Consider the following 72,089-nt stretch of genomic DNA (forward strand, 5'->3'; position numbering starts at 1 on the left):
CCTCTGAGCGATCCTGACCTTATACTATGAGCAAGTTAAAATTCCTATTCACCTCTCGTTCAGTCTGTGCTGGAATCATAAAACTGCAACGTAGTCGAGTAATTCGACTTTCATACTTCTGGAGGCTAATCCTAAAATGAGTGAAATAATTCCACAGGGCAATGATCCTGCCCATCACCAAATCTATACACTCCAGAGTTGTCTAGCACAGCCTGAGAATTTGTTCAACACTTATGATGGAAAGATTTCCTATGGCTGTGTAATACCTCTAAGTATTAAGGACAGAATTTTGGTTTTAGTAAAACCATCTAGAAGTGTCTTTATTCTTGCTTTTTACCAAATAGTAACAATTTATTCTAGTCAGCAAAGTCATTTTCATTAATGGAGCAATATTTTTTGTTTTTAATCAACCACAGTCTTTCAGAAGGTACTTCAAAATTAAAAGTTAAAAACTTGCACCTTCATGCTAGAAAAAATTAGTTTTATAGTTTTGGTGATAAAAGGACAATCTGTAACAAAGGATAAAAACTAAGTCTAAGTTGAGTTCAGGATGTTAACATTAATATGTATAAATCACTCACTGTTTTATTCATATTAGATTAACAGTGACTATGGTCAACTATATAAACATGCAACTATATAATCTAAAACTAGCCAAATCTCTAGATTCACTGTAATGTGACACTTATTTAAAGAAAAAAGCTACATTCGGATAGGAGCATAAGCAACACATTCCACACCTAGAACACGGATCACTGGCTAGGGAGAGGGGAAACTCTTGTTAAAGGATGTTTTCAATTCTGGCAAATAGCAGTCGTCCAGTGTAAACTAATGAATACATGAAAAACACCAAGGAGAATACATTCAAGTTAATGGAAACAAGTCTTTATTAAGTAACTTTTAATATCAGAAAAATAAAACTCTTATAATTCTCTTTACAGCAAATATATAATATCAGTGCTTTGGCCATCTTAAGTTAAAGGCCCTTTATCATAAAATATATGGTTTTAAACTTTACTCAAATTGAATTTATAATCCCTATGACTTCCCTACATATACATAACAAAAGAGTGTAGTAAAATTAGCAAATACTAAACTATATTGATAATTTATCATTCTTAGTTTGTGGTTTTTAGAAACAGTACACGCACCTAATATATGTCGATTCCTTGGCTTATTAGTTGCAGTGTACAATGCAACGAAATACAAAATACATGCTTGGTGAACATTCGTTTGTATCTACAAGACGGCAGCTAAAGATTAGGTTTCAATACTGACATTTAACTATTCTACAAGCAATTAGCATTACATCATAATATGCCATCAAGGCAATTTTTTATACTGAAAAAATCAAAATAAAAACCGTTATTTGTAAACTTTTATACGAAATGTAACTCTTCAAGTGGAAATAAAAAATAAAATTTGTCTATTTACTATTCAATACACATAGGATTTCAATTTTTGTTATACTGAGAAAAAAAGCTCTTTTGTGTTGGGAAAATAACGCTTCAAAAAATAATTAGTAGAAAAACCCACCAGTATAATGTTTTATCCGTTCAATGCCAGCAGATTTGGGAACATACTGAGGATGAAAAGTCACAGACATCCACAGGTGAAATGTAAAAAGTGTATCTTAAAGAAATCTTTCCTTGTGATTGGAAATAAGTTTTGAAATGAAGTAAACTGATTGGAGGTCGTCACAGCTGCTTCTGTAAATATGCTAAGGGCATTGTTACCCCGCTCTCCCTCCCCCTCCCCTAAATTACTAAAAAATAAAAATACATTTATAATGTGCAAGACAAATATGGATTGAACATAAAATGTTTCACATTTTGATCTATAGTCTAAAAATTAATCAATAGTTTGATCAGACTAATGAATGGAATGTTCGTATCCTCAATTATTAGCCAATACAGGTGCACCCCAAAGCCTTTCCTGGAATGGAAAAACCCAGGTGGCCATTTCCACATTCACCAAGGGAGGCAATGGGTAGGAATTCACGATCGACACAACTGCATTCCTGCTCCACCAATCAGACCAGCCGGGAGCACTCTGGGCGAGATGAAGGTCAATGTAGCAGTTTTTGTCCCAAATTATAACCAGTGATCGAGTAAACCGCCATCAGCCCTATTATTACCAATAAGTAACCACAATGCATTAAAAAGTTACTTGCAATCCTGCAGAATTAGGCATAAGTTGTTGTAAAATAAAAAACAAATGGACCTGTTTTGTCAAAACTGGCAGTGTAAAGAAGGCAGCCCTGGAAGTGTCTGAGTCATCTGTAATGCCACGTACCCTCCATAAACTCTTAATGTGGTTAGGCTTTGGGACCCATCATTTGGAAATCTTAGACGTATACACTTTTCTCATAGGTTCACACAACCTATGATTATCTTCACTCAGCCGAGTTGAACGTCAGCTTTAGCAATTCTTACACAAGCTATGTCTCTGGGTCTACAGGATAAGATTAATAATTCAAACCAAACTAAGACAAGAGACCACTTAGGTTTAGTGTTACCATAGCAGCCTTTTATAAGTTTACTAACAACTTTAGCCTAATCCCAATAAAGCCTGATAACAGTCATAAGAATTCATTAGGAAGTTTACTAGGGGTACCATTATACCCATGCCTTTACGAGTCCATATAGAGATATAGTATCTATGTATATATATAGTTAAGAGTGAATTTGGATTGCCTGAGTAACAGCTGTCTGGCAAACTGGACATGACGGCGTCCTCTTTTCGCAGATCTTGTTGGCACATTCCATGCAGAAGAGGTTGTGGCCGCATGGAACTAGGGCAGCGATCACTTCATTCTCAAAGCAGATCACACAGTCGTGCTTTCGTCTTGATTCTGGAGGTGAGCTAGAGGTGGAACCACCATTGGAAGAGGAGTAACTATTGGTACCATTAGAAAAAGCAGGGATGTAGATTGGAAGGCCAGCATGGTTGCCTGTACTAGGTGGGTCGCTCCTCACCCTCCGAGCAAGTGGGTGTTCAATGCTCTCTGGAAATGTAGGAGACAGACGAGGAGTAGATGGCTGACTTCCTCTACGCTGAGTCTTCATGTTACCAGGAGGATCACTCCCAAAGCCAGAGAGTGGGTTAACTGGTTCAAACGGAGTCCAGATAGTTTGAGCGGATGTTGGTAGCGAGTCAAAGGCAGGAGAATCAACCGCAAGGTCTTCTGAGCCTACAGAAGGTAGTGTATCTCCAAACCAAAAGTTTCCTGTGCTAAATGGGCTTGTTGGACTAAAGTCAGCCAGCCTATTGCTTCCAAAGTAGGAATCTGTGGAACCGCTTCCCAGGGAACTGGAACTATCATTTCGATAATTGGAGATCATTCTGGCGCGGCTAGGAGGAACGGGATTGGAGGAGAGCCACGCAGAGCCCAGAGTGCCACCTTCAAAGCTTACGTCGGTACCATTGTAATGGAAGTCATTCTCTTCGTTGAGCTCAATGTAGTTCCCTGTACGCATGGCAATATGCATCTCAATTTCTTCTCGTGCTCGGTCAACGTTTTCGGGCATCCCTGTCACTTCAAAGACAGGCTCCTTATCTCTGCTTGGAGTTACTATGTACGTGTGGGTCTGCTGCTGGATTCTTTTGATAGTTGCTCCTTTGGGTCCAACTACTAGTCCTACCACGCGATAGGGCACTCTGACTTGAACGGTGGTCTGACCAGGCAGATTAGGACTGCATGACAACCCTCCCAGGGCAGGGCCATTTTTGTTTCGAGATGCACGAATCATGGAGAAGTGCTCTGCAGCTGACAGGATTTCTCGTTTGGCCATGGCAACATCTTCTTTCCGTCCAGTGACAACAAAAATGGGCTCTTCACCACGAACAGGTGTTTTGATATACGTGTTCGTCTTGGCTCTCAGCGCTTTAATTTTACAACCTGTTAGAAAGAAAATATTTCGTTTAAGTATCAACATCTACTTCAACAATATTGATAAAGACAAATTACAGAAAGCTCCTTTCAAGATAACAGTCTGTTTTTGGGCAGTTTTTCTTCCCCTCTTTAAGTTTGAGAGTATTTCTTTATCACAAAAACTTATCTCTAAATGCTGATAAAGCTTTCCTAGTTCCACTACGAATCCTGGATCCTGAGGGGTACTTTCCTGGTGATCTCTCATTCTCAGCAAAGAGGTGACGCCTCCATTGAAGGCCTTTAACTCAGGGGACAGGCTTATAGTTTTCTTCCTCTTATTGTTAGTCATTGCAAATGATGCATGAAATAGGCCAGCTACACTATGAGTGGATTTGACTTTCAGTTTACTACCTTGCAGGGTGTCGGTGGCAAAGAAAAAATATTAATGTACAACGTGAGACAATACCTATCATCTTATTTAATCTACATAACAACTCTAAGGACGAGACTATTACACTCCTTTTATTGCCAAAGAAAATAAAGCGCAGAAATATTGTGTAACATGTCTAAGTTCACACAGCAAGTAAGAGGCAGAGCCAGAGTTAAACCTAGTCTGACTTCATAGGTCTATAGTGTTTTTTGTTGGTCCTAGAACCTCAAATTCCACAGAACTATACTGCGTGATAAAAGTTCTTCAACTGACTTCCACGTAACTGTCTTGTCTTTTTACCTCAACATTATTCTTCCCTCTGTAAATCTCAACTGATGACAACAGCAAAGAGCTCAAAGTTAGCACATCGTCTCATTTCTGCTCCATCAGTTGGATTTCAGGCTTAACTAAGAATCAGTTGTTTTTATCCCCATCTGTTTATGCTAACTGAACTCATGCATTAACTACACTAATAATTACATAAAGCAGTGACATATAAATCCAAGACATGGAACTTGTATCGAAACTGATTATTTTTAAAAATTTCAATAATGATCAGTACCTTAAAGAAAAAAAAGATGCTGCTGAACTATGGGTGAGACAACTGTAAAATCCTGGGGTAAAAAAACTGACACAGAGTAGTTTTGTATTCATTGTGAAGTTCTCCCTAAATTCAAAAGAAACATATTGGAAATTGTATGGAGTATGGTCATTGGATGTGGTTTTATTGAAGGACTATGCTGATAGGCAGCCTCATTCTCAAATAAAAGGCTTTGGTTCTAAATCCTAAGTATATTTAAGTTAAATAAATAACACATCTAAGATACGTATGTGTAACTACCCAAAGATTACTTTTTGGAGTAATCAGCCATTACCAGTGCCAACTGTGTCACACTGGAGGGTTCTGAATAGTAACTTAAGATGCCCGATATACACTGAGGCATAAGACTCGGGGGTTTGCTTTTCAAAGATCTTAAGGTGAAGCTTGCCAGAACAGATCTCTTCTAGGACTGTATCATGCTATTCCTAGTTCCTCAAAATAAAGCAGTGAGATGCTACTGAAAAACACATGCCACAACCTGAGCAGATAGTTTTCTTAAATCTTTTTTTTCCTGTCCTCAACAAATTCATAATGTACAAAAACTAATTCTTTCTGGACATCATTCCTAACCTGTATGACTGCACTAGTACCCTCCACCCCACACAAAAGAGGTCTCCTTTCCTCCATTCTTGCCTCACTTCAATCAGCTCTCTACCTTCACTCCAGGTAGATGATGCTTTCTAAAAAAGCACCGATCAAAGACTCACTTCTTTGTATAAGGCTTTAGTGACTCCCTTTTACCACAAGGGTAAAGTCCAAGCAGTGTGGCGCACAGGTGACGGCCCTGGGCCTGACGACCTACCCCTCCTCTCCCCTTCCTCACTCCTTAAACTCTGCGGTGTGCTTCTACCATCTGCATCGCCAATCCATGCCCTTTGCTTACACGATCAGAATGTTCCTTTATCCGTGCACCTTTACTACCAGCGCTGCTTAATTCCTGACGGCCCTTCAGATTTCAGTTTATTAGGGACCTCATTCTCTGAGAAGCTTCCGCTCCTTCCCCTGAGTCAGGTTTACTTTAACCTGAAGGTTGTATCTGAGAAGACCGGGGAGGGGGGGGGGGTCGGGTGGTGCGGCTAAAAGCAAAACCGTAAGGGATGCACTTAGTGGAGGAGCTGGAGGAGTGGAGAAGGGCGGAGCGACAGGGTGGGCTGGGGACTGTCAAGAAATCACTGCAATTGGTCTAATTTACGCTACTGTGAAACACAACAGTTATCACAGAGTGCCGCTATAAGTTTATATCTACAATGAACTACAAGATTAAACTGACAGTGCGACTTCTGAGTATAGGAAAATCTATACCTGCCTCTGCTCCACCACAGAAAGTGACTTGCAAGACCGTAAAACTTCATATCGACTTATCACTCATGCAGGCTGACTCTAGGAAACTCCCCATTCAGCAGAGGCCGAGAACTACAATCATTTCCACTGGCCAGTGTGACTCCTAGGAAAGTCTGAAGGGGTGGTGAGAACGCCTAATTCTTCCTATTGCACCCTCAGGGGAGTTACTATCATTATTTGGATACATGAGCTTCTTCTCTGCACCACAACCTAACAAGAAGGCAGTCTGCCAGAATCACACATTTCTAACAAAGAGGGTCCTGATCATCCTAGAGAAAAACACCTGGCAAACTCTATTAAGGACGAAGCGAGAGTTAGCTTGAGGGTCTAGGGTTGGCCTTTCTCAACCCTAACTATAGTGAACATTAGAAAGCTAAATTAAGAAACTTCTCAAAATGCTGCTGAGACAATAAGCAACTGTCAGATGAACCTTAGTAGAATACTTTGTTTGATACCCAGTAGGTACAATATTGGAGAAGGGCATGGCAACCCACTCCAGCATTCTTGCCTGGAGAATCCCCACGGACAGAGGACCCTGGCAGGCTACAGTCCATGGGGTTGCAGAGAGTTGGACACAACTGAGCAACAAGCACGCACATGCCTAAATCAGACACTACTGAGCCTCTGGTTGTTACTAATGAATATGTGTTTGATAGTCTCATTAGGAAGACAGAGAAGACTGAATGTGGACTACCTCTGAGATAGGGGTGTAAGATAGCCTACCCTGCCCAAAAGGCCTACTGACCAAAGACAAGGTAAAAAAAAAAAAAATTATTTATAATTCACATCACAAATGGCTAATTTCTCTTACACAGGTACCCATATACTTGCTTGTATCTCAAAACACCAAAAACCACAGAAAAAATAGGTAAAATAGCTGATAGAAAAGGAAACATACAAAGGGCTCTGAACACGAAAATTCCCATTTTTCACGTGAGCTGAGGTATCATTTCCCACCTATAAGACTGTCAAACATCAAAAACAAACAGTGCTGGTAAGGATGGGGGGAAAGCTCTCATATTTAGCTGCTGAGTAAAAACTGCTTGAGGGCAGTTTGCACTATCCATCAAAATTACAACTTCCTGTATCCTTCTGCCCCTGCAATCCCACTCACAGAATCAAGTCTGTAGGGATACTTGACCAGGCATGAATAACCTCTGCATTCCTGTTTGTATTAGTGGGAAGTTGGTACAGCTATGTAAGGGAATACTGAGTCACAAGACTGGGAGACTAAGGGAGACAGGGTAGGAGGGGGACTTAATTTCCCTGGTACACTTTTAAATTCTTACAAATTTTGGAACCATACAAATGCATTATTGTTTTTTTTTTTAAAGAAATGCTATTAAAGTAGGAAATTTTAAAAATTAGAGATGAAGAGACAGATTTTACTAGACTAAATAAGCACATCAATCAGACTTTTGACTAGTTCTGAGATTTAGGAAAAAAATTATGAACAGCAAGGTAAATGATTTCATAACCTCAAAGTTGAATAAGGCATTTTAAGTCTAAGAGGTAGGGACTAACAATTGTTTTCTCATAGCTACAAATAAATATATGGCATGCTGTACACCAGACTGTGTAGAGATTAAGAACCAGGACAGCACTAATGCCTTTCATGGTTACCATTTTGATTTGGAAGTAAATTCCCCCAATAAAAAGTCTCTAACTTACCTCCCTCCTGTAGGAACCCATTTCCCCTTTCTGTATCCCTGTGCCTAGGGCTGTGATTCACCTTAAAACTCTTTAGCTGAAGTCAGAATTCTGGTCTTCTCACTTCCTGGTATAGCAAAATGTTGGGTCTGGCTTCTCCAGGGTAAACAGTCTCTTCCACCAGCTGCCTGAGCAGTTAAAAGGGAGAGGTCCTCTGTTGCTGGGAGAGGAGTTTCAAGAAAAGGAAATGGTCTTCAGTGTTTCTCAAACCATGGTTTGCAGTATTAATTTAATAGGCTCCAAATGTTTTTATGAAATATGTGTACATTGACTGCAAAATAAAATGTTCTTTTGATGGGGAGTGGGGGGGATGTCACAGAAAAGCTTAAAAGCACTAGACTAGACCTTTAAGCGGAGAAGGCAATGGCACCCCACTCCAGTACTCTTGCCTGGAAAATCCCATGGACGGAGAAGCCTGGTAGGCTACAGTCCATGGAGTCGCTAAGAGTCGGACACGACTGAGCGACTTCACTTTCACTTTTCCCTTTCATGCACTGGAGAAGGAAATGGCAACCCACTCCAGTGTTCTTGCCTGGAGAATCCCAGGGACGGCGGAGCCTGGTGGGCTGCCGTCTATGGGGTTGCACAGAGTCGGACAGGACTGAAGTGACTTAGCAGCAGCAGCAGACCTTTAAGGCCACTTTTTAATTCCATGAAACATGTGGAATGATATACTTAGAAGAATCAGATATAGAATTACAGTCTGCAATGTAGATATAATTACAGTCCAAATCAATTCACCTTAAAACAGGAAGATTATCCAGATCACGGGGGTGGGCCTGACCTAATCACAAGTTCTTTGGAAGAGCTTTCTCCAGCGGGCTTCAGAAGTAGTCAGATGTGCTCTGGCTTTTCTGGAAGAAAGCAACCTACGCTTGACTTGCCTGTGGAGGCCTCGTGGCAAGGAACTGTAGGTGGCCTCTGGGAGCTCAGAGCTAGGAGGAAAATGGAGGCCTCAATCCAGAAATTTTGTTCTGTTCTTTACTTTTATTATCTGCTTTAGTTTTCTAATGCTGCCATAACAAGTTACCTCACATAGTGCTTTCAATGTCACAAATTTTTCACTTTATAATTCTGACAGGGGTTTCAACAGGGCTAAAATCAAGGTGTTTGCAGGACCGTGTTCCTCTCTGGAAGCTGCAGGGAAGAGCTTGCTCACTCGGCTTACTGGTAGAATTGAGTTGCTTATCATCACACGACTGAGCTCCCTGTGTTCTTGCTGACTGTCTGCTGAAGGCCATTCCCCGTCTCAGGAGGCCACCAACATAGCTTGTGGCCCTGTCTCTCCAACCTCAGAGTCAGCAATGGGGACTGAACCCTTCTGGTACTTCAAATCTCTCCCAATCTTGTATCTGACCCAGCTGGGAAACTTCTGTGCTGAAGGACTCATGTGATTACACCGGGCTCACCCAGCTGATCTCAGATAACCTTTTCACCTCAAGGTCCATACTCTACATCTACACAGTCAGAGCTTCTGGGGATATAGGGTGTAGGCATCTTCAGGGAAAGGGGGTTTATTCTGCCTACCAAAGCACCAACTTCCCATTCCTCCAATTATTTCTCCATTCTTCCAGGCCCCTGGCTTTTGAGCAAAGGAAAGTATTGGATTCAGAAAAATCTTAAACCCTAACCCAAGAATAGTGACCCACTGTCCAGAGCAGTAGTGAGATACAAGTACAAGAAAAGTTTGGGGATCACAGGCACTGAAGTAGGGTGAAGGGATAAACTATTGATAAAAATCAAAATAGGTCAAAAAGAAATACATAAGCCAGGGTGTTTATGTTGAGAGATGAGTGATTTGGTACGAAATGGACAAGTAAACCTGGTCTCCACTTGTCCTGTGGGATGTGACTAAGTGTTCCTAGCTAAATCACTCCTCCTTCGGCCCAGAACACCCACCAGCCTGATGCTTCAACTTACCAATTCAAGTATCAAGTTCCCTATGAAGGTGCAGGTGGCTAATTCCAGGTGATATACAGAAACTACAATAATTTCTGCTTTCCAGGAGCTCACAGTGTAGAAAGGAAACAGTCATGAAAACAATACTGATATAAGGTAACTGCTTTAATGAAAACAGGCATACAAAGCAATGGGAGCACAGAAAAGGACAGGGCTTTACTGCTTACAGAAGATGAAAGGCTTCAAATGCATTTGAACTTAGGTTTGAAGAAAGTAGTTCAGCTGGATGGAAAGGAGAGTCAAGAAAACTGCAAGTGCCAAAGCAGGAATCAAGAGCCCAAGATGGCAGCCTGGATACCACACCTGGCTCAGTGCTATGGGAGCTTTAAGTAACTGGAGGGCAGAATGCTAGGGGAGCAGGTCAGATGGGGGATGATTCAACAAAGACAAGGGAGTTTAAATTCTATCTGGTTGGTGCAAAGAACTTGTTTTGTTTTTTAAAGAAAGGAGCCCCAAATGCTATGTGAAGTGTTGCTGATTTTCAACAAAGGGTTTTGTTTTCCAGAAATCATATTCATTATATTTTCCACTCATTTCATAAATCAGCTACAAATATAAGATGATTTAAGAAAGCTAAAACCCTTATAAACACACACCAACACTAAGGTCTGGATATTTTCAACTTTGGGTCATCCTCAGGTATATCTTTCTTCAGAAATTCTCTCCAAAAGGTTTTATTTTAAAAGGGAAATCAGTGTATACACACATACACAAACATACCTGCTTTAATAAAAATAGGGAGGGGAGAGTGAAGTAGTTCTTTTTATCTTCAAGAAAATTAGAATGCTGGGCTTGATATTAAAAATTACCTCCCCATCCCACCTCCCTTTCCCCATCCTTCTCCTAATTAAGTGGCCATCACCTACCTTCTCCCAGCTTCATCATCCCCTAAACGTGCGTGGTTCCTCCTGTCTCTACTCAGATATTTCCCTAAATAACCTGGAAAATCCTCCTAGCACTGCCCCCTCACCCTGTATCTTCTGAGTAACACACAGTCATTTGGAAAAGATGAGACTGTGTCTTGAAGGCTCTATGAACTTAAGAATAATACAAATACAGATATGACTATTACTATCACAGTTGCTGCTAAGTCGCTTCAGTCATGTCCGACTCTGTGCGACCCGACCCCATAGACGGCAGCCCACCAGGCTCCGCTGTCCCTGGGATTCTCCAGGCAAGAACACTGGAGTGGGTTGCCATTTCCTCCTCCAATGCATGAAAGTGAAAAGTGAAAGTGAAGTGGCTCAGTCGTGTCCGACTCCCAGCGACCACATGGACTGTAGCCTACCAGGCTCCTCCATCCATGGGATTTTCCAGACAAGAGTACTGGAGTGGGGTGCCATTGCCTTCTCCACTATCACAGCTACAGCTAACTAATACTATTCCAAGGTCTAGTTTAAAGGAAATGTAAGGAGCAAAAAACTGATTATCTGCCAGACTGGGCTCTAACCTACCACCAGTTTGCTTGTGGTTTTAATGTTAAGTCATTCAACCTCTAGGTCCTTTCCAATGCTTTTATTTTTGACCAAGTCCCTCCTTCTCCTGGGACACACAAAATCACTTCTTTCTGAAAGCTATAAAGCACGTGGGACAATCTCACATGTATATACATCTATTCTTCCTTTCCTCAAGAAAAGTAGGTTGAGTAACAGCTGGAAGCACAAGACTTTGAATAGACCATCACTAACCATCTTTGTGAACTCTAACAGGTCATTAAACCTCTCTCTCTCCCTCTTGGGTGTGTGCTAAGTCGCTTCAGTCATGTTTGATTCTTGGCGATCCTATGTACAATAGCAGCCCAGGCTCCTCTGTCCATGGGATGTCCCAGCCAAGAGTACTGGAGTGGGTTGCCCTGCCCTCCTCCAGGGGATCTTTCTGACCTAAGGATTGAATACGTCTCTTACACTTTCCTGCATTGGCAGGTGGGTTCCTTACCGCTAGTGTCACCTGGGAAGCCCAGAAACTATAATGAAAATTACTTCTCTCACTTGGTTGTTGCAAAGATTAAATGAAATAACATATTAAAAATACTCATCACAGTGCCTGTTATTCAAGCAGATGCTCAGTAAAGGACAGCTTCTTAGGCTATCTAGCCCCTCTTCCCACCCCACCCCCACCACTTCAAGTATTTCATAAGTAAACTGAGCCAACAGGCTTGCCTTTGAAATAATAAACTTGTAGTGCGTTTTTCAGTTTTCAAAACTCTCCCATATTTTCATCTAATCATCATAACAGAATGACAACTAGCTTAATAGCTTTAAGAAGGATAGGAAACAAACTGAAAGAGGTTAGAAAGATCTCCCAGCTGGAAAGCCTGACCTCAAACAAAGCTGTCTCCACACTCCTCTCACTACTCCATACTATTTCTCTCTAAAAGCATTAGAGATACACATTATTTTATATGTATATTTCATGATATATTAGAATCAACAAGGGAGGATCATATTCTTTAATGATTGTACATATAAATAAGACCCTTTTCCTCTTGGAATAATCTCGACAGACTATTCAAAAGCTCCTATAATTTTATAGGGACTCAATTTTCCAGATTATTAGCTTCAAAGACTGGTGAATATCAGATAAATCTAGTAAGAGAGTGTTTCTTACACACACAACTTAACTCAACATTTAAATAAATTGTTTAGATTAACAATGCAATAGATTCCTAAATGTACAATACAGAAATAGCTTTCCTTTCCCTGCTCAAGGGTCCTTCTTGTAGCCCCAGTCAAAAATTGCTGAAATTTTCTGTTAAGAATGTGGTTTCACATTAGACATCACTTCGTCAACACTTCAAACAGTTTCATTTATGTGACTTTTTAGTTTTGCTTATTACCAGGATTCATACGGACATATAATGCCCTAAATCAAGTAGCATCTAGAACAAAGAAACCCAAACAACTTTTGGTTGACTGACTCCTCAGGTAAAGGGTTAGAGATAAAGGCAAGAGGGAAGAAAACCTCACAATATGATAACTATAATGATAAATATTACAATGGCAAGTCTCTAGTCTAACAGTTCAGTTCAATAAAATAAACAGCAAGTATCTGCTACGTTTCAGGTAATTTAACTGAGATTAAGATGACTGAGATTCAGTTCTGCCCTCACGGACCTGTATCCAACTTCAAGCATCAAAAGGATTTGTTGTCCATGTGTGTTCATGTACAGATACTGATCTATCATTTTCTTTTCTTATACCGTTGGTTGTTGGTTGTGTTCAAGTCCTTTATATCCTCGCTGCTTTGTCTGCTTGTTCTACCACTTACAGAGTTGGGAGCGTTGAAGTCTCTAATTCTATTAGCTTGAGACCCTGGGTAAGTTACTTATATCTCCATAGACCTGTTTCCTTATCTGTATGGTGGCAATAAGAATGGATCAAATGAGATGACATACTACTTGATGCATTTAAATGTTATTATTTTTGAAGAAAAACTATTTTCTCGGGGAAGTTAAAAACATTAAAAAACCTTTAAGTCCTAAAGATAAAACTTATATTTAGATCACGAAAAATATGTTTAAGATATTATAAATTTTACAAAACTAGGAGGAGATATGTTGAAGTCAATCTAATTGGTAATTTTAAATCTGGTTTACTTTTACATGATTTTAGGAACTCTTCTTGGACAAAGATAAGAATATAAGGGTTACAAGAGATAATCTAGTCCAATCTCACTTTATTTGTGGAGAAAGCTGAAGCCAAGAATTGCCCAAAGTTATAAACTAACAACTCCGAGATACCTCAGTTCCCTAAACACGCCACTGTCTCAACCTGCCTTCTTTTCCCAGTTGATTCTTAGAAGTGGAGAATTCCCAAAATGTATGAGGTATTTTTAAAAGCAGAGGTTAAACTAGATTTAAAATCCCCCCCTCTCCTTTTTCACTTAGTTTAGACAACAGGATCGGCGTACGCAACAAAAAAGGGCTCCCATTTGGCCTTTCACCAACCTGTGACACCCAGAAGGGGTGTAAATTAGAGATGAGACGTAGAGCAATTTTCCTAACTGGGGATTTTAAAATTATGTTCATGTCCATTAGAGGATGTTAATAGAAACTCAGAATTACTTCTGTTTGGGAACCATATAATGGAAGCAGATTCATCTGCAAATGATCCTCTTTCAGACTATAGACTGGATGGAACAAGTCTTTCCCCCAAGAGGACATTGACACTCAGTGAGGTTGAGTGATCTGTCCATGGTCACAGTCAACAAACAGTGAAAGCAGGTCTCCAACAAGTTTACCTCCAAGTTCAATGCCCTTATTGCAGGTACTGGTGGAAGGGTAGAAGGTAAGCCAAAGGCGAGGGGACAGTGGTATAGAAAGGGGGGCAGTATTAAAAAGGTCAGCCCAAAGGGCAAACATTTTACACTGGTAACCTTCTAGAAGTCTGCAATTATTCCCTCCACACTCTTCTCTAACCGTGTTTAAGATGAAGCTTTATGCTTATCTTCAACTATATCTGCAGTTCATTAAATAATTTTCTTTATTATTTTAAGGTCTAGTCTTATTTTATTTCATGATACCACTTTACTTATGGTCAAACCAGGCTTCCCTGCATACAATGAACTGCAGTTTCTGCTTACTGGACAAAGGCAACAAGCCATGCCCACATGAATTGTTCTTAAATCCTGAACCCTGGCGTGAAAGAGGTGGTACAATTATGCAGTGTAACTTAGAATTCTCAGAATTAATCACCGAAATAAAGACTCAAAAGGATTCAAAATAACACTACGCTGTACATATTCAATTTAGTACAGTTTGGCTTGGTATTACTAATGTTAGAAAATCATTTTAAAAGCTTAAATATCAGATGTAATCATTATAAATGTCTATAGAATACCTAATGGTAGTATGCGGAGAAGAGTTAAAGAGTAAACATGCATCATGGTATATAAGCCATTTGGGAAGGATTAAGGTGCAGTTTGATAAACATATCATTTTAGAATCACCTGAAGATCAATGAGGTTTTAAAATAGATTATTCGTAATCTCTTTGGAGTTTTCTAAAGGAGTTTGTATTTTTTTTTTTTGACCACAGCATGTGGGTTGTGGGATCAGATGAGCCCTCTGTAGTGGGAGCCCCGAGTCTTAACCACTGGACTGCCAGGGAAGTTCCTCAAGGAGTTTTAAACTGCAAACATACTTTCCTATTTAGTATCTTATGAACATTTTTATCTCTTTTTTTTTCATTTTGAGTTTAAATTACAAATGCTATTAAGGCATAAATTACATTAAAAAAATTCTGTCACAATCCCATAGACTTTAAAATAATACTGTGATAGTCATCATGGCTGTTCATGAATATTCTGGCTCTCTGCTGTGGGCACATGATTGTAATGCAACTTCTCACCCACTTGAAGTTAGGAGTGGCCGGATAACTTGTTCTGATTAATGAAATATGAGTGGATGTGATCACCACGCTACTTCAGGTCTAACATTTAAAGACCGGTGTGTGCTACGCCACTGTCTCATCCTTCAGGCACAGAGGGGAAGACCAGCCAACACCTGAGATGGTGGCTGCTTTGTTGGTCTAAGAACGTTAATGACCAAAATGAGCAGAGCCCCTGTGAAAAAGAAAGAAATCACTGGTCATTTTAATACCGAGATGCTGGGGCTCTCTGTTATTGCAGCACCATTGATGCCTGTCTGGACAGAAGTGCCATGTGTCTAACAGGCCGTTAGGTATCAGTTCCTTTCAGTCCTGTCACATTAGAAGGATACAGTAATGTGTGGAACTGTCTGCTAAAGCAGAGAAAAGGTGAACGAGATTAACAATTAATTTCAGATTTAACTTAACAACAGTAGTATGTGCTTATCACTTAGTTTCATATATGTCAATTTATTCGTGTTCAATTCATAGTCCCCAGAGGTACTGTAGATATGCCTATACCCAGCTGAAGAAGAAGAATCTGAATCCTAGGGAGTTTAAGTGATTTGTCCAAGGCCACAAAGTGACTTACTGGCACAGAGTAATCAGAATTTAGGAAGTTTAACTTCTGATTGCTATCTCTTTCCAACATATCAGAGCTGAGCAGGGACTGCTAAGGGCAATTTGGGACAGCTTTCAACATATATTTTTATAGTAAAACATATATTCTGAAATAATTTTTGTCTTCAGTTTAAGACACAAGCAACAAATTCTTCCATCTGTGCAAATATTAAATTCATTCAAAACCAGATCCACAAAATATTAAACATGATCTTATAACTAAATTCCACCTTTCCTTGAAAATGTAAGATATAAGAACTATCTAGAATTCCAACCCACAGGCATTGCTAGAAATCTTCCTTGAGGAAATCTCTATAGGTCTCAAATACTTGACTCCCTGCATCAGTTTTAGGTCATTGGCATTTCTACCAGGGGGCAGAAAACACATCCTTGAATTACCACTTTATTTTCCATTTCCTCCTTAGTGAATCAAAATAGTTCATTAGCTGAATAAGGCAGGAAGAAAAGGCAGTGCATTCCCCACCCATTTGCAAAACAATTAAGGTTCCAGAGCTAATACAAACTATTATTTGGATCTTGGAAGTCTAAAAAAATGACAATATTTAATTTTTAAAGCTAGCATGTATATACATACAAATTAACTTTCTGAATTATAAATGATAGCGAATTTCTAGTTAGACATAATAGAAGTAGAATGTTAGAACAATACTTGTGCCTTCTGGAAACCAAAATTTTATTAAGTAAATTAATTTGGATAGTGATGATGATATTTTAAGCTATACATATTAGAAACACAGTATCCTCAATCATGTTTAGGACTGAAATTGTCCCAAAATATTCTTCCTGAGCAAGATGCTTAATACTGAGGCAGCAATGTAGAATTGAGAACTTGATCCCCATTATCAAACAACTGGTCTAACCCCAAGATCCACTATCTGAGCAAGATATCTATTAGCACCTCAGCTTCTATGTCTGTAAAATGGGGATAACCACTTACCAGAGTTAAATGGCAGGTAATACAGTACCTGGAAGAGGGAATGTCAACAACTCTCCCCCCAAAAGAAAAAAGACACTGTGCTTTAGCATTATTCTGAAACTGTTTCTCCTCATGAAATAGATAATTTCTTCTTAAACAGGGAATTTATGTACAATACCAAACTTTCTCTTTTTAGAACCTGAAAACTTGTTCCACCCTAGGAAACTGGGGAAAATTTTCCGGAGGATGTATTTAAGACAACCTAAAGCAATGTGTCACATTATCTGTTTTAAAAAATGGCAATATACACAATCACTGGGGATCAGTGCAAACAGAGTAGCTCAATAAAGAAAAGAAGTTTCTAAGGAGGTCTAGCTCAGTAACAGCCAAAGCAGGGTACAAGAAAAGTCACTGGAGTGCAGGAAAAAAACCAAAACACTCCAACTTCCACCTTTAACTCATCCTTTAAAATTGTTTACATGTTTTAAAAATGTATAGTATATCAGCATATGTATTATTCATAAATAGTCACATATTGAGATTATTAACTTAAATATTTTTTGACAGAGTGTACAACAACAACAAAAAGGCTCCCCCAATGGCTCAGCAGCAAAGAATCTGCCTGCAAGGAAATGCGGGTTCCATCCCTGGGTCAGGAAGATCCTCTGGTATAGGGAATGGCAACCCACTCCAGTATTCTTACCTGAAAAACCCCATGGACAGGGAAGCCTGGTGGGCTACAGTCCAAACACACACACACACACACAGCCAGAAATAGCTTTTCTCAACTAGGTTAGAGAACACACATATACCATCAAGGAAATCACTCATGAAAATAGTTAAAGATGTACATTAATCTTAAACTGTACAAACTTTGGGTTACAAGTCTTTAAAACAACTGAACTTATGACATTCAATATTTATTTATACCATCGTTAAGTAGAGTTGTACTTTAATTCATTTTTCAGTCTAACTGGTTCTCAATGACTATACAAATTGGAGCAAAGTCCACTGACTTAAATTAAACGTCCTGTTAACCACTGTGAATGTATCTTGCAGGTACTACATTTTAAAAAAGTCAGGTCTTAAATCTGTTGTCAGGTTTACTTTTTGATGTCTATATTCCAGAACTTCTTTGATTATCAACAAGCCTCTTTAGTTCCTGGCTTTACTTTATAGTACTGTTGGTTTCAAAATGAGATGCAAACTTAAAAAGGGGGACCAATTTAACATTCGCAAATGACCATATGCTGCTGGAGAGTATAAATATGAGGTCAACACTGCCAACTTTCATCGCTATTAAAAGCAGTAGTTGGTTTTTCTGAAAGACATTAGAACTAGAGGCCATCTACATGAGTTGCTACTCTATATGACTCAGAATTCCATTTGTCCTACTCTCTGCTCCAGAGCTGAAGTCACAGATGTCTCCATCTGTAACATTAATTATTTCCAAAACCAATTAAGAGATGTCAAACAGAAAATTATGACTTCAGGTAATGAATAAAAATGGCAGGAAGGGATAATTCTTAAGGAGGAAAATTCTGTTCCAAAGCAAAAAGTAAATTAAATGATTTGCCCTGTTTATTCACTTAGGGAAAGGGGAAATTATCACACTGTAAAAGGATGCAAACATTAGAAGTTGTGTGGTTCTCTGTGCGAGTGGGAAAATAACTTTACAGGTTTTATAATGGTGCTGCTGAGGGTAGGGGTGGCAAAGGAGTCAATGATCCACTAGTTGAATGGTTTGGAACTGGAAAAGGGTAAAACTTTTTGCTCTTAAGATAAGATAATCTTGAGAATGATGACATACTTTTAACAGTACTGTCAACTCGGGGAAAGTGCAAAAGGAACAGTCAGCAATTTGTCTCTATGTCCTAAGACATAAATAGATTCACATTTCCTTATTAACTAATAAGCTCTGCCCTAAGAGAAAAAACTAAAGACTTTATTTCATTGCTATAATTTGGTGCAAGATAAAAACCTGGAATTCAGTTTACTTTTAAATAACAGATCGGTATAAAGGTAACAGTCTGCCTAATTAAGGGCCATTTTACCATGCTTTAAAGGGTATAACACAGAAGACAAAAATTCATATTAAACTAAACAAAAGCTATCAGTATCTCATCCCTTAGTAACACTGGCCTCTAAGCGTTCTTTTCCTTTGTTATCCTAAACTGTCACCATAAGCAAACTGAAGCAACTTGTGCTGAGGAAATACCAGCCTAGAAGGGCCTGAACACACACCTTGCCATCGCCTTTCCCCCATCGCCTTTTCCACTCGGCTAAGTATCAGACTCTAAACAATCAAAACAAACAGCCTCCCTCACAACTTTCCAACCATACCTAGAGACTATTTCTCCACACCTTTCCTCACCACGTCCCTCAGTCTTTCTTCCACCTTCCATTTGTTCAAGTCCTATCCGTTCTCCAAAGCCCCCCACAGTTGATACATGTACGACTTTGTCACACACTATAGTTAATGACATTAATTACAGATTAGATTAGTGTCACTCCGCTATTTTTATTAGACTGTTGGCTTCTTAAGGGCAGCAAGTTAGTTGGAACTAACCTCACATTCCCAACTGCCATAAACTCAAATGCCTGGCAGAATGTAAGCTTGATATATAGCAATTCCCGGATGCTGTTAATGGAATAACCAACTCATTCTGGATCTATAATTTGAGATGTTATAATTTTATTCTATGTGAGGTGAAACAGTTCTTTCCTGGACTAGCATCTTCAGTACTGCAAAAACAAAACAACAAAAACAAACCAAAAAAACAAAAAAAAGGCAGGCAAAATTTATTCACCAAACTATGCGAATAAACTCTTAAAGGAATGGCATCAGCTTTGAACACTGTCTTTAAGGTCCTAGGCAGTCTGAAATAGGCTATCTCCTCCATCCAGATTTCAGATGGATGGATTTTTCATATTAAAATCCTAGAGGTAAGAAATGAGCCAACTCTGATATTTGAACCACCATTCGACAGACCTTATTTATGTGTACTTTAGACCACTCGGGAAAGATGAGATCATTTAAGCAGCAGCGCCATCATTTCTTTCTATTTGACCCCAACAATGCTCTCAACCTAACAGTAGAGAGACATGCATCAACCAGGTTCAGTCATATTGTAATAAGTCAGCTTCAGAGAATATTCACTCCTTCAATAAAGGGGGGGGGGGAAGCTACACTAAAGAGCTTAAGACCTTCCCTAAAAATGTCGGATAGAGAGGTACTCTGGGCATCCCCTTCCCCCACCTTTACAAATCTACTCCTGGAATCTGAGACATAGGTCCTTTGTCTGAACAATGTGGGAGGAGTCTGTCTGCAGTACTGGTGTGCTGGCAAGTGAGGAGCCTCTACTGAAAACTGTATAAACGAAGAAAGTTCCTTAACTCAATTACTTTACTGTCCAATTTTTCTTCATCGTGTACCCTAAAGCGTTTAAAAGGTGGCCACTGTGTCTTTTCTAGAGTTAAAATCTATCGAAAGTTATACCGTAAGATCGATCAACCGAGTTAGCTAAGAAGCTAAGTTTCTGAACAGTGAAGGGGTGGAGGGTGGGTGGCTGTAAGAACGACCACTTGAACATCCCCTGTTCCCTCGCCAATGGGCTTTTTTTCCTTCCCCTACAAGCCTCCATTTCTGTCAATTTCTTCTTCCCAGCAAGCCGTTGTAAGGCAGGCTGAGAGCTTTTTACAAAGACAGTAGTCGGCTGCGCAAACTTGCGATCTCGAAGCTTTTCGTGCACAACACCGCATCCACAACCGACCCGACCTTTTACCACCTCAGGTTTCTGGTGCCACGCCAGCCGGGGTGTTCCAGGAATACAGCCCGAGTCAAGGGGACACCGCCGGGCTGGGTGGCTCGAGAAACTTATCGCCTTGTACCGTGCAGGAGGAGAGGGACACCGTGGGGGGGTGGTTTCGCAAGGTGACCCATCTTCTCCTCTCGTAGCCCCTCGGGTTCCTCCCACACCCCTTCCCGGTGGACCTATGGGCCTCGCTAGGTTCGCCTTTCCAGCCCCAAGCTCCTTTCTTTCGTCTCCGCACCCACGACAGGGGCTCAGCCCAGCTAGACACCCCCCCACCCCCCACTCGCACTTACCCTGGCGACCGACAATCTCGGCGACATGCTCGGAGCTGGGCACCGGGACGCACTCAGTGGTGTTAACGCTCTTCCTCCGGAGCAGGGCCGCCTGCTCCCCGTTCAGGGCGGCCGCCGCCGCCGCCGCCGCCGCCCCGCAGCCGCCGGGACCGTAGGCGTGGGACAGCATCGCCGCCATCATGCCCTGGGCATCGTCCCCTCCGTAGAGCACCCCTGCCGCTGCCGCCGCCGCGGCCGCCTCCCGGGCATCGAAGCCGGCGGCGGGCAGCAGCACCGACCCCAGGGACCCGCCCGGGATCGGCTGGGTCTGAGAGGCGGCGGCCGCGGGCGGCGACAGCAGCAGCAGGGACGGCCGGCCCTCCTCCTCTGCCTCCTCCAGCTCCTCCTCCTCCAGCAGGTCTCCGTCCAGCTCCGCGTCCTCCCCCTCCTCCTCCTCCTCCTCCTCTTCCTCGTCGTCGTCGTCCTCCTCCTCCAGCTCCAGCTCGGCCGCCTCCGAGACCTCGGGTCGGCCGGGCGGCGCCCGCTCCTCGGGTGACGGCCCCGCCGCCCGCCGAGCCGGGCCCGGCGCCGCCGCGGCCCGGATCGCCGGGGCGCCGGGCTCCGCCGGGCTGGGGTCGTCGAGGCCCAGCGCGGCCAGGCGTTCCCTCAGCAGGAGCCCGTCCCCTTCGAGCTCCGGGCCGCCCGCGGGGGGCGGCGGCGGCGGCGGCAGCGGCGGCGGCGGCGGGGGCGGCTGCGGCAGCGGGGCCGGGGCCGCCGCCAGGGCCAGGGCCGCGGAGCTGCCGCTCGGCATCGCAGCGGCGCGCTGTCAATGGCGGCGGCGGCGGCGGCGGCGGCCGCGTCAGGCGCGGCGGGCGGCGAGCCCCATGGCGGACAGGGCCCTGGCCCTGCTCAGCGCGCAAACACTTTTCCTCAGGGGAGGCGGCGGGGCCGAGCGACCCGGGCCGAGCAGCGCCAGGGCCGCCCGGAGAGCGGAGAGGGCGGGGTGGAGGGGCTGGGGAAGGAGGCAGAGGCAGGTAACTAGGTGGGTGGGTGGGGACGGCAGCTGGGCGGGCTGACGGAGGTTCGGCCGCGGTTCCCCTCTCAGGGATTCTTTTGTTTCATGGCCTTAACCAGCCCCCGGCGCGCGCGGCGGCAGCGGCGGCGACGCCCCACGCTGCTCACCGAATGAAGCCAGCGCGCTCTGATTGGCCGCTTTTAATCTCCGGGAGCCCGCCCTCTCCTCCCCGCGGCCTTCTAACTCCTGTCCCTAGCCCCACCCCGCCACCCGCTTCTTGTCCCCGCCCCGCTCCTCCCCAGAGCTTTCTGATTGGGTGACAGGGACGAGCCCGCCCCTCAAAGCCTTTTCCGTCCGTCCTCTGCCCTCCCCCCCACCCCGCCCTCCCCGTTCCCTACTGGCTCACGAGGAGAGGGGCTGTGATTGTTCGGTTTACATGTCATTCTTTGTGACGTACCGGGTGGAGGCGGGACGAAAGCAAGGCCGCAGAGGGCTGAAGCTGGGAGCTTTCTGGAGGGGGTTCTCGCGCAGGCGCGTGCCGTCCAAGCGCACACCTGGCCGTCTGCGGTCCTTGGCATCCCTCGGGCCCACTTGGGTGGGGTCTTTCAGCTCCCAGTGGGGGCAGCTTTGGAGGTGTAGCGTAGGCATGGGCCCAGAGGGCATGGTTGAAGAGGTGATTTCCCTCTTTCAGAGTAAGGGCCTAGGGAGAGAGTCATCGAAGGAGGGGCCAGTGAGGTGTCCTCCTATCCGGCCGCGGGGGTGGTTTCCTGAGCCGCGTGGCTCTTGGGCCTTCTCTGCACCACCCCGGGAAGCCCCTCCTTCCCGGGCAGGGCCCTCCCACGCCCTGCAGGCTGGCCTCCCAATACCAGCCCGGTTGGTTACATCAGGAACCTTCAATGCTGAACTCCAGTTCTTTGGGGGCTTTTCTTCCTCCAAGACGGTCTTCCCACAGTATTGTCCAGGTGGTACCACACGGGACTATTTTTTAGAGGGATTTATTTTTAAATGGCTTGTTAAAAAAAAATCTTATTACTGTCCTTCATCTCGGGCTATGACTGTTATACCCCATGCCCTTGCTCCCCTTTCCCTCTGCCCCGTTTAGAATCTCTTCAGGGAATCTTCCCCAGGTTAGTCTTAATCACCAGCGTTGTCTTATGAAGGTAGAGTGTGAACAGCGTAATGTAATTTTAAGGTTTCTAGTTTCACCGTTATAAAAGAAGAAGCAGTTTTAATAAATATAGTGAGTTCAGTGTATTCCAAATACCATTTCAAGATGCAATCAATGTAAAATTACTAATATATTTTATAGTATTTTTCACGCTTAATCTTGGGAAGTGGTATTTTACATTAGGATATCTCAATATTCACTTCACACTGGCCATATTTCAAGTACAAGATAGTAGTGTTAGACTTCTTGAATTCTGAATTATAAATTGATACCCTGTTTTGGATTTATTATATCTTGCTCCCTCAAACTCATTTCTTATGATGAGCTTGAATGAGTGCCTACTTTTCTAAATTGCCTGAAGTGCTACAGAGACAATCTAAGAGAAGGCTAAGGCATGTCTTCTGTTGCTCTATTTTATGCCCTTGTAGCCGTGTACACAATTCTACTTCAATTTATCCACCCCTCTGAGAAATGGAGTATCTCCTGCCATATCAATAAGCCAGGGTGTCATAGTCTTAAGCACTTCCAGCTCTCCAGGGCAACCAGGAAGCAAAACAATACCTGCCATCTGGCAGCTGTTAGGCTGCAGCCACTCCCTATGGTGAGCACTGAGGAAAAGCTCAGGGTACTAGCTCCAGATAGGTGAAATGCATGAATGGAATGATTCCAGTGAGCCCAAACTCTTGCATCTTCCCATACATAGAAAAGTGCTAAATTCCTCAACTTAAAGTATGTCTGGTTTTCTTTAATTCACAAAAATACTTCTGATGTTCAGACTACCTGCCCTTTGTTGCAAACTTCTGTATAACCTGACTCCTGCCCGGCCCCTTCCCGCCTCCCTGGAGCAGTTCTCTCAGGGTCACTTGAGATGACCTGTCTCCTAGGCTTGAAGTCCTAAAATTTCCCCCTGAATAAAATGTAACTCTCAACTTTTAGGTTGTGACTGTTTTTCAGGTCAACACTTCCAACCAAAGGCATGGAGCATTTTATCTAGCACCAACCTTTTCTGTTATTCCACTGTATCTCTAGTCCTTCTATCACCCTATAAGTTGCCTCTCTAACAACTCATTTATAGCAGTGGCCTCTGGAGCAGTGATTTCAGTCTTGGTTATATAACAAAGTAAAGAAGGGCTTTTAAAAACAGTAAATGAAGAGAAGGAAGAAGAAAGTCTTGGATTTTGTTATTAAGTGCATCTAGAGTGGGAACCTGGACATGCTTTTTAAAAACTACACAGGGTGCGAGTTTGAGGTTTACAGAAAACCTTGCTATTTACTGAAAAGTGATCTTTTTCTTCCCTACCTTCCCAATTCGGAGATGGAAATGGCAACCCACTCCAGTATTCTTGCCTGGAGAATTCCTTGCACAGAGGAGCCTGGTGGGCCACAGTCCACAGGGTCACAAAGAGTCAGACACAAATGAAGCGACTTAGCATGTACACACCTTCCCAATTAGGTACTATTTTCATGGATTTACTGTGTTGATACCCTTTTGGTGATATAGCCCAAGGACATAATATGTTGTGGCATCTTAATAAAGGTACTGAATATATTTTTTAAAAATTTACCAATGAATAGCTTGTGTAACTAGACATTTACTTATAGACTATGCAACTATGTTTGCTGTCTGATATTTCTGTATAAGCAATAGACATTATTTGAAGGATAGATTTTTCTAGCAAAACAAATCTCATTTCAAGGGAGAAACTAAAATGCATAGTGGCTACTCCCAGGATATTTTTGTCAAGAGGAAATGCATAGCAGAATTACAAATGAAACTCAGAAGTTCCTTTCCCTACCCATTTTCATGACTTGTCATTTATTGCTCACCCCTTGGTCCTACATTCACTTCCCAAGAACTCAAAGCAAAAGCTGTAGCAAAAGTGGTAGTTCCTCATATATTTTTCTTTCAAGAAGGGGGAGTTGTAGATAAGATCCATTCAGCTAAGGTTTTTTAAAAAATGCTAAATGGTTTAATTTATGTGTTTTTAACATAAAAATTGCTTCCTGCTTCAGTCTCATGTAATAAATGAGGTTTCCTAAGTTCCTGTACACAAATGTATACATTCATGCATTAATTTATATTTGATCAATATTGTGATTTATGAACAAGGTAGGAATTATTGAAGTACAGAGACCTTCCCATTTCAGTCTAAATTTATTGTCTTCTATTAAATCTTGTTTATGAAGCAAGTTTAAGATTTGGTTTTGCTCTAAATATATGACTGAGTTTCTTTCATTTAAATCCACTAAACACACTGTTCCCCTTCACCCTCCTGCAACCACACAGCACTAATTTGCGCCCGATTTAGTTTTCCCTTTCATTGTCTGCTATTGTTTAGGACATAGGTTCATACACTGGGACAAAGGGGTTGCTTTAAAGATCCTGGGACTAAAAGAAAGTACAGAAACGGCTGCATTTTATCAACTAGCAGGCTGACTGCTAAAACCTTAATGTAAGGATGTTAAGGTTGGAACAATTGCAAACTAGACAGGCCTTCACAAAGATGTTTGTCCTAGTAAGGAGAAATTTAGATAATAACTTTGAAGCCATCTTGTAAAAACAACCACAGAAGCGTGGTGAAAGACTTGGCTGACACTCTCACCTAGAACCCCCAAAGAAACATCTGCTTTGTTTTAAATCAGAATGAGTTTCTTTAGGGTAGAATGTCCTCTAAAAAGCCTCTTCATGAAAGTGAAAGTGGAGAGTGAAAAAGCTGGTTTAAAACTCAACATTCAAAAAACTCAGATCATGGCATCTGGTCCCATCATGATGGGAAAACAATGGAAACAGTAACAGACTTTATTTTCTTGAGCTCCAAAATCACTACAGTTGGTGACCGCAGCCACAAAATTTAAAGACACTTGCTCCTTGGAAGAAAAGCTATGACAAATCTAGACAGTATATTAAAAAGCAGAGATATTACTTTGCTGACAAAGGTCTGTCTAGTCAAAGCTATGGTTTTTCCAGTAGTCATGTATATGGATGTGAGAGGTGGACCATAAAGGAAGCTGAGTGCCAAAGAATTGATGCTTTTGAACTGTGGTATTGGAAAAGACTCTTGAGAGTTCCTTGGACAGCAAGGAGATCAAACCAGTCCATCCTAAAGGAAATCAGTCTTGAATATTCATTGGAAGGACTGATGCTGAAGCTGAAGCTGAAGCTCCAATACTTTGGCCACCTGATGAGAAGAATTGACTCATTGGAAAAGACCCTGATGATGGGACAGATTGAAGGCAGAAGGAGAAGGGGACGACAGAGGATGAGATGGTCGAATGGCATCACTGACTCAATGAGCATGAGTTTGAGCAAGCTCTGGGAGTTGGTGATGGGTCAGGGAAACCTGGTGTGCTGCAGTCCATGGGGTCACAAAGAGTCAGACACGACTGAGCGACTGAACTGCACTGAAATGAGGACGTCCCCTGGGAGCAGCAATACCCAGCTCCATGGTAAGTCTTCCTAAATGAACATGTCATTCTCCTGCTTCAATAGCTTCCAACTGTTTAGGAATAAAGTTTCCTACCTGAAATTCCTAGGCCTTCTACGCGCTGGGACATTCTTCTAAGTGCTGCAAATTGTTATATAAACACACTCAAATCTCTTCTATATTCACAGAAACTCTTCCTTGATGCTGCATCCGCCTCTTGTGACCACTGGGTTCTCTCCTCCAAATCAACTTCTCCAATAGCTGCCTGCTCTCCTTTACTGCACAATGCAGAGGGGCTGTGGCCTCTTGCTGCTTCATTGAAATTACCCTCATATTGTCATTGTACCCAATGAGCACTTGTTGTCCTTATTCCTCTTCACCTTTCCATGTCAGGATTGGACACCAATGACTGTTCCTCAAAGCACTGTCTTACTTTGCCTCCCTTCCGCCTTCCTTCCTGTTCTCCTTCCCAGGCTTAGTGTCTCAATCTCTCTTGAGGTATTTATCGAGGATTTGTCTTGGGCCTGCTTTCTGTTTACACCATACTCTCCACCTAAACATCTTATCCTTTCCGAAGATTTCTGCTACCATATTGACAAGTTCCAGACCTCTTGTCACTCCCGATCTCTCCATTGAGTATCAGACCTAGAAATCCAGTGTTTTAGGTATGTTTCCAGTTGGCAATTAAAATTCAACTCAACTCTCCAAACTGAAATCTCAATCAATGCTTTTTAGCTTTGTTTTGGATAGCACAACTATACTCGTTTCTTCTGACCTTGAGCCTGGTGGACATTCTTGACTTCTCTTTCAACCTCCATAGCCAGTCAAGGCCAGATCTTGCGGTTCATACCTCTCAACTCTCAAATCCATCTATCTTTCTCCATCTTTACCACTATTACCATGATCTAGGCCACTATCATTTAGACCATGAACTATTGCAATAGTCCCCCAAACAATATCCTTACATCCAGCCTTGCTTTCCTCCAATATATTTTTCGTGCTGCAGCTGGAATGATTTTAATTCAAGTTTATTCCATCCACTTCCCTGTTGTTGTCCTTAGGATAACACCCCAGTTTCTTAACATCACTTAGAAAGTTTTCTGCATCTGGGCCCTGTTTAGCTCTTTAGCTTCATTTCCTGCTGTGCTTCCTCTTGCATGCTTGGCCTCAGACATAGAGATGTTCTAGGAGCCACTCATGTATTCTGTATACATGCTCCTATTATGCCTGAGGGCCTTGAATATGGCTCTCTTCTGCCCACTCTCAGCTTAGCTAACTCCTACGTGTCTTTCTGAGCTCAGCTTATGTATCACTTCTTCTAGGATGTCCTCCCTAACCATCTAGGTAAGGTTAAGTGGCCTTGTAATAGGCACCAATTGCATCCTGTATGTCCCTAGCCACACTGTGCATACCTTGCTTAATTGTCTCTTTTCTATTTTCATCCTAATAAAGCCAGTACCTACATAGTCCCTGGTGCATAAGAGAGGCCAGTATGTACTTGCTAATGGAAGGTTCTTCCAAATAAACTCAATACTTTCGCTACTTTGAACTTTTGACCATTTTTCAAAGATGCAGTGTAGTCTCCCATCTTTGGGCCTTTGCTTGTGCTATTTTTTCTGCCCTGATTGCTCTCACCTTTTATCTCCACCCTCCCCATCTCTACCTGTTTTAAGGCCTCAACTTAAAATTTTGACTTTTGACATATTTTCCTAATCACTACAATCAAGGGTAGTCCTTCCCTCCCTCTCCCCTGGAAGATGCACATTAAGGCGGCATTTTTGCTTGTCTTCTGAATGCTTAAACAACTCCCTTTCCAGTCTATCCATGGATCTTTTGGGGTTGCATAGACCTGTGAATCAGACTAGCTAGATGTTCACTAACCCACTTCCTCTTCTTCCTGAGCACACAGCCAGACTACATTTCCTGGCCGCTATTGCAAACTGGGGCAGCCATAGATTCAGTTTTACCAAGGGTGCGACAATTGCAGACCTAGCCCTGAAGAATCCCTCACACAGTATCCTCCACATCCTCCTCCCATCTGTGATGTAGAGTATGATGACCACATATTAAAAATGGCAGAGTCACAAGATAAAAGGTACATCACCACATGGGGGGAAAGGTGCCCTGCAATCTGATTTGGTGTTTTAAACTTCGTGTGAAGTAAAAAAAAAAAAAATTTATTGAGTTTGAGGTATTATACATTTTTGTGTACATTTGTTACAGTGGTTAACCTATCTTAACTAATACAAAATGTTAGGTTAACAGGGAACTCAGCTCAATATTCTGTAATAACCTAAATGGCAAAAGGATTTGAAAAAGAATAAATACTTGTATGGGTATAACTGAATCACTTTCCTGTAACTAACACATCATTGATGACCAACTATGGTCCAATATAAGATAAAAATTAAAAACCAATACTGGATTGAAAACCCATGGTTTGCTGTATACCATGGAGCTCAACCTGGTGCTCTGTGACAACCTAGAGGGGTGGGATGGTGTGTGGAGGGAGGCTCAAGAGGGAGGGGATATATGTATACTTATAACTGATTCACATTGTTGTACGGCAGAAATCAACATAGCGTTGTAAAGTGATTATCCTCTATTTTAAAAAAATCAGAAAAAACCCTGTGGTTTGTAAGGAAAAAGTAAAATGATCAGTGATTAAGGGGTTAAGAGGGGAGAAAGGATAAATGTGTGGGGCACAGAGAATTTTTAAGGCAGTGAAACTATTCTGTATGTAATCACAATGGTGGATACATGTCATAATACATTTGTCAAGACTCATAAAAGATACAGTACCAAGAGAAGACTACTGGCTTTGGGTGATGATGATGTATCAACGCAGGCTTCAGATAGTAACAAATGTCCTTCTGGTACAGACTATTGATAGTGGAGGAGGTTATGTTCTGTGAAGCTAGGGCATGTATAGAACTATTGGTACTTTCTGCTCAGTTTTGCTGTGACCCTAAAACTGATTTTAAACAATAAAATTATTTAAGCAAAAAATACACAAAAACATAAATGTCTTGTACATTTATGATACTTAATTTGAGCTATTCATTTGCTCTGATCACAGACTGCCTGGGACTATCCCACTTTGTAGCCTCTGTGTGTGTGTTTGTGTGTGCATGCTAAGTCACTTCAGTTGTGTCCAACTCTTTGCGACCCTATGAACTGCCAGACTCCTCTGTCCATGGGATTCTCTAGGCAAGAATACTGGAGTGGGTTGCCATGCCCTCCTCAAGGGGATCTTCCCCACCTAGGGATCAATCTTGAGTCTTTTATGTCTCCTGCATTGGCAGACAGGTTCTTTACCACTAGTACCACCTGGGAAGCCACTTTGTAGCCTAGAGCCTGATAATATTTATTGTCAATCCACCAAGATGACATAGTAATCATAAATTTATATGTACTAAATAACAGAGCTTAAAAGTATATGGAAAACAAATGAATCAACCAAAACAGAAAACCTGATAAGGCTAAAAGGAGAAATAGACAAATTTACAACTGTAATTGGGGCCTTCCCTTTCCATCAATTGATAGTGCTATTAGAGAGAAAATTAGCAAAAATATAGAAGGACTGAGTAATACCATCAGCCAACAGGATCTAATTAATATTTATAGAATCCTGCATACAACAGTATGATATGCATTGCTTTCAAGTGCCCATACAACATAAACTATATCCTAATCTGTAAAACTAATTTCAGCAGATTTAAAAGAAATGAAATCATATACAGCATGCTCTCTGACAATAATAGAATCAAACTAGAAATCAATAACAAAGAAAACAAAAGAATATAAAAATACCTGGAAATTATACACTTCTAAAATTGCATTGAACTGAAGGAAAATGAAAATAAAACGTACCAAAATTTGTGGGACACAGCTAAAGCAGAGATGAGAGAATAATTTATGGCACTAAATGGTTATATTAGAAAAGAGAAAGATTTAAAATCAATAGTCTAAATTCTTATCTAAAATAAAGGGCAAAGTGAACCCAAAAAGCAGAAACAAGGAACTAGTAAATGGCCAGAATCAATTACATTGAAAATAGGAAAACAGAAAGTCAATGCAAGAAACTGATTCTTGCCAAAATTCAATAAAATCGGTAAATCTTTAGTAAGAATGACAAATTTGAGAGAAAACACATATCAACAATGTCATTAATGAAACAGACAATAGCACTATAGATTCTGCAACCATCAACAGGATAAAGGAGAATAGTGCAAATAATTTTATATTTAAAAATTTGACAACTTGGAAGAAGTGGGCCAGTTCCTCAAAATCCACACACTATCAAAATTCAACCAAGACAGTTAAGGTAATTGAACTCTTGAAAAGGAAAGGAAAAGGTCCTTTCAGGAAATCTCCCAAACCTAATGGTTTCACTGAAAAATCCTACTAAATAGTTAAAGAGGAATATAAGACCATGTTATACAATATCATCTAGAAAATAGAAGGGGAGGGAATACTTCACAATCATTTATGAGGTCAGTAGAGATGCTAAAACCGAAGACAATTCAAAGAAAACAAAGCTACTGACAAAATCTCTCATGAACAAAGACACAAGGGTCTCAACAAAATATTATCAAATAAAATCTAACAACACATAATAAGAATAATATACCACCACCAAGTGGCATTTCTTTCATGTATTTAAGGCTGTTCCAATATTTAATGGAGTAGTAAAGGTGGCTCAGTGGTAAAGAATCAGGCTGTCAGTGCAGGAGACTTGGGTTCAATCCTTGGGCCAGGAAGATCCCTTGAAGGAGGAAATGGCTACCTACTCCGGTATTCTTGCCAGGGAAATCCCATGGACAGAGGAGCCTGGCTGACTACAGTCCATGGAGTCGTATAAGAGTCGGGCATGACTTAGCGACTGAAAAACAGCAAACATATGTTCACACAAAAACTTGTACAAGCACAAGAGAATAAAATATGAAGATTAAGAAAAAAACGTGTACAGGAATGTTTGTTGCAGCATTATTCATAATGGCCAAAGAGTGGAAACAACCCAAACATTCTCAACTGATGGATGGACAAGCAAAGTGTGGTATGTTCACACAGTGCAATATTATTCAGCCATAGGAAAGAATGAAGTACTGAGATATGCTACAACACAGATGAACCTTGTAAACATTAGGCTAAGTTAAAGAAATCAGTTGCAAAAGGCCACATATTGTATAGATCTACTTATATAAATACTCAGAATAGGCACATACATAAAAATCAGGAATCAGATTAGTGGCTGCCAGGGACCAGAGAGTGAGAAAGAGAGTGACTGTCGAGGAGTCTATTTTTGGAGTAATTAAAATGTTCTGAGGTTAGTGGTGATGGTTCAAAAACCTTGTGAATGTACTAAAAACCATGAACTTATATGTTTAAATGTGTGGATTATCATACTGTATGTTATTTATATCTTAAAAAGTCAGTCAATGTAATCTACCATATCAACTGTCCAAAGAAGAAAAATCATATTGTCCTATCAATTGGTGCAGAAAAAGCATATCACAAAATCCCATACCCATTAATGATAAAAAACTCTCAGAAAACAAAGAATGGAGGGAAACTTCTCCTTGATTTACAAAAAGCCTTTAGTCTCTTATAATTAATGACAAAAGACTGAATACTTTTACCCTAAAATGAAAAATGAGGCAAAAATGTCCACTCTTACCACTCTCATTTGACATAGGAGTTTTAATCAGAGGAATAAAGCAAGAAGAAGAGATTTAAAAAATATACAGACTGGAAAGGAACAAATATTTATTTATATGTTTGAATTATCAAATATAAATAAAAAGTGGAAGAGAATTTCAGTGAAAAATTTCAAGTTTCAAAATAAAAGGAGAAGAATCACCAGAATTGATCTCCAAATTATATGGAACTGATTCTAAAAAGCTCAATGTAAAATAGTAGCTATCACAAAAAAGTACAGTCAAGAAAAGCAAAAAAAAAAAAAGCCAAAAAACCCAAAAAACCAGGGACTTCCCTGGTGGTCCAGTGGTTAAGACTTCACCTTCCAATGCAGGTGGTGTGATTTCAACCCCTGGTTGGGGAGCTAAGATTCCCACATGCTTGGAGGTGGTGGGGTGATGGGGGGAAGGAACATAAACAATAGAAGCAATATTATAACACATTCAATAAAGACTTTAAAAATGAAAGTGAAAGTCACTCAGTTGTGTCTGACTCTTTGCGACCGCATGGACTATACAGTCCATGGAATTCTCCAGGCCAGAATACTGGAGTGCGTAGCCGTTCCTTTTTCCAGGGTATCTTCCCAACCCAGGGATCGAACTGAGGTCTCCCACATTGCAGGTGGATTCTTTACTAACTGAGGTATGAGAAAAAATGATCCATATCAAAAAACAAACAAAAAATAGCCAAAGAAGAAGAAGAAAAAAGCCACAACATATTGGCACCAAAAAGTGAGAAAAGTAGAGAAGAATCTAATTGGCTAAACAGTTAAGCCCATTGAAACAGAAGGATATGCTGTGGCATATACTGCACAAAAATATGTGAAACAGTAAAGATTCATTAGAAAAGTTAAACTAGAAAAACTAAAGAAGAAAATGAAGTGCAAGTTGTATAAAACAGGGAAAGAGAAAAATAATGAGATGAATCTGGAATCGATAAATAAATATTAGTTGATCGAGAAGCTAAGGAAAATGTCTATAAGATTAAAAAAATCTGATAGTACATTGCAAATTAACAACATGATTTGAATACATCTTAAATTTATGTTTAATAATAAACTATGTGAAGAAATTTGATTAATAAGTATATAAGCAATTACTTTTTTTTTTCTTAAATTTCTGCCCTTATTTTGGATGGCATCAACATGATTTAAGACTCTTTATTCTCTTGTGGTCTCCACCTTTGATTATCTATCCATTTTAAAAATGGAATCATTCTGAAAGAATGGTTTTTCTAACTTCCGTAGTTTGTCAATTCAGAATTCAGCATCTCACCAGTAAGTTCTAACCCACTGGAGCACAATGCAGTTTTGAATAGGGTGGTCAGGGTAGATCAATTGAGAATGTGATGTCTGAGCAAAGACTTAGAGGTTAAAGAGTTAGCCAAGTGGAAATCTTGGGGCAGCATGTTCCAGGAAGAGTCTCACATCTAGTGCAAAGGTCTGAATTGGGAGTAGATCACACAGACCTTTGTAGGCTGTTTAATAGGCTTTAGTTTTATATGTGAAAAGAGAAGCCATTGCTGAATTTTCAGCAAAGAAGTGATATTTTCAAAGGTGTGGAGGGTCTTTACTGTAGGAGGCATAAATAGGAGTGGAGTCATAAGGAACTGTAGGATTTGGGACATATTTTTGAAGAAAGTGTGAACTGACTCCAAGATCTTGACCTGAGAAACCAGAAAGACAGCGATGCCGTCAGAAGGGGTTGTTGCAGGCAGACCAAGTCTGGGCTGAGTGTAGGGTTTCATGACCTGGGTGGCCTCTCTTGCGGCTTTAGTCCAAAGGCCTGTTCTCTGATTAGATGTTTCTCATGATCCTTCCTGCCAGTTCTCCTCTTCAGCTTTGCAATCTTCGAAGTCTTAGCTTTAGGGAGAAGGAACAGCCTAGCTTTCTAGGCAGCCTATTGACTGGTTCCTCTTCCTCAATACTTCATTATAAATCTGCTAAACATTTTCCCTCTGGGACAGTGGTCCTAGAGAGGATATGAATGACTCCTCGTTGGAAAAGAAAAAAACCCTACTAATACTTTCAAATTTTACCTAAATTTTTTTCATAAGATTAATTTTAAAAATATTTTTCTTAAAATTGTATTTTGCAATAATTTAACTTTTATTTTTAATGTTTTTATATATTTATTTTTGGCTGTGCTGGGTCTTCATTGCTGCACACAGGCTTTTTTCTAGTTGCGGGGAGCAGGGGATCTACTCTCTAGCTGCTACGCACAGGCTTCTCATTGCACTGGCTTCTCTTGTTGCAGAGCACAAGCTCCAGGACATGCTAGCTTCAGCAGTTGCAGCTTCCGGGCTTCTAGAGCATAGGCTCAGTAGTTGTGGAGCACGGGCTCCGTTGCTCTGTGCATGTGGGATCTTCCCAGATCAGGGATTGAAGTGGTGTCTCCTGCATTGACAGGCAGATTCTTTGCCACTGAGCCACCGGGGAAGCCCCTAATTTAACTTTTAGAAGCAATTTAATGCTCATTTTGCAGTACGAGAGGGTTAAATTTCTGTAGATAAGGAGAATATGGAAGCATCTCTTCTTCTGGTTCTCAGCAGAATATTTGAATCTTGACCATGAAAAATTCCTCTTAAGGATGAGCAGGAAATATGCTTTTCTTATCAATCTAATCTCTGCTTCTTTTTTAAAAAAAATTTTGCCAAAATGAAATGTTTAATAAAAATGAATATATTTAATTTAATAAGATAAAAATATTCATTAAAAAATATATTCATTTTACTTTTCTGTTTTTTCCTTTAAAAACATTTTATTTATTTATTTTTAGTTGAAGGAGAACTGCTTTACAGTATTGTGTTGATTTCTACCAAACATCAAGATGAATCAGTCATAGGTTTTAGCCAAAGGTCCATAGCCAAAGGTTCATAAACAAAGCTTTAGCCAAAGGTCCGTAGCCAAAGGTTCATAGCCTAAGGTCCATCTAGTCAAAGATATGGTTTTTCCAGTAGTCATGTATATGGATGTAAGAGTTGGACCATAAAAAAGCTGAGTGCCAAAGAATTGATGCTTTTGAACTGTGGTGTTGGAGAAGACTCTTGAGTGTCCCTTGGACTGCAAGGAGATCCAACCAGTCCATCCTAAAGGAAATCAGTCCTGAATATTCTTGGAAAAAGTGATGCTGAAACTCCAATACTTTGGCCACCTGATGCGAAGGGCTGACTCATTGGAAAAGACCCTGATTCTGGGAAAGATTGAAGGCAAGAGAAGGGCACAACAGAGGATGAGACGGTTGGATGGCATCACCGACTTGATGTACATGAGTTTGAGCAAGCTCTGGGAGTTGGTGATGGACAGGAAAGCTTGGGTGCTGCAGTCCATGGAGTTGCAGAGTCAGACATGACTGAGCAACTGAACTGAACTGATTCCGTTGACTTCTACCAAACATCAAGTTGAGTCAGCCATAGGTTTACCCATGTCCCCATTGACTTCTTTATTTTAGGTCATGTGCAGGAGTTGTTGAGTTTACAGTGGATAGAATGAATTTTGAAATATATCAACTGTCCACTAGGACCTACGTTGAAGCCATGAACTTATTTTATTCAGGTCCCTGTGTAATCGTGATAGAGGCATTGGTCCCCACAGTCAAATTTGCACTAAAGTCATTGCACAGCAAAACCTCCCCAAGGCTACATTTTTATGTTTCATTTTCAGATTGTTGGTGCCAACAGAGCAATTAAAATTTGTGAATAATGTCTGTTTCTCCCTTGATAAATAATGTGGATGGCCTGCAGTCTGTTCATATTCATAGCAAGGGATTTAACAGGCTATTGTGTTAGTAACAATGTGGATGTAAATTATAAACATTTATCATCCCAAAGTTTCATACAGTTTTCAAAGCAATATCAGTTGAAACAGATGCTCTAACCCCCCTAAATAAAACAATCTTTAGATGATTTTTCCACACTCTCCAAAACCATTTTGTCTTTCAGTGACTTCTTTATTATATCAAATAAACTTGTAAAATCTACTAAAAAATGATGAGTAGTGGATAAAAAGATTAATGCAATGTCCTCTAAAATTGATTTCCTATCTCTGCAGATGCTATGAGCTGTTACTATATCAATAACACCTTCCATATGCTGGAATATAATATGTTCCCTTTGCCTATTTATCAACGTGTTTATTAGGAGGTGAACTACTTATAGCTAGTGAAAATTTCCTGATATAATTGTCTATTTATTTCAGAAATTTACAACTGATACTGTCTTCATTCCTGAAAATCACTGATCCTAACAGGAAATTCCAAAGATTTGGAAATCTTAAAATTGAATGGATATTTTGCCAAGAGGGGAAAGCTCTTTAAGAATCATTATTTAAATCTCCTAACACAGCAGGTTGGAGGAGACAGACATGGATCAACAAGTATTTCTTTTTTTTTTCTTATTAAAAAAATTTTTATTGACTGTGCTGTGACTTATGGGATTTTAGTTCCCTGACTAAGGATTGAACTTGCGCCCTCTGCCATGGAAGTGCAGAGTCCTAACTACTGGACCACCAGGAAATTCCTGACTAATTTCTTCTTATGAGGCCTTGGACTGAGCATGTGGGAATACAAAGAAACATAAACTGTGGACTTGACCTCAGGAGGCTCATAATCTAGTCAGGATAGTCAAAAGTTAAACATCTGGCAAGATAGTCAAAAGTTGAAACATGCATGGGCAGAGAAAATGGTAATCTATTAAATAATAATTAAATGGCTGTTGGAGAAGCATATTTTAGATATTTTGCAAAGGAATATTATTTTTGTGATAATCAAGAAAGACTTTATGGAGGAAGTGCAATCAGGTAGAGATTCCGGAGAGGTGAATCTGAAGAGTGGAAGAGGAGGAGGTAGGCAGCATGTTGGTGAGAAACACCCCACTTGAAGGAGTAAGAGAAGCTCGCAGTCTTGGGAGCAGTGGTGGTAGGATTGTGAGTCTGATAAAGTCTGATAAAGTGAGAGATAAATCTGTGGTGATGAGCAGACGCACAGCCTGGTAACACGGAAAAGGTGAAAGCATTTAGACTCCACTGTGAGGCCCATCTGCTGTGGGGAGCTTGGTTTCTTGTGTTAGGATTCAGGCAGAATGGAGATAAAGTCCCAGCTCCATCACATATGAACAGTATTTTGCTTAGTGATTTAACTTCTTTGAACCTCAGTTTGTCTTCTTGCCAGTGGAGATTATATCCACCAAACAGAGCTGTCAGGGCTGCATAAATAACATTTCACTGTACATTGGCTGTCATCTCTCCCCAGTAAGTGGGTGGGGCGGGGAGGCCTCAATAAGTGCTTGTGAGAAGGAAAATGACATCATTATAGGGAGGGTCGTGGTGTTTGGGAAGTGCCACTTTTGTGATGGTGTGCAGGGTGAACCAAAGAAGAGGCACATGTGTGTATTGGAGGTGAGAGGAAGCAGGAAACCAAGCTTATTAGGCTATGCGCAAAGAGACAGGGTCCTAACTAGCCATCCCGGCTATGGCCAAGCCAGTAGAAATCATGAAGTGACTGTCAGAAGGGAGGAATGAAGGATTTGGTGAAAATAGGGCCAAAGGTAAAAAATGAAATCCAGAAGAAAAATTGATTTCAGGATGAAGACAGAAGTATCAAATTAGTAGAAGAAAGTATTGTTTTAAAACCTTCCAATGGATGTTGGTTTCTGCTTTGTTTTGCTTTGTCTGCTCAGTATGTGCTCTTTCCTTTGGGTTAGCTGCTTTCTTCTCTCTCTAAACACGTCTTTATCTTGAAAATTGGAGCCCTTTATTATCTTGGCACAATGATTGGTCTGGAGATCAGGCCAGCCAGAGTCCTTTCTTAGGATTTTTCTACCTGAAGGTAAATCCACTTGACCTCTCTGAGTATAGAAACTAGCAGGATATCTAGAGAAAGCTGATGGTAGGAATGCAGGAAGCCAAATGGAAAGCATAAGAAATCAGAGGAGAAGCAGAAGGATGGATTGGAGGTTTGGTAATGTTGATACTAGTTTCATTTTCCGAGATCCACAGGGTTGCCCTGATTTTGGTAGGATCTCTTTTAAAATTTCTGTAAACTACAATCCTTCTAACAAACCCCTTTCTGTTTAAGCTAGGTTATGCAACAGAACCACCAATAGATGTGACTGTGCAAAAGTTAAAGTTTTTGCAAGCCAAAGTATTTTAAACAAAATCAAGTCAAATAAATTAGATAACATTTGCAACAAATACAATATGTCAGAAAAGGTAACTATTCTTATTGCATGGAGAGAGATTACATATCAATAAGAAAATGTTACTGTTCCAGGAAAAAAGTGAGCAGAGGTCATGAACAGACCATTTGCAGAAGAAGAAATACAAACAGTCAATAAGTAAGAATCTGCCTCAATAACAAGCACAGAAATATAAATCAAATCAGCATCCACTGACAGATGACTAGATTAAGAAGAAGTGGCATATATGGGGCAGAAATAGAGACACGGAAGTAGAGAATGGACTTGGGGACACAGGCGGAAAAGGGGAGGGTGGGCTGAATTGAGAGAGTGGCATTGACATATATGAAAGTGAAAGTGTTAGTCACTCAGTCGAGCTGGACTCTTTGTGACCCCATAGACTGTAGCCCTCCAGGCTCCTTTGCCCATGGAATTCTCCAGGCAAGAATACTGGAGTGCATTGCCATTCCCTTCTCCAGGGGATCTTCCCGACCCAGGGATCGAACCCCGGTCTTCTACATTGCAGGCAGATTCTTTGCCACTGAGCCATCAGGGAAGCCCGTATATACATGTTTACACTACCATGTATAAAATAGATAACTAGTGGGAAGCTACTGTATAGTACAGGGAGCTCAGTTCGGTGCTCTGTGATGACCTAGAAAGGTTGGATGGGGGGGTGGGAGGGAGGATCAGGAGGGAGGGGATATATGCACATTTATAGCTGATTCACATTGTTGTACACCAGAAACTAACACAAGTTTGTTTTACACCAGAAACTAACACAATATATGAGGGGACATATGTATACCTACGGCTGATTCATGCTGATGTTTGGCAGAAACCAACAAAATTCTGTAAAGCAATTATCCTTCAATTAAAAAATAAATAAACTAAAAAATAAATCAAAAGAGCAAGATATGCTCTTCATTAATCAAATTGCAAGGTGAAAAATATGGTAAAAATGCTTGCATACAATGTATGTGTTTGTATTATTCTACTTTTCTTGAGGGCTTTTCTGCTTTATGTGTTAAGAGCCTTAAAAATGTTCATAGCTTTTGTTTGAAATATTCTTCTAGGAATGATTCTGAGGGTATACTCAAAGGTGTACACAAAGATATACATATCTAAGGTTGTTAATTGCAGTGATATTAGCCTAACTGTAAATGTCTAATTGGTTTGATAAATAATGAGGAATGGGAAGTCATATGATGAAAAATTATGAGCCAATGTAAATCCCATTTTTGGAAAATATTCCTTGACATGGGAAATGCTCATTATATAACATTAATGGAAATCAAGTAGAATGCAAAATGATGATATGGTCCCAATATTATTATTTTATGTATATGTGTATGTATATATGTTTTAGGATGTGGAATGAGACTTTTTCTATTGTCTGGAACTTTCTCGGCCAAAGCCCAAAGTTTAATAATTGATACAAAGTATCCTTACATTCTCAAGAAGGGGGTTAGACACAGTCCCACAGTATTTACATTAAAAAACAAAAGCAAAAAGGAATGAAATGTAGTAGTCACTGTTACTATAAGGAACATTCTATATGAGATTTCTCAGAAAGGATTATTTGAAGTGAACTTTTTAGGGGAGAATGTGCTTTTTGGCATAGATCCTGGTGCCTGATGTGGCCTTGGAGGTATCTAAAGGTGGGAAGTTGGTTGGAGCAGTCCACAATGGAAGGCTAAGAAAGGGGAGTAGCAGCGTCCACAGGCCTCTCTTTCCCCCTTGGATTCTTCCATGGAGTGAGTAGGGTGGGGCGAGGAGAATGAAAGATCAGACCATTCATTACCTCGTTCTCTGCTCCAAGTCCCTGAACTACAGAGAGGCCTGGGCTCAGGGAAGAGAGAAGCATTGTCTTGATCTAGAGCAGACGAGACCTTTTCATTCCTTCATGAGCAACAGTTCCCCTACCTGAAAGTGACAGAAAGAAAAGCTATGGGCTGTGTTTGGATAATGGCTAAGGGCAGAGAATGGAGAAATGCAAACTGGAAGGAAACGGTAGGAAAAAACATCAAGCCGCTTCATCTTTATACTCCACCGTGTCGATCCTATGTAGTCATCACTCCTAAACACATCCATCCATCTTGGAAAAAAAATATGTCAGTATGTTGTCTGAAATCATCTCTGAGTGGTGAGAGCAGAGGGCCTTCTTAAATGATTTCTTTGTATTTTCTTTTGTATTTTTCAAATTTTCCAAAATAAAACATGTATACTTTTATAAGAATAATAAAAGACATAAAAACAGATGGAGAGGAAATGGCTCAAAAGAGAAGAACCGAGACCAAAGTTTTAAAAGCAAATGAATTATCTCCCACTTAGTCTAATGAGTATGTTATTTCTGGATTTCTCATGAGGTGTCTTTATAGCCCTCCCTCTTTTCATAGTCATGTCCCACATGAATGCTGAACCTTCCTCCTCCACATTAGAAGACTGCAGTGACTTCATAATTGGTGTATTTTCCTCCTAGCAACCACCACATGACTGATGGACCAAAATCTCTAAACATTTTCTCCTCTTTGGATTCTCTCATTGCTTCCTGAATGTTCCAAGATGGCCCTCCAGCTTCAATCAAGAACAGTTCATTTACAGTCCCTTTACAGTAGGACAGTTTCTTTACAGTAGGCTAAGCTGAACCCTACTTGGGCTCTTGTCAATTTCCAACATCCAAAGTGTCCTTTCAGTGTATTCAAATTACAACTGTTTCCTGGAGCTCATCTTGGTTCCCACCCTTTCAGTCACTTCAGGAGGCAAGAGGCACTTGCTTTGGAGGTTGGTTATGTGGTAAATAGAATTCTCTACTTTTCTGTGCGTGTAAATTGGGTTTACCTGAAGACATAAATTCTACAGGTGATGGGTCCATGCAGTGCGCTTTTGTGTGTATGTCCTTATGTCACTTATTGCATTGTTTAGCACATAATAATTTCAGAAAATATTGTTGCATTGATTGAATTTAAGTAGTCATCACAAAACTAATCTGTTAATCCATCACCAGAATGACTAGAATTCTGGCACTTAAAACAGCCCATTCATTTCCTTTCTTGAATTTTGTAACTTTCTAAATGATCTTTCTTTTCATCTGTGATATATGGTCATGTGAAAGTAATTTGACATCATAATATCTAAAATATAAAATAAGAGAGTGGATTTAGAGAAAATAACCCGCATTTAGACCCATTCATATTTGTGTTTGAAATTTAAAATGAATTAGTACTTTCATATTACAGTTTTCATTTAAAAATTACTTTTTTTGAGCCTCCTAAATAATAGTCACTAAAAACAGAAAACCTTTTCCCTACTTGATCACCTAGGAAAAGATTTTTCTCTTGACCTTTCTGAACAGATCCAAAAAAAAAAAAAAAATAGAGGCTCCTACTTGTTTTCTCCACACTTAATATTTTATTTGTAAGTAAATTTACCCTTAGATTCCCAGGTGCCTCAGTGGTAAAGAGTCCATCTGCCAATGCAGGAGACGCAGGATACACGGGTTCAAGCCCTGGGGAGGGAAGGTCCCCTGGATAAGGCCACCCACTCCAGTATTCTTACCTGGAAAATGCCATGGACAGAGGAGCCTGGAAGACTACAGTCTGTGGGGTCCCAAAGCCTCAGACATGACTGAACAACTTAGCACGCACATTTATCCTTACTCAGTGCAAGGCAAGGGCTAATTAGCTTGCAAAAAAGAAAACGAAATTGGACGTAGACAAAGGTCAAGTTTCCTCTTAAGTCTACAAGACAGCCATGTCCAATGGGACTGACGCACACAATACTTCTTGTGGGCTGAATATTTCGGAAGCCATGATATATAGTATTAAATTTGTTTTGACTTCATTAACAAACACAGTACTGATCACAATACTGATCTACGTTAGCTTTTTCAAGTTTTTGTTTCTAATTCCTTATTTGACCTCGCATTGAAACCCATGGACACATTCTCTTTAGTTCCCACCTCCTACTGGAAACCTCAACTCCATCGTCCTCAGCAGTGGCAGTGCTGTAGACCAGGCCTGTCGGCTGGGTTGAAGATCTCTGGAGGGCCCTAACCCCAGAGGCAGCTTGACTCTTGCACCCAGAACCCTTCTGAACTCTCCTCCCTGTACAGTCTGGTTTCACCTCCCAGAGTCACATCCTTTCTACTCCCTTTTCTTAAAAATAAATCTCTCTAGACTTCCGCCGTATCCCTACCATGGGGTTGGCAGGCTGCAGAAGCTGAAAGCCTGGCTGTTCCTTCTGATGGCAGAGGCAGAGGTAAGTTCACAGCTGGAACTCAGAACTCGTTTAACCATAGAAACCATGGAAACCAAGGTGCTCTGTTAGCTAGGTTCTAGAGTACACACAGAACTCCAGATGAGGTATGGAAGTCAAAGGCACTCGTGTGCCTTCTCCTGGGCATCTACCTACTCCTTTAGGGCTGTTTCCTTAGGAGAATGGCTTTGTGTTCCAAGTCATTGACCATAAACTCTCTTTGTGTAGAGGGAGCCCAAGGGGCAGAGGTTTAAATTATTTGCCGGCTGTGAACCCAAGCAGGGGTGGGTCCCTCTGAGGGACTCAGCCCTCTTTACCACGACTCCAGGCCCAAGACTTCTGAGCAACTAGGGAAATGAGGAGGCAATTTAGAAGGAGCACCAGAAAGGGAAGTAACTTGAGTGGGGAGAGGACGCTAAAGAACTTGGTTCAAAGACCATGGGCGGGGCAGGCGGGCAGGCGGTTTGGGAGAAGTACGGGTGAAGGTTTCCAGAAGGGCTTTCGGCCTGGTCCCTAGAGACGGTAACAGTGTTATATTGTTAAGTTAGTTTCTGTGGACTTGGGTCAGAGACTGGTGGGAAGGTTATCACAAAAAAACAAGTGGAGCAAAGAATTATGTCTTCAGTTCTCTAAGAAATGGAGGCCAGGGGTAGAGTTATCCTGTGTATGGCAGGCATTCTGCTGTTCAGTTGGAACCAAATAAATTTGTAGCTACAGTCAAGGCCACTCCAACCTGGAGATAATAGGAGGTGTTATTATTATAACATCATAATAAAATGATGAAAGAACTAGAGCCATCTTAAAGTAGGAGGAAGAGTCATCGTGGTCATTTATGCCTCTGACTTCCCCCATAGGAGGAAGAGAGGTCCGGGGTACTGGGATCCAGACATTGAGATGCAGGTCTCTGATCTAGGCTTAGCAAATAGTTACTGATCTGGTGACTCTTTTGATTGTGTCCTAGGGGAACAGAAGTGCTTTGATATACCCCTTGGTGTTTAGGAGAGGCAGAGGTATGTTTATGTTAGTGGTAAAAAACCTGCCTGCCAATGCAGGGGCAACGCAAGAGACACGGGTTCCGTCCCTGAGTCGGGAAGATCCCCTGGAGAAGGAAATGGCAACCCACTCCAGGATTCTTGCCTGGAAAATTCCATGGACAGAGGAGCCTGGTGGGCTACAGTCTACAGGGTTTCAGAAGAGTCAGACACGACTGAGCACACACACACACGCTTAGTATATCAGCCCTCAATGAGTGTTACTGACAGCCTAAATAAAACTAAATAAAATAGAACTAGTATATAATAAAACTGTACTTTGAGGTTCAGACAAAAGGCAAAAAGAATTGTTGCTGTAAAACTGAAGACACACTGTGCTGGTTTCGAAGCTGATTTTAGCCTTTGTTGTTTATCATCAAGGCTGTTGAGTGTGCCCATCCAGTCCTTTCCTTCAGGGGAACTGAATAGAATTAAGAAGAGGCACCAACCTTCACTGTGACAGTTTAACATTTATTTTATGGTCTTTCAAAGTGGTCTGCTGGGGGCTTCCCTAGTGGTCCAGTGTTAAAAATCTGCCTTGCAATGCAGAGGATACCAGTTCGAACCCTGGTCTGGGAAGATCCCACATGCTGCAGGGCAACTAAGCCTGTGCACCACAACTCTGGAAGCCCATGAGCCCGAGGGCCCATGCTCCACAAGAGAAGCCACTGCGATGAGCCTACGCATCACAGCTAGAGAGTAGCCCCTGCTCACTGCAACTAGAGAAACCCGTGGGCAGCAAGGACGACCCAGCACAGCCAAAAATAATAAAAGTGTTTTACAAGTGGCCTCCTGGGGCTCTGAGCCTTCTCTCCTGACCGAGAGTGTGGTGGGTATTAAGGTAGAGGATGAGTTGATGCCAGAATCTCGAAAGTGATGGAGACAGTGGTGTTGGTGGTGGTGGTGCTGGATGCGTGTGTCCGTGCGTGCTGTCAGGAGGGATTTTTGATGAGAGGTATAATGCTTCTTCTAGCCATTGACTCCTGTAGCTGGAAGGAGTTGTGCCAAGTGTTTGGAGAGGAGTATGGCTGCAGAAATTGGCCTGACTATCCCCTCCAAAATTCAGCCTATGTGTTACCTTTTGGCACATAGTTGGAGGTGGAAGGCAGACTAGCTTGTTCTAGTCTAGGTGGATAACAGACAAAAATGTATGCAAACAAAGTATATACTTCATAAATGCCAAATGCTCTTACTCACCGAAAGCACCATTTACCATTTATTTGTTTCTGGCTGCAGTGGGTTTTATTGCTGCTTGTGGGTCTTCTCCAGTTGCACCGCGTGGAGACTACTCTCTAGTTGCCACACGCAGACTTCTCACAGTGGTGGCTTCTTGTTTCCGAGCCTGGGCTTCAGTAGTTGTGATGCACAAGCTTAGTTGCTCCATGGCATGTGGGATCTTCCTGAACCAGGGATCGAACCTGGGTCCCATGCATTGGCAAGCGGATTCTTAACCACTGGACCACCCGAGAAGTCCCTCCTTTTCTTCGTTTCTACTATTGCTACCACAGGCCCTCATGAACTTCTGCCTGGGATTTTGCAGTGGCCTTCAGCCTGAGCTCATTCCAGCTTCATCCTTGTAAAATCCATCTTCCCTGTGGCAACTACATAAGATATCTGCAGTGCAAGCCTAGCTGTATTCGTACGATAAGTCCCGCCGACCCTACCCTCTTGTTTCTCATTTTTCTTTTTCCACTGCATCGGTCAACAAAAGCTTATTATTTCACCCACAGACCAAGTCCAGGCACTTGCATCAGTAGCTATGACAGCTTTGATAATGAGAAAGAGAGATGGCCAGTGTCCACTGATTTAATCTTTAAGATCGCCTTCAACACTTTATTTCCTACAAGATGAATCAGAAGTTTTGCGGATTGTCATTCATTGCCCTCCTTACCTTTTAAACTCCACCCTCCCCTCCCCTCCCCCCTACAATTAAAACTCCATAAGAAGAATCACTGCTTCAGCCAGATTTTTCTATAATACAGTTAACCTGCAAATCTTTCTCCACTGGTGGCTTGTTCCCACAGATCTTTCTGCCTACAGAGCCCTTCACTTCGTTTCTGTCCATTCACTCGAACCAACCCTCAAGGGATTCTAATTCACACTGAATTTTTGCTCTTCTAGTATCTACTTCTTTGCACAACTTAAAAAAAATCATTTATCACTTATTGCTTTATATTGATATTTGATTCTTCATGAGTAGATCCTACCTCTGTCACCAGATTTTAACTCTGTGGGAACGAAGTCCAATTTTCAAGCCTCTGAGTGCACCTAGCTCATTGTTTTGCCTTAGGTGGGTGCTCCGCACGTGTTTGTAGTTTTGTTTCCACAGGATCCATCTCTTGAGTCATGATAGCCCCACATTTTGGTGAATTTTCAATAAAAGTGTTCAAAGAAGACAAAGTCAATAAATTTAAGTTTCCAAATGTAAAAGTTAATTGAGGTTAGATTCCTCACTTCCCACAAAGGGGATAATCACTTTTGTAAGGTGCCTAGCAATAGTCTTAAGTTCTCCTGAGCAAGTCCAGGGAATTTGTAACCTTTGTGTCAATGAAAATTATAATTACTGAGTACAATAACAATGCTGTGGAAATCATGACTATTATAATTCATACATCTGTAAAATTGCTATTTCAAGGCGCATGAAAGATACCAGCTCAGAACAAAGGAGAACAAGAAGAACTTTGGAACTAGATTTCTGGTGGCAATAAAGAAGTTATTGAAATTCCCTGGAGTTCCAGTGGTTAGGACTCTACACTCACACACTGCAGGGAGCACAGATTTGATCCCCGAGCAGGGATCCTACATGCTGTATGGTTTGGCCAAAAAGGAAAGAAAAAACAAAGCAGTTACTTTAAAAGTCTGGGATTTTAATTTTTCTTTCTCTATATATTCTTATTTATTTTTGAGTGTTTCACCTTAAACTGGGTTCATGAACAAACAAACTCTTCTGTTATTTTCATATATTTTATTTTTCTGCTTCCAAGATTCACTCTCCCATCTGTTTTCATGGCTTTATTATGATTTTAATGAACATTTCAGTCAATCCCCTGATCATCTTGACCCATTAGGCATTTTTCTTCTAAAGGTTTTAGACAAAAGTTCCATTTCATTTATCTTCTCATAAAATTTAGCATTCTTTCCATTGTAGGTGGCATTTTTGTAGCTGACTTATGCAAAAAAGGAATTTATTGGCTCATCCTAATTGAAAGTGTAGGGCTAGATCAAGTTTTGGGCACAGCTGAAGTAAGAGGCAAAGAGATGTCATAACTGGCTTCTCACCACCTTTGTTTTCTGCCAAGTGTTGCCTTTACCCCTGTGCTTAGTTTCTCAGTTGTGTCTGACCCTTTGCGACCCCATGGACTGTTGCAGCCCACCAGACTCCTCTGTCCATGAGGATTCTCCAGGCAAGAATACTGGAGTGGGTTTCCATGCCCTCCTCCAGGGGATCTTCCCAACCCAGGGATTGAACCCCAGGTCTCCCGCATTGCGGGCAGATTGTTTACCATTTGAGCCACCAGGGAAGCCCTTACTCCGAGGCTTAATGTAGTAGCAAGGGAGTAGCAACAGTTTGGGTCCTATATCTCCTCTAGTTTTGAGACAGTGGGAATGAGTGATACTCTCCTAGAAGTCCCACGGATGGATCTCATTGGCTCTCAGTGGTTTTGCGCCACCCATAAATCAACCGCCATGACCTTGATTTACTTGAATGGGATGAAGAAGCATGGTAGGTGCCACCTGGCCTCAAGGGTGTAAACTGCTCCACCAGAATCTGACGGACTGACAGTGTGGGTGCATTGGCATTAATCTTTGTAGAAACCCATCTACTACACTGTCAGGAGCCGTCAACCTTGGTGACCACTTCTTCTCTAAATCATCGATTTCCTTGACTTTCGTGATGCTTCAGTCTCCTGGTCCCTCTTTTATCTGTCACTCTCTCTCTGGCTGTTAAATGTTCAAGCCTCTCAAGTGTGGGTCTTAAGCACTCTTCTAACTGGCCTCTATTTGAGGTGATTTCATTCATAGGCAAGGCTTCAATGACCACCCAAAACCTGAGGATTTGAAATTTCCTCTGAAACTCAGAGGAAACTTTGCACCCGCTTCTATGTCCAACTGCCCACTGAATTTTCTATTTGATTCTCTTAAAGTCATTTCAAACCACAATGTTCAAAACCACATCCTCTGTCCCTCACATAAACCTGTCCTGAGCGCACTGTTTTCTGTTGTGGTGAATTGAAGCTATCCACTTAAGCAAGTCAGAAATCTTTAAGACAGCCCTCAACCTCACTCCTTGTTGCTTAGCTGATCTATCACCAAATCCTCCAAGTTTTGCTTCCTCAATATCTCTCAAATCCTTCCACTTCTCTCCATCTTTATTGCCACCTCCTTAGTCCAAGCCATTATCTTCAATCATCTAATCACTATACATTTTCTCAACTCACTTACAATGTGTTTCTGCCTCTTTTCAGTCTATGTTTTTATTTTGTAGTTACAGTGCATTTCTTCAAAGTGCAAATTCAGTGACTTTCCGTTGTCTTAAGATACAGAACAAAATCCCTACTCTGGTCTACAAACCTTTGCTGGTATGCCTCCTTTCTAGCTCCTCATTGCCATGACTCTCCATACTCCCCTCTTGCCCTTTCCATGCCATCCTAGCAGCATTCTTTTACTTCCTTGACACATCATGGTAGACACAGTAAAGCCCCTCCAGAGATGTCCACAGCCTACTCACCAAAACATCTGAATGTGACTTTATATGCAAAAGGAAGTTTGTAGATGTGATCAAGTTAGGGGTCTTGAGACAGGAAAATTATCCTCTATTATCCAGGTAGTCCCAGGATAATCAGAAGGGTCCTCATAAGAGCAAAGCAGGAGAACTGAAGGCAGAGAAGGACATGTGATGGTGGAGGCAGAGGTCAGAGTGGTATGAGGAGGGGACTGTGCATCAAGGAACAGCAGTGGGGACTTCCCTGATGGTCCAGTGGTTAACACTTTGTGCTTCCAATACAGGAGTCATGGGTTCTATCCCCGGTTGGGAAACTAAGATCTCACATGCCCTGCAAGCACAGCCAAAAAATAAATATAATTATAATAAGAATAATAAAATAAATTTTTAAAAAGGAACACAGGGTAGTCTTTGGTAACTGGAAGAGGCAGAAGATAACACTTCCTCTAGTAGGCAGACAAAATTATTGACACCTAAATTTTAAGGCTTCGGAACTGTAAAATAAGAAATTTGATTCATTGAAGTGACTGGAATGGTGATAATTTGTTACAGCACCAAGAATAAACTGATACACACACCCCTGAGCTGAAGATCTGCAGTTTGTGCTTCCAGATTATTCTCCACCCTTCTTTGTGCTCCTCTGTGCCCCGAGGCTGACCTGCATGTTCTGCCTCAATAAGATTTTTTAACTTCTGCTGTGGCTGGGCTTGACCAATGGGTGATACCCCCAGGAGGCTGGAGGGCAGAAGGAATGTGAAGTTGGGCTATTTATGTCCCTTCCTACCACCCTGTTGGGTCTCTGTGGGCTGGTTCACCCCCCTCTACTGAAGGCCACAGCTCCTGTTACATGGCCTTGCCACGTGTCTGTCTATTCTAGATTCCAACAACTGCTTGATTCTCTTGTGCCTTTAAGCTGGGGTGGTGGTGGCATGGTGGTTGCTAACAGTTCCCTGCAAGTGGCTAGCCTAGGGTACCACACCATTCTGTACTATCTTCCCTATACCCTGGCCTCATCTTGTAAACGCTCCTTAAATTTCCTGGTTCAAAGAGGCTGTGTCTTTCCCCACAGGAGGCTGACTAAAACAGGCCTTATTATCTTCCACTCTGCCTCAGGGCCTTGGTACATGCTTCTGTCTTTGCCAGGAAAGCCTTTCTTCCTATCTGTGGTCTCTTCCTGGATTAATCTTCAGAGTCTTAAACAGCACTTCCCCTAGATAAAGTCAGATATTACACCATCACCTAACACTATGTATCTATACTTCTTATCACTTACAGTTGCTTATGAGTTCTTTTGATTACTGTTTCTCTTTCCTTCTGGAGCCACGTTATCCTATATGGTGGCCACTAGCTACATGTGGTTATGGAGCACTTTGAAGTGGCTAGCTTCACTGACTAATTGAATTTTAATGATTAGCTTCAGTTAAATTTTCAGATGGTAAAGAATCTGCCTGCAATGAAGGAGACCCCAGTTTGATCCACAAGTATGGAAGATCCCCTGGAGAAGGCAATGGCAATCCATTCCAGCATCCTTGCCTAGAGAATTTCATGGACCCACCATAGGGTTGCAAATAGTTGGACATGACTGAGCTACTAACACTTTGATTAATTTATATTTAAGAACTTTTAATAAGGTTATCAGAAAGCTTTTAAGAATATTTATAAAATCTTAAGGCATGGGAACCTACTTTATCAAGGAACATTTATGAAACATAAATACAGATACAATTTTTCCTGACAAAAATTTAGTGTCTGAATAGAGATGGGCCATAAAAAAAAAAAACAGCACTAGATTTCAAAGACTTAGTACAAAACAATGTAAAATATATTATTAATAATTTTAAATATTGATTACATATTGAAATGATAATATTAGGGTCTGTTCTGTCAAATCAAATATATTATCAGAATCAGTGTCACATGTTTCTTATTACCTTTTCTAAACATGGCAACTAAAAAATTTAGAATTCCATATGCGACTCACATTGCTATTTCTCTTGGTAAGTGCTTCTCCAGACTAGAGCATAAAGTTCAAAAGGGCTGTTTTCTCACCCGTTTCTCTTTGCATACTGCCTGATGCTCCTTAGATGATGCTCCTTAGATGATGTTCCTCAAGCATTTAATGCACGAGTGAACAAATGGAAATGTGTCCTTAGGCTAACAGTGCAGAGTAGCCTTAGGGAGCACCTCGCCTTGAGTAGCAACAGATTTCTGGTCTGCATCCCTATGTAGCTTAAGAGTCACAGTTTTAAGGACAACACTGGTAAGACCTATACATGTTTCTGTCTTCTGGAAGTTAAGATCCTACAGCTTGATAAGGGTAGCTGTTGCAAAATTACCTTATCTAGTGATGAGACGGTATGTGTATTAGTAGCAGTGGAACAAACTTAGCTGCACTTGACAGGAAGCCAAGTTTTAAGGTGGTTTTGAGAAAGATGAGAGTGAGCTATACGAAAGTCTCCTGGCACTCATACTCAAGAATAAACCAAGGACTTCCTTGGTGGTCCAGTGGTTAAGAATCTGCCTGTCAGTGCCCGGAACATAGGTTCTATCCCTGGCCCAGGAAGATCCCATGTGCTACGGAGCAACTAAGCCCATGCGCTTCAACTACGGAAGTCCACGTTCTGGAGCCTGGGCTCTGCAACAAGAGAAATCACCAAAATAAGAAGCCCGAGCACCACAACTAGAGAGTAGCCCCCGGTTGCCACAACTCTGTTGCCCGTGCATGGCAGCAAAGATCCTGCAGAGCCTAAATAAATAAATTAATTAATTAAAAAAGAATAAACCAGGGCTGCTCCCTGCCAGCCGTGCTCCCTTCCCCACAGTGACCATGTTTCATTTTTGTGATTCTCCCTACTTTCCCCACAAATGTCATCCTTATCAATTTACTCTGGTTTCTCCCAGCCTAATCTCATAAGGTATCTTACCCAAGAGTCTGCTTCCAGCCAGGGGTGCTTATTTTGTGGACAGCAGACTTTTACTTCTCTGAATGGACTCTTCAAAGGGAGATGTGGCAACTTGTTGGGGCGAGAAATAGACCATTTGATTTTTGTTGGAAGGACATCAATCAGGTTAATCAGACCTCTGCATTGTGGGTCACACATCTCCATCTTTTCAGCCCCAAACACCTCTTTTCAACTTGAAAAATGTCATCCTGCCAGGCAAGCTGGTCTCTGATGTTGCGTCCTTCTATCTTTGAGAAGATAGACACAGGCAAGATAGAAACTTCATGTCTTTATGGTTAAGGTCCCTTGCATATTCACTCTGCCTGTCTGACTGGGTCTTTTGTAAGTTCTGAGTCATAGCAAGGTTTGGAAGGGGACTTCCCTTGCTGGTCCAGCCCTGCTGCTCTGCCCACCTCTCTGCACTTTTCGCAGATCTCACACAAGCTGAATTTAGCAGCTTATTTTCATTCATTCCGTCTTCACGCTTCCTTCAGAGCAATGACCTACTTAAGTTAAAGGGAAATACAAACCTCCAAGGAGATTTGCTGACAGCTGTTTCCTGGGTAGAATTAGGTTGGGCATGTGTCTGAGAGAAGCTTATGAACTCTAAGAATCATCTTGGCTGAGGATGAAAGTGGGAAAAAAGGAACTGAAGGTTTTAAAGAAAAATGTTAGACACAAGTATTCCTGGGGAGGTGATGGGAGACTGGTGATGGCAGGGAGGGTTGGGTAAGGGTTTCTCAGGGACAGGTCTAAGCTGGAGTTTCCATGTTCTCTTTCGTTCCCTCCCTCGGTTTCTTGCTCAGAAGCTCTATCTACTCCTCAGGTCATAGAACTTCAATGTCCAGACAGAGCAGATAGAGCCAAGCCAGTATTAGAAATAAAACACATTTTTGGAAGGCAGTAAATCATAGGGCAGTTTGGAAGGTAATTTAAAGACAAAAGATCACAAGTGGAAACAGCTTTGGATCAAGAGTGGAAACACTGGAGTTTTTACCATGAATTTGCCAGGGACTGGCTGTGTACGTTAAACAAGTCATTTTGACTCCTCTAGGCCTCACTTTTCTCATCTGTAAAATCTGTGGTTCAGACTAGATCATGACTAAGATGCCTTTAGTTATTAAATTCCTTGAAACATATAAAATGATGTACCTATTGGCTCATGTAGCTGATAATCACTTTCACTTAGTAAAGTTGTTAAAAAGTAGACTGGCTTATGTTTTATCCTTTTTCTTTCTTTCGATGGAGGTATGTAAAGGATGGCCAAAAGATCAAAGATCCACATAAGCCCCAAACTGGACAATGGCCTCTGATTCATGGATGGCTGATAGGCTGTGGACTTATGGTGCCCTGTGGTATGAGTCTTCAGCCTTATCATCCCAAGCATCCGATCCCATGAGGTGATCCTTTTCCCATCTGTTTGGTGCATGGGAGAACCAACTAACAGCCCAGAATCTCCCAGCTGAAACCTAAGGTGCAGTTTGCATGCCGTTTTCATTCAATTGTAATTGCATGAGTAGAGTAATCTCTGTGTAATATTTGATATTAAATTCCACACTAAACCATCTGGTGTATATTAGAGCAGCTGGCAAAACTGGTTATAGAAGATCAAAGTAGTCTTAGGTCAGTTTATAAGCTTAAAATTAAGTGTTACAGAATTTAGCTTTAAAAGAGATTGGAATCCACCTAATCTAATACTCACACTTTAGAGATAGAGTGAAGATGCAATGACTTGCCCAAGGTTACAAGTGAACAGTATAAAATCAAGACTTGATTCTCAAGTTTGTATTCTTTCTACTATAATCTATTGCTTACATAAGAACCTGAGTATATGTTAAATATGATTAATCTTTTGTAAGACAAGTATTTTTAACACATTTTTGTTAATTTTAAATATGCAGTGCAGGCACCACAAAATTTAAAAGACACAGAGGATTTACAATGAAAATTCAGTCTCCCATCCATTACCATCTCTAACCACTTAGTCTCTTTCCTCTTTGATCAATCTGGAGTTTATTTTAGTATAAGATATGAGGTAGAGATCTAACTTTATTTTCTTTCAGATTATGATCCAGTTATCTTAAAGCTGATAGGGTGTGTTTTCCCTTATTTGTGTTTATGTTTTGGAATTTTCATGTTTATTCTTGCTTATTATTTTTTTTTCTCCTGTACAAACTTGAGAATCAGCTTGCACACACACACACACACACACACACACACACACAACCTGTTTTTTTAAAAAATGGGATCCTATTAAATTTATAGATTAATTTAAGAGAGATTTGATAGTGTTATAAAGTCTGCTGTAGAGCTTGAAGACATAGTTTCCTCTCTGATAAAAAGAAACATGGTAAGAGGTACTTTTCTTTCTGGTTTTTGCAGTGGTTCTGTGAGGGTGTGGTGGTCACACCTCTAAATATTACGCATTACCTCACAGTTTGTACTCAAATATGTTTCAGTTACACTGTCCTCCTTGCTGTTTCTTCAACTCAACTGGCCTGTTCTCTCTGCTTGGAACACGTCCTTAGTTCAGATATCTGCACAGCTCACTCACCTTCCTCAGGTGTTTGTGCAAATGTCAGAACCCCATTGAACCTACCCTTTGACGACTCCATTTAAAATCACTGGTGCCTACATTCCCAGCTCTTCCAATTTTCCATTCCTCTTATCACCTTCTAATATCCTAGGTAATTTTTGTGTATGCACACTTGATCAGTCGTGTCTGATTCTTTGCAACCCCATGGACTGTAACCCACTGGACTTCTCTGTCCATGGAATTTTCTAGGCAAGAATTCTGGAGTGGATTGCCATTTCCCCTTTCCAGGGGATCTTCCTGACCCAGGGACTGACCCCTCAAGTCTCCCACGTCTCCTGCATTGGCAGGTGGATTCTTTACCGCTGTGCCACCTGCTGCTACTGTTGCTGCTAAGTCGCTTCAGTCGTGTCCGACTCTGTGCGACCCCATAGACGGCAGCCCACCAGGCTCCGCCGTCCCTGGGATTCTCCAGGCAAGAATACTGGAGTGGATTGCCATTTCCTTCTCCAGGGCATGAAAGGGAAAATTGAAAGTGAAGTCGCTCAGTCTTGTCCGACTCTCAGTGACCCCATGGACTGTAGCCCACCAGGCTCCTCCGTCCATGGGATTTTCCAGGCAAGAGTATTGGAGTGGGTGCCATTGCCTTCTCCGGCTGTGCCACTTGGAAAGCCATTAATTACTTAATCATTATGCTTATTATTTGTTGTCTATCTTCATTGCTAAAGTCTAAGCCTCAAGAGGGCAGAGATTGTTACCTGTTATATTCACTGCCATATTCCAAATGCCTAAAACTGTGCCTGGCATATAGCAAGTGTTCAATAAATATTAATTAAAGTAAAGAAGGTATCTATCTAGTAAGTGATTTTGTTAAGACTAGACATTACATTTTTATCAGTATGAAATATTTTTTCAGTATCTATGGAAATAATCATAAGACGCTTTTCTCTTTTCATTCCCAGACATGGTAAATTATATATTACATTTCCTAATAGTAGACTATCTTTGCATTCCGGAAATCAGTCCCACTTACTGATGGAGACCCAGGGATCAAACTCAGGTCTCCTGCTTGGCAGGCAGATTTTTTACCACTGTGCCACTATGTTTCAAAGAATAACTGAGTTAATAAAAACATGTGAAGTGCCCATTTGAATGCAGAGTTCCAAAGAATAGCAAGAAGAGATAAGAAAGCCTTCCTCCGTGATCAGTGCAAAGAAATAAAGGAAAACAATAGAATGGGAAAGACTAGAGATCTCTTCAAGAAAATCAGAGATACCAAGGGAACATTTCATGCAAAGATGGGCACAATAAAGGACAGAAATGGTATGGACCTAACAGAAGCAGAAGATATTAAGAAGAGGTGGCAAGAATATGCAGAAGAACTATACAAAAAAGATCTTCATGACTCAGATAACCACAATGGTGTGATCACTCACCTAGAGCCAGACACCCTGGAATGTGAAGTCAAGTGGGCCTTAGGAAGCATCACTATGAACAAAGCTAGTGGAGGTGATGGTATTCCAGTTGAGCTACTTCAAATCCTAAAAGATGACGCTGTGAAAGTGCTGCCCTCAATATGCCAGCAAATTTAGAAAACTCAATAGTGGCCACAGGACTGGAAAAGGTCAGTTTTCATTCCAATCCCAAAGAAAGGCAATGCCAAAGAATGCTCAAACTACCGCACAATTGCACTCATCTCACACGCTGGTAAAGTAATGCTCAAAATTCTCCAAGCCAGGCTTCAATAGTACATGAACCGTGAGCTTCCAGATGTCCAAGCTGGTTTTAGAAAAGGCAGAGAAACCAGAGATCAAATTGCCAACATCCGCTGGATCATCGAAAAAGCAAGAGAGTTCCAGAAAAACATCTATTTCTGCTTTGTTGACTATGCCAAAGCCTTTGACTGTGTGGATCACAATAAACTGTGGAAAATTCTGAAAGAGATGGGAATACTAGACCATCTGACCTGCCTCTTGAGAAACCTGTATGCAGGTCAGGAAGCAACAGTTAGAACTGGCTATGGAACAACAGACTGGTTCCAAATAGGAAAAGGAGTACATCAAGGCTGTATATTTTCACCCTGCTTATTTAACTTCTATGCAGAGTACATCATGAGAAACTCTGGGCTGGAAGAAACACAAGCTGGAATCAAGATTGCCGGGAGAAATATCAATAACCTCAGATATGCAGATGACACCACCCTTATGGCAGAAAGCGAAGAACTAAAGAGCCTCTTGATGAAAGTGAAAGAGGAGAGTGAAAAAGTTGGCTTAAAGCTCAACATTCAGAAAACTAAGATCATGGCATCCAGTCCCATCACTTCATGGCAAATAGATGGAGAAACAGTGGAAATAGTGGCAGACTTTATTGTTTTGGGCTCCCAAATCACTGCAGGTGATGACTGCAGCCATGAAATTAAAAGGTGCTTGCTCCTTGGAATAAAAGCTATGACCAACATAGATAGCATATTAAAAAGCAGAGACATTAGTTTCCCAACAAAAGTCTGTTTAGTCAAAGCTATGGTTTTTCCAGTAGTCATGTATGGATGTGAAAGTTGGACTATAAAGAAAACTAAGTGCCGAAGAATTGATGCTTTTGAACTGTGATGTTGGAGAAGACTCTTGAGAGTCCCTTGGACTGCAAGGAGATCCAACCGGTCAATCCTAAAGGAAATCAGTCCTGAATATTCATTGGAAGCACTGATGCTGAAACTCCAATACTTTGGTCACCTGATACAAAGAACTGACTCATTTGAAAAGACCCTGTTGTTGGGAAAGATTGAAGGCGGGAGGAGAAGGGGACAAGAGAGGATGAGATGGCTGGATGGCATCACCTATGCGATGGACATGAGTTTGAGTAGGCTCTGGGAGTTGGTGATGGACAGGGAAGCTTGGTGTGCTGCAGTCCATGGGGTCACAAAGAGTCAGACACGACTGAGTGACTGAACTGAATTGAAATGCTTTGAACAGCTCCTGGCATGCAGTAAGCACTCAATATATGAAGAAGGCTGAGCTTTGAAGAACTGATGCTTTTGAATTGTCGTGATGGAGAAGACTGTTGAGAGTCCCTTGGACCGTAAGGAGATCAAACCATTCAATCTTAAGGGAAATCAATCCTGAATATTCTGACGCTGAAACTGAAGCTTCAATACGTTGACCACCTGATGCAAAGAGATGACTTGGAAAAAACCCTGATGCTGGGAAAGATTGAAGGGAGGAAGAGAAGGGCACGACAGAGGATGAGATGGTTGGATGGCATCACCGACTCAATGGACATGAGTTTGAGCAAGCTCTGGGAGATGGTGAAGGACAGGGAAGCCTGGCGTGCTGCAGTCCATGGGGTTGCAAAGAGTGGGACACGACTGAATGACTGAGCAGCAACAACAGCTGCAACATGTTAGCTATCTTTATTATGACTTTATACCACATGTTCTGTGCCCGGCTTTGTAGAAAGGGTAAGTATCACACCAATGATAAGTATTATTCCTTAAGTTATTCATGGTCTGTTTGGAGCGTCAGAGAAACAAATATACAGTTCTAACTGTGTGCTAGGAATGTGGATGGAAGTGTGCATGGGGCCATAGGTGGTTCAGGGGAGCACAGTGTTGGTGTGGAGAACCCTGAGTGATAGGGAGCAGGAAAATCCATGGACCTCTTGAAGGCAGAGGGAATGACCGTGGGGAAGTGGGAAGCTGAGACACTGTGTATTCAAGAACTGTTGCCTAAAGTGAAGGGTGTGAGGGTGAACTGATGTGAGATGAGGCAGATAAGGCTGGATCTGGATGTTGGAGGCTTTTGTTGGCCAGAATAAGAGATGATCTGATCTGTATCTTTCTTAAAGCTAAGAACTCCACTTCCCCAAGGTTTAAAGCCTGTTGAGGTATTCTAGAAGGGGAAGCCACAGAGTGAAACCAACACATACATGCATGAATGAGTGAGTAAGCAAATGCCTTAAAAATCTTACTTTAATGGGAGAATGATGAATTGAGCTGAATTTCCTGTAGAGTGGTGGCTCTCAGCTGAGTGATTCTGCCCTCTCTGGGGACATTTCTCAGAGTCAGAAGACGTGCTTAGTTGTAATCAGGGTGGGAAGTGCTACTGGCACACAGTGGGTCGAAGCCAGGGATGTTGCTAAAAGTTCAAGGACAGACAGTCCCCAACGACACAAAACCATCAGGTCCAAAGGGTCAATAACGCTGATACTGAGAAACCTTACTTAAAACCTGAGAAATAAGGCTAGAGGAGAAGGAGGTTCAGAGTACCTTCATGCATATCTTTTATAACATGACAAGTATTTTGGAACTCATTGCACAGGCCATTAGGAAGCTAATGAAGGTTTCTGAGTAGAGAGAGATGGTAAAGGTTGTGTTCTGGAGGATTAATGTCTGTGTGGAGGAAACTAAAGGATTTCAGGACATTGCGCAGCCCAATAGGCCACTTTGGTGTATTAATTATTTTGAGCTGAAAGTACTTGAAAAACTTCAAATTCAGGGAGAGGTTTGCTCTGAAGTCCTCTTATCTACCTTAAGACAGATCCTCTAAGAGAAACTCAATAGTGATAGATCCCCTGTGGGGAGTTTTGTCCTCCAGGGAGGACTGAGTCATTGCAAGAGAGGAAACAAGAAGTTGACACCACACCTAGACAAACTTTATCACAAACTACCATATTTCCCATCACTTCATAGCAAATAGAAGGGGAAGAAGTGGAAACAGTGAGAGATTTCCTTTTCTTCGGCTCCAAAATCACTGCAGTGACTGCAGCCATGAAATTAAAAGACACTTGCTCTTTGGAAGAAAACCTGTGACAAACTTAGACAGCATACTAAAAAGCAGAGACATTATTTGCCAACAAAGGTCTGTCTAGTCAAAGCTATGGTCTTTCCAGTAGTCATGTGCAGATGTGAGCATTGGACCATAAAGAAGGCTGAGCACCGAAGAATTGATGCTTTTGAGTTGCAGTGCTGGAGAAGACTCTTGAGAGACCCTTAAACAGCAAGGAGAGCAAACCAGTCAATCCTAAAGGAAATTAACCTTGAATATTCATTGGAAGGACTGATGCTGAAGCTGAAACTCCATTACTTTGGCCATCTGATATGAAGAGCCAACTCATTGGAAAAGACCCTGATGCTGGGAAAGATTGAAGGCAGGAGGAGAAGGGGGTGGCAGAAGATGAGATGGTTGGATGGCATCATTGACTCAATGAACATGAGTTTGAGCCAGCTCTGGGAGATAGTGAAGGATAGAGAAGCCTGGCGTGCTGCAGTCCATGGGGTCACAAAGAATTGGACATAACTTAGCAACTGAACAAAGACAGCGATCACACCTCTCATCTATTCTTCGAAGGGCCCATTTATCTTTCTTAAACATCATTTAGTCTCCTTTAAATTGCCTGCATTCTCCCTCCCCTTTTGTTATTAAGATGATATAAAGCTCTTGAATCTCACTGCTGCTTTGAATATTCACTCTCCCCCTTCCCATGATGTCCTCATGCACATAATATTAAGAATTAATATATTTATATCTTTTTCTCCTGTTAGTCTGCCTGCTGTCAGTTTATTTAGTAGATCCCCCTAATGAAACTAGCAGGATCAAGGGAAAGTCTTTCTTCCCATACAGGACACCAGAGGGTAGGAGGGATCAGAGGCAGAGAATCGTGTAGGAGGTTATTGCCATTGTTAAAAGACTCTAATGGTAAGCCTAAGTGCTTGGGAGAAAATGGAGAGGAAAATAATGAAAATTGATGGACATTAAAAAAACTTGGAGAGGAAATTACTGTAGGAGAAGAGAATATGCTTTTTTTAAAGAAAACATTCATTTTAAGGTTAACAGTGCAATTCATGCAGAAATATCTCCTATGCAGACAGTTGTGTCAACTGGAAAAAAAAACAAAACAAAACTGCACACCCTAAGCCTGAGAATTAGGCTTTAAAAAGATTTACTTATTTATTTATTTTTGGCTGTGCTGGGTCTTCATTGCTGCACTCGGGCTTTCTCTGGTCGTCGTGAGCAGAGATAACTCTCCAGTTGGCGTGTCTGGGCTTCTCACTGCCGTGGCTTCTCTTGATGCAGAGAACAGGCTCTGGGCTAGTAGTTGGGGTGTATGTGCTTAGTTGCCCCACGGTATGTGGGATCTTGCTGGACCAAGGATTGAACTCATGCCCCTTGCTTTGGCAGGCGGATGATTCTCAACCACCGGACGACCAGGGTAGTCCGGGAATTGTGTTTTATTTGGGAGACTTTCTGAAGACTTAAGCCCAGGTGGCCGTCTGTCCGGTAGCTCTGAGGAACTGCTCCAAAGAGTAAGGGAAAAATCAGGATATATAGGAATTTCTGCAACAAAAACCGGGTAGTTGGAACATCAAAAGATTACTGTTAATGAAAGAAAAGCCAGACATTTCATGTCAATGATTTTAGCACTTTCCTATGTATAGGAATATGCAAGCATCTGGGTTCACTGAGATTACTCCTCTGATAGGCACCTGAACTATCTGGGGCCAGAATCCTTCCTGAATCTTCCTGAATCTCCTGGGGGGTTCGCAGTGGTGGGGGAGGGCTGAGGCTACAGTGGCTGAAGGTTTGATGGCAGCAACGTCTTTTGTTTCTAGATATGGTAGGTGACATTCTCATCTTCAGATATGTACTTAGGAAAGAAGGTTATAGGAGTCATCAGGGTTGAGGTTATAGGAGTCATCAGGCTAGAAGTGACCAGCAAAATAGCAGAGGGCTAATTCTTGGGGTGGAAAGGGGTGGCAAGAGAAAAAGCGGTAGACTGAGAGCTGAAGGCGATTCATAATGTCACTTCTCTTTCCCTGTTTCGTTTATTTTTCCCTTAAAGCCCCCATTTCTCACCAGCGTTGTAAATGAGAAGAATGGAGACAGGTGCTATTTCCAGCTAGCCTGACTCCGTTGGTATTCAAAATCCTTAAGTGACTGTTCATTACATTGATTAGCCAGGTGTTTCCTGGAAGGCTGACTCCCATCTGAGGACTTATCACTGAAAGTTAGCTGATCATCAATGTTTCTAGTTACTTTGGTCCTCCTCCAGTCTAGATGGTAGATTTGTAATCACAAATGGAACATGGTCTGGATCCTTTCCTTTTCCATTGTGTGTGCCAGCATGCCTGAAGTGTTGGCATTTTGTAGATTGTATTTTTTGTTTGTTTATTTTTGCTTTATAAGTCCGGTTACCTTGGAGTTTATTTAAACTAAGAGAAAAAGGTCATAACGTTTTCATGCAATACATACTTTATTCTTTAAATAACAATTATTGTGACAAATGACAGACATTATTAAGGAATGGTGCACTTGCGATCCATACACAACACCAGCATTTTGGGTTGTACACAATTTAAAGAAATGTCCTGAACCCTTTTCGAAATATTGTAATAGCCAATATATAGAGGCATGCCTTAGATGGCCACAGTAATGCAGTTTAGAAAAAAAAAAAATCACACTGGAACTACTTAATTTCTTCAAAACCACTGAGAAAGAAAAGCAACATTGAACTTCCATACTGATTTTACATTACGTCTATACAGTGCCTTGACTTAAATCCAAGAGTAAAAGTTAAGACTCTCCTCCTCTATTTTTGGTAAACAACTGCATGATAAACTTAGATGATTTTTTCCCCTGGATTTTACCTGGGAGTGGCCTTTTTAATTTTTTATTTAAAAGAGGGCAGGTTTGGCACTTTTATACTGATGTCGCCAATGTCAATATTTCTTGGGATCTCAGGAAGATTCATATTCTTTATAGCTGATACAGCACAGGCTGGAGCTCCTGCTAAGCCAGCCTCAGATTTCTCCAGTTTATTTTGTGCATCAATTTGTGTAACAATCTCATTCATGTTGGTCTCCAGTACCATTCCCCCATCACCATTTCTGCAAGAATATTGGGAACCTTGTCTACATGGAAAATTAAATCCAGTTCACAGAAGTTTTCAAAACACTTGTCTAATATTTCCACAAATACTTGAATTAGATCTAAAACGCCAAGTTCACTTTCTGAAGAATCCACACAGAAGACAAAATATAATGTTGCATAATGTCTGTAAATCAGTTTGTTGTCAGATCCTCCGATTAATAATCCTCCTTCTAGGAAATTACAAACATTTCCATTTCTCTTAGATACCAAATGGAATGTCTCCCTGATGATTTGCTGTTGTGTATCTTCACTCCGTGATTCCGAGTCAGGGTTGGGCTGGGTTCTCCCCCACCCTACTCCAGCGCCTCTCTAGAGATGCTCTGTAGATTGTATTTTTTTAAATCTTATTTGGCCATGTCCCACGACTTGGAGGACCTTAGTTCCCTGACCAGGGATTGAACCCTCCTCTTGGGCAGTGAAAGCATGGAGTCTTCTCAACCACTGGACCACCAGGGAATTCCCTTGAATCTTGGTTACTGCTTCCCTGTTGTATCTCCTGTGTCTCACCAGTATTTTTCTCTCCCACAGAGCATATTAACCACAGGATTCTACAGTCTCTGCAAATTGAAAACTTGATCTGGCTGGATAGCAATGCAAGGAAGAAGGAAAGGGTATTAAGGGAAATAAAAAGACAAATGTACTTGGTTAAAAAAAGAGTGAGTGAGTGAGTGATAGTCACTCAGTCGTGTCTGACTCTTTGCAACATCGTGGACTGTAGCCTCCCAGGCTCTTCTATCCATGGAATTCCCCAGGCAAGAATACTGGAGTGGGTGGCCATTTCCTTCTTCACAAAAAAGGAGCAAAGCCATTAAAATGACTTTTTAGTTAAGAATTACACAGAACCTTAAGAAGGAAGGAAATCCCACCATTTGTGACAGCATGGATGGACCTGGAGGATGTTATGCTAAGTGAAATAAGCCAAACACAGAAAGACAAATATGTATGATCTCACTTATAGGTGGAATATGAAGTAGTCAAACTCACAGAAGCAGAGAGCAGAGCGGTCATCACCAGGGGCTTGGTGCAGGTGGAAACAGGGAGGTGATGGTCAAAGGGTACAAAGTGTCACTATTTTAATGGCTGTTACTTATTTACTCAAAATTTAGTTTTATTTTTTTTTTAAATTCTTTCTCTGAGAAACCATGCTGCAGTGAACAACTTTCTGTGTAGATCATTTTACACATATGCAACAAGTACCACTAGAGAATACATTCCTAAAAAAAGAATTGTTGGGTCCAAGGGTGTGTGCAATTGTAGTTTTGATAGATAGTGCAAACAATCTTCCATAGAGATATACTCAGATTAACCTCCCACAATGTACAGAGTTGTTTTCATGTTTAAACTTATTTTTTGTCCTTCTGATAGAGAAGTCATAGCTTCCTGAACTTTTCTTTTTACAGGGTGACTGGACATCTTTTCATGTGTTCAAGAGACATTTTAAGACATTTAAGACATTCTTGGACTTTCCTGGTGGTCCAGTGGCTCAGACTCTGAGTTCCCAATTCAGGGGGCTCGGTGGGGGAACTAGTTCCCACAGGCCACAACAAAGATCAAAGATCCTGCTTGCCACAACTAAGGCCTGGTGCAGCCAAATAAATGAATTAAAAAAAAAAACCTTTGTAAAAAAAATTCACATTCTTAATGCTCCCCAGTTTTGTGAATCCTTGGCAAGATCCAGTTTGTCCATAGGTCAGCTGAATCAGTAGCTTCCTCTCGTTGGGCTGGACCTTAGCTTTCCTTCCTCTTGATGATGTTTATCAAACCGATGGGCCACACGTTCCCTCTCCTTGTGGCTCTGAAGGAGCTCTCCCTGCACAGAGGGTATCTTGATCTCCCTTGGCCTTTCCAGCATCCTCTGCTGATGCAGTCCCTTCTCCCTCACTAGCATCACCCGCCTCAGACGGCCGATCTGTGGACGCCAGAGTCGCAGCCCAGTCCTGGCCTCTGCTGCACTGACCCAACCTTTACCTTTCTTGGCTGCCTGTTGTCATCCAGGCCCATCTGGAGTCCATTCTTTCCTAGCCTGACTCTGGTCACCTACTGTCAACGCAGCCGATGCTGTGAATAGCTCTCCATAGTGATGACTTCTATCCCTTCTTTGAGAATGTGCTGTATCTACCCAGCACTGTTGTCTTGGTCAGTTGCTGCTATAACAAAATACCATAGACCAGGTAGCTTATAAATGACCAAAGTTTATTTCTCACAATTCTAGAAGCTGGAAAAATCCAAGATCAGGTACCAACTGATTTGGTGTCTGCCATGGGCCCATTTCCTGGTTCATAGATGGCTGTCTTTCCCCTGAGTCCTCACATGGCAGAAAGGGTAAAGGAGCTCTCTGAAGTCTCTTTGTGAGCCCATGAACTATAGTCTGCCAGGCTCCTCTGTCCATGGGATTCTCCAGGCAAGAATACTGGAGTGGGTTGCCGTTCCCTTCTCCAGGGGATCCTCTCAACCCAGGGATCAAACCCTGGTCTCCTGCATTGCAGGCAGATTCTTACTGTCTGAGCCACCAGTGCCCTTTATGAAAGCATTAATCCCAATTATGAGGGCTCCATCCTTATTACCTATTCTCCTCCAAAGGCTCCACCTCCTAATACCAGCTCATTGGAGATTAGGTTTCAACATATGAATTTTGGCAGTAGACAGGGTGGGGATGGACACACATAATTAGTCTATAGCAATTGTGTTGAGTGTTAAGTGCTTTGCAGGAATTCTCTCTTTAAGTGTGTGTGTGTGTGTGTGTATGTGTGTCTGTGTGTGTCTGTGTGTGTGTGAGACTCAGTCCTATCTGACTCTTTGTGACCCCAGGACTGTAGCCCTCTATGCTCCTCTGTCCATGAAACTCTCCAGGCAAGAATACTGGAATGATTTTGCCATTCCCTTCTCCAGAGGATCTTCCTGACCCAGGCATCAAACCCACATTTCCTGCATTACAAGTGGACTCTGTACCCCCTGAGCTACCAGGGAAGCCCCTCTTTAAGTCTTTACAAGAACTCTATTTAAAGGAGGAGGAAACTGAAGCTCAGAGAAGGTATATAAACTCCTCAAGGGCAACAGGTGGAGATGGAGGAAGATGGAGGCAGGCGTTGCAGGAGTGAGAACTCGGTCTCTCCTTCGCTCTAAAGTGCATGCTGTCCATTGCCCCAGCGGCAGTGCTAACCAGATCTTGACTTCTGGGGTTTGCTCTTGGTTGCTTTCTGGAGTTTGCCACCATGTCTGTCCAGTTCGTGTGCACCTTTCTCTCTGTCTATTAAAAAACGTCTTTCTCTGCAAATGGGCCTGATCTATTTTCAGGGAGATGAGTGGGAGGGGAGAAACCACGGCTTGGGCCCCTAGCACAGGGGCTGTAGCCCAGAATGACGCAGGTCTTGAGGTTTACCCTTCAGACTTCCTCTTCCTAAGGCACCTACGCGCTGGGTCGTAGGTTGAGGAGGGAGTGGAGAAGGATGGGGAAGGGTGTCGCAGCGTAGAGAACCCATCACTCCATTCTGCCCTCACTCCCTCTCCTGCCTGGGCTGGCGTGCCCCTCTTTCCCAGATGTCTCCCTCCCTCACGGGGGATTATTCTCTCAGGAGCCTCTGTGTTCTCCTTGCATTCAATCTGGCATCTGTCAGGCAACCCAGGGCATCAGATCCATGCATAGGTAGGTCCCTTATACTATGTGGTCCCCAAAGGCCTCCTCATTGTGGTTCTATCAAGTCAGGGGCTGCCCCTAGATCATTGTTTAAGGGCCCCTGAACCTTGCAGTGGACAAGAGGATCACTCTGTGCTGAACATTCCGAAGGCCAGCTACACATAAAGATATGCCCGGGCCTTAACCATGGCTCCATCAGACCCTCCCTTAACATAATCTACCCCTTCCTCTATGCCCTGTTCTATGGTTTTGCCTGGACAATGGACCAAACAGTCTCTTAAAGTTGAATTCTCTTTCGCTTGTATTTCTGTCTTTGGTCTCTTAGTACCACTGTTTCCTTTCTTTATTTTTTTTCTTTTCATTTTATTTTTATTAAACTATCGTTGATTTATAACATTGTGGTGGTTTCAGGCATACAACTTCAGATTCTTTTCCATTATAGGTTATCACAAGATAGTGAATGTAGTTGTTTCTGCTGTGCAGTAGGTCCTTGTTGTTTATCTATTTTGTATATAGTAGTGTGTTTCTATTAATCCCATAATCCTAATTTATCCCTCCTCCTTGCCTTTTCCCTTTGGTGACCATAAGTTTGTTTTCTATGTCTGTGAGTCTGTTTTTGTCTTGTAAATAAGTTGATTTGTATTATTTTTTTAGATTTCTCATGTAAGTGATACCATATGTTGGTCTTTCTCTGCCAGACTTAGTTGACTTTGTATGGTAACTTCTAGGTCCATCCAACACAGTCTCTTAATTGTCCATCTGCTCTCAATGCCACTGCCTTGGGCAGCTGCTACTTCACTGTCTCGTTCCAAAAAGCTGGATTCAACACCTTCCTTCCCAGTGCTCTTCTCAGACACACACACACACACACATACACATACACACCCTTGGTCCAAGATTTTTGGAGATAAAAAAGTCCTTTCCAATAGAAGCTTTATATTGTAACTTGTGGCGCTAACAGTCTGGCTGGAAATGAGGTGCTGTGGAGGAATGGGGTCTAGTGGATGGACACAATGTGGGAGCAATAACCTTGGGGGCTCAATAGCCAGGTTCTACTGTGCTAACTTAAGTTCTTCAGGGAAATCACTTTGCTCTCAGAGCCTCATGTTTCCTCATCATCTGTAAATGATGGGACTGGACTAGCTGGTCTCTGGACTTGTGAGGAGAGGGGGACAATTGTCAGCCTTCACAAAAGCAGGTTATAGAGGAACAAACTTCCAGCCACAGAGGGAAGAGAACACATCTTTTCCTTACACAGTCTACCCCAGGCTCTCAGTCTTGGCCTTATTGACATTTTGGACCAGATAATTCTTTGTTGTGGGGAGTAGTGGTTCCTGTGTATTGCAGAATGTTTAACAGCACCCCCGACCCGTACCAATAAAATCCCCTCTCTAGTTGTGACAACCAAAAATATTTTCAAGCATTGCCAAATATCCCATGGAGTCAGGGCAAGAGCCCCTCCAGTTGAGAATTACTGGTCTACCTTATGCAAGGCTTCCCTGGTTGGCTCAGGTGGTAAAGAATCTGCCTGCCATTGAAGACCCAGGTTCAGTCCCTGAGTTGGGAAGATCTCCTGGAGAAGGGAATGGCAATCCACTCCAGTATTCTTTCCTGGAGAATTCCATGGACAGAGGGTCCTGGTGGGCTATAGTCCATGGGGTTGCAAAAAGAGTCAGACATGACTGAGAGGCTAACACTTTCACTTTCACCCTATGCAACTTCTATAGATTTTCTTTCTAGAGTAAAATCTTTCTTCCAAGAAACCCAGACTGTAGACCACAAAGGGTACTACTGCCTTCCTCTGCAGGTTGTAACCTGAGGGCTGTGGACACTGATCACAGCAGGTTTAGTTGCAGTGGGCTTATTTCTATTTCTCTGTATTTGCTCTGATCTTAAGCATCTATACACTGGCCACCTGGCAAGCAGAGGTGTCTAAAGAGTGTTTGAAGCTCTGAAAGAGATGAATGTTTCCCCACAGGAAATATGTTTCCTCTAAATTCTTTTTTTTTAATTTTGGAGAGACAAGGAGACTGTAAACTGACTCTAAGAAGCCTATCTTAGTTGACACTCCAAAACTTCTAATCGTTGCTCTAGGCTGCCTGTGATTAAGATAGGAGAGCCTCCACTTTGAGGGGCCTGAGTGCTCAATGGGGCTGGCCAGACAGAGCATTAGCCACAGAGCAGCAGGATTTTGAAGCTATGTTCAACAGTGGAAGCCAATATAACTAACCCACAGACCTAGGTCACTACAGAGGGAAGATCTATGAACCAGGAGGAAATCTGATTGCTCCTCAGGATGGGGGGAAAAATCACTCAGCTCAACCTAAACAAATCCAGCTTCCAAGGGGTTCCAAGAAACACCCTTCTCGTGGGATGCAGGTGAACTGCGGGACCGGCCCCCTTCCCTGCACACAGTGTGCCTGTCACGAGATCTGAGGTCAGGCTGCGCTTACAGGGTCAGCCTTGAGGGAGAAGGGGCTGGGAGGAGACCTCATGCCAAGGTCAAGTGCAGCCTGAGGGGTGAGTCGGGAGGCTGGTGGGGAAGATACTAGATCTGGCTGCGAAGCCCAGTCCTCTTTCCCTTGGAGTTACTGATTCTCTAGGGGGACTTCATATATTTTCAGCAAGAGCTCACAGCACCATCCCATCTGCATTCATCTGTTTTTTCCCCGAGTGACTTCTCCTTCCCCAAATTGTCATTCCAGACCTGCAGCCAGTTTGGTTTGTGATTCTCCCAGGGCTGACATTGCAGGTCAAGAGGAGATGGGGATGGCAGTGTCTGCATATACGAATGCTAGCAGTGTTAGAAGTGGGGCATTTCTGTAGCTTTTATTCCCTAATTTGCCTCCCACTCAGTCTCTGTACCTCACCTGTAGGAACTACTATTCTGAACTCTGGATCTTTCCTAGAGCATCGCTCTCCCCACCTACCTGAACCTATTTTTTTTTTTTTAATTTCTTTTGGCCACACTGTGCCGCGTGTGGGACCTCAGCTCCCCTGACCAGGGATCGAACCTGTGCCCCTGAACCCGTGCCCCCTGTATTGGCAGCGAGGAGTTTTAACTACTGGACCACCAGGGAAGTCCCCACCTCCTCGAACTTCTGATTGTCCTTTAAAGCTTAATTCAAGGCTACCTCCTCAGGAAAGACTTCCTACCACCTTAGTCTGACTTGGAGTCCCCACATATGCTCCTGTAACATCAATGCTCCATCTTTGAAGTCTGATCTTTAGTCTGTGTCTGTTTTCATGTTTGTCTTTCCTCACCATTTGCTGGGCTCCTTAAAGACAGAAATACAATCTTCTATCTGTATGCTTTAGACATTTCAGCATTAGCCCTAATTTATTAATAAATAGTCCTACTTAGGCTGTAAATAAGTATCTGTTGACCAAATCAATAAAGATAATTTAGAGAGCCCATCAGAATTCCTGGGTGGAGTTTTCAAAATATACATTGCTAGATCCGCCCTTGAACATACAAATCCTCCAGGTCTGGACTGGGGTTCATGGATCTGCCTTTTGGAAAAGTCTCATAATGATTTTGAGGTTTACTCATGGTTAAAAACCACAGACTTCATTAGATCTATTCTATTCACTCTGAAGCTAGAGGGGGGAAGGGACTCACCTAATATCATGCAGAATTGAACTAACTACCCAAATATCCCTACCAGCAATCATGCCCTTTCTTCTACTTTCTAAAAAAAAGAAAATAGAAATGTGTTAGGAAGAAGAGATTTGATGTGAGGCAGAAACAAAATATCGGGATGAGATGAAAGTTCTCTGGCTCTTCAACAACAATAATTACCATTAATGATAATAAACCCCATTGTGGTTGGAAGGATAGACATTACTAATGATGGAGCAGATGTTTGGGACAAAAACTGCGGCACCACTCAGCTGGTGACAGTGGGGGGAGTGATACAGCCCTGATTGCCCCGCTTCCTTGCTTGTGAGGCGTGTGGACTGCATTTGCCTAAGTAAACATCCATACATAGAGCCATTCTTGGATTGTTGGAGGAGGGAGGGGTGCAGCGTGCCATTAGTCCAGCGACCCCATTTTAGAGAATAGAAAACTGAGGTTGGGGGTGGAAGTGGGGAGTGACTTCAGGAGCTGAAGCCAGTTAATGGAAAAGCTGGGCCTATAATCTATTTCCCAACTCTTTGCCAAGTATGTGCACACTGGTTATTCCTGAACAAAGCAGTTAAATGTTTTCAGATTGATTCCCTCAGGAGTCCCCAAAGTGTCCACTTCAACCTGATCTTTTAACCTAGCAACTCATATTTGATGGAACCAGGGTCTCCACTATAAGGAATTTAACTTCCTCTTGGAGGTATTCTGCCTTTCCACTCAACTGGGCCTCCTTGGATCACTTGAGAGGAAAGTGAAAGTGAAAGTCGCTCAGTCATGTCCGACTCTTTGTGACTCGGACTATACAGTCCATGGAATTCTCCAGGCCAGAATACTGGAGTGGGTAGCTGTTCCCTTCTCTAGTGGATCTTCCCAGCCCAGGGATCAAACCCAGGTCTCCTGCACTGTAGGCAGACTCTTTACCAGCGGAGTCACAAGGGAAGCAAGCGCAAGAATACTGGAGTGGATAGCCTACCCCTTCTTCAGCAGATCTTCCTGACTCAGGAATCGAACTGGGGTCACCTGCATTGCAGGCGGATTCTTTACCAATTGAGCTATCAGGGTACATGCTGTGGGGTAACTCAAATCAACAAAGGTTTATTGTGCTTTGAGTGGTGCTACCTTGGGATTTCTCATTATGGGGAAAATAAATGTACTTATTGTTCAAAGCTACTTTTATTTGGGTTTGCGCTTCCCTGTAGCCAAAAGCAGCACGACTGTTATATATACCGCTTAAGTAAATAGAGGTGGGGGTGGACATGGGGTTTTTCTACAGTTTATTTCAATTTGAAGGGTATATGAAGGGGAATGAGGGAAAAGGGGGAGTTAAGAATCAGTGTGTGTGTATGCACGTGCACGTGTGTGCGCGTGCAAAAGCACAAAGCTAAAGGAAGCAGGGAGAGAATGTGTACCTGTGGGAGAATGCAGGAGAGAGGAGGACATTTACTTAGAAGCAGATGAAAATAATGAACTCCTCACGCAATGTGACTCCAACATGGATTGTTAAAATCTAGATGTTCTTTTTAAAAATAAGCATTTCTCGAGTGCCCCGGGTTGGCTAGGGGTGGCTAATAACACTCTATTTCTTAAAACTTCAGCTCACCTCATCCAAACCAGTGCTTGCTAACATGAAATTTGATTTTACTCTCAATAGATAAGGAAAATAGTTTTTATTCTCCATTTAGGTCAGAAGCAATTCTGGCAGCAGTTCAAACACTCCTCAGGGCACCAAGAATAACTAGCAGCTTATCTTTGTGAATGTCTTTTTGGGGCCTGTTTCTCATTCTCTGGGATTTTTCTTTTCTAGCCTTCTGAATTTCTTTCTTTCTTTTTTTATTTCACAGTTTGCATTTATTTTTCATCACCTCTCTCTTCTTTGAAATTCCTCCATGGTTTCCTTTTCGAGGTCTCACATTTATTCCTCCTTTGAATGAACATCTCGTGTTAATGGAGGGGGTAGATTTGGAGTCCTCAGAGTAGCAGGAGAGCAGTTTGGTAAAGCAGAGAAATCTTGGACGAGGGTGCGGGAGTCTGGGTTTGCATGCAGGGTTTTATCACTAACGGGCTGGGTGACCTTGGGCAAAATCGCAACTTCTTGGTATTGCCTTAGGGCTCTTATCTCTAAAGAGAAGGATTTGACCAGTATGATCTCCAGGCATTAACTTTCTGTGCCATTTAGAAAAATACAGCTGTATTTAAGAAGTGAGATTTGCCCTGGTACTTGGAAATATGGGTCTTTGGTGATAATTAGCGCTGGATTTAAAAGTCATTTTGTGTTCTGCAACTTTGTGGTTACTTGAGCTTTATAAATGAGGGCTGGGATTTGGGACCAACATTTCCCAGGTTGTCATCCATCAAACACTGGAAACTTTTCCAGATTAGGAGCCTACTCTGAAAGAAACAGGGAGATAGAATAGTAACAGTCCTTGATTTCTGCGTGTGTTTTTAATTGTGGTACAGACACAAAACATAAAATATACCCTATTAACCACTGTTTCAGTGTACAGTACAGTATTGTTAACTCTCATTGCACTCAAATTTCCATCTGACATGATTGTAACTCTATTCATTGTATAGCAACTCCTATGCCCTCTCTTTCCCCCAGCCTCTGGCAACCACATTCTACTCTCCATTTCTATCAGTTTAAGTTCAGTTCAGTTCAGTTGCTCAGTCGTGTCCGACTCTTTGCGACCCCATGAATTGCAGCACGCCAGCCCTCTCTTGTCCATCACCAACTCCCAGAGTCTACCCAAACCCATGTCCATCAAGTCAGTGATGCCATCCAACCATCTCATCCTCTGTCGTCCCCTTCTCCTCCTGCCTCCAATCCTACCCAGCATCAGGGTCTTCTCCAATGAGTCAACCCTTCGCATGAGGTGGCCAAAGTATTGGAGTTTCAGCTTCAACATCAGTCCTTCCAATGAACACCCAGGATTGATCTCTTTTAGGATGGATTGATTGGATCTCCTTGCAGTGCAAGGGACTCTCAAGAGTCTTCTCCTACACCACAGTTCAAAA

General features: G+C 41.8%; 1 protein-coding gene, 2 long non-coding RNA genes and 1 pseudogene across 4 annotated transcripts; 2 read left to right on the forward strand and 2 right to left on the reverse strand.

The window, feature by feature from the left end:
- Window positions 1-863: 863 nt before the first annotated feature.
- Window positions 864-21,778, reverse strand: MEX3C (mex-3 RNA binding family member C). The gene is made up of 2 exons (XM_081562139.1): window positions 20,947-21,778; window positions 864-3,901 (listed from the first exon to the last, which is right to left on the reverse strand). Exons 1-2 carry the CDS (start codon window positions 21,734-21,736, stop codon window positions 2,676-2,678), a joined length of 2,016 nt encoding a protein of 671 aa, XP_081418265.1. The 5' UTR covers window positions 21,737-21,778; the 3' UTR covers window positions 864-2,675.
- A 627-nt stretch (window positions 21,779-22,405) lies between these two features.
- LOC145534509 (uncharacterized) lies at window positions 22,406-44,481 on the forward strand. The gene is made up of 4 exons (XR_014074675.1): window positions 22,406-26,555; window positions 36,429-42,664; window positions 43,623-43,671; window positions 44,185-44,481. It is a non-coding gene; the product is annotated as an uncharacterized LOC145534509 (long non-coding RNA).
- Window positions 44,482-56,491: 12,010 nt separating this feature from the next.
- LOC145534510 (uncharacterized) lies at window positions 56,492-62,466 on the forward strand. Its single transcript, XR_014074676.1, has 2 exons — window positions 56,492-57,344; window positions 62,341-62,466. It is a non-coding gene; the product is annotated as an uncharacterized LOC145534510 (long non-coding RNA).
- On the reverse strand, window positions 61,524-62,097 carry LOC145534829 (AP-3 complex subunit sigma-1 pseudogene; annotated as a pseudogene). The gene has a single exon (XR_014075008.1). The product of XR_014075008.1 is annotated as an AP-3 complex subunit sigma-1 pseudogene (transcript).
- Window positions 62,467-72,089: the final 9,623 nt, after the last annotated feature.

Source organism: Giraffa tippelskirchi, chromosome 14, assembly GCF_054371585.1.
Source record: "Giraffa tippelskirchi isolate mGirTip1 chromosome 14, T2T-mGirTip1v1.2.pri, whole genome shotgun sequence".
Lineage (NCBI taxonomy): Eukaryota > Metazoa > Chordata > Mammalia > Artiodactyla > Giraffidae > Giraffa > Giraffa tippelskirchi.

Bases quoted from the DNA above. Each gene is read 5' to 3' on its own strand.
- MEX3C (XM_081562139.1), bottom strand. From the start codon at position 21,736: ATGCCGAGCGGCAGCTCCGCGGCCCTGGCCCTGGCGGCGGCCCCGGCC. The intron at 3,902-20,946 runs GTAAGTGCGAGT...TCTTTCTAACAG, and splicing joins CGAGATTGTCGGTCGCCAGG to GTTGTAAAATTAAAGCGCTG.